Below are 72089 nucleotides of genomic sequence, written 5' to 3' on the forward strand. Positions count from 1 at the left end.
GACACACTGCTGGACTCTTTCCTGTTTTTACAGTTTCCAGTGGAAAGTATCTGGGTTTTAAATATTTTTTTTAAGACTTTTGAGGGCTTTGCTACTAATTTTAAACAATTTGGTCCTTTCATGCTTGATTTACTTTACAGCAGAACAAATATTTGAGACTGGATGTTAGCGGGCAAGACTGTGAGACTGTTTTTGCTTTTCCCACTTCCTCCACCTCTAAATGAACAAACACATGGTCAAGCAACGAGTTCACAGGATGACTTGGCACTTCTTTTGGAAAAGAGGGAAATAATGAACAAAGTAGCATATTGGTTAAAAAAGGTCAAACAAATCATGACTTGTGCATTCAAACAGGAATCTAAGAGTCAACACTGATTTAAACAAACATGCTAAAAAAATGTTCTGAAATACTCTGATTCATCATGCTTTTAAAGCAGAAAAACTCAGAGAAAATTTAATAAAAATCTTAAAAAAAAAATCACTATTGGACCACAGAAGCCAGAATGTTGGTACTGTCTGCAAGGTATTCAAGTTTGGAATGGGTTTCAGAAGCCAAAATACTTGCCAGTAGGGAGGTAGTGTGACAATACTTTCAGTTGCCTCTTACTCAGTGCTTTGTGTTATTGTTTTATCCTGAATAAATGGTTCCACAAGTGAGCTGGTGAAATAAATTGCCTTTAATTTAATTCATGAAAAATGAATTGAGAACAAAAGGACCTTCACAGTTTAAAGAAGAAACATTAAGTTCTGGTCTTTCCTTCTTGTATCCGAAAGTCCTGAATATCTTGTAGAAAAACACACAATATAAATGCAATATAAATGCTGCAGCAGCTTTGTTTGCTCAGAGAATTTGCAGATTGACTCAGTATGAAGTGAATCCATTCTCAGCTAACACTCCAGCTGAGCCTAGGGGGTGATATTATGTGATAACTTTGTAAAGTGCCTTCCATGGGTGAGGCTTGCCTTCAAATTCTAAGCATTTTACTATCACGTATCAGAAATGATATTTTATGAAGTGGTAGCTAAAACCAAGCCACCTGTGGCTCGAAGAACAGTGACCTGAAGCACAGAATGTTCAAAGAGTGGTTAAAGGATTTGTGCTTGTTTAGTGAGGCAAAAATGAGGCTAGGATTCTTGCTGGCACTGACTGCTGTCTGCTCTTGTGACGCCTGTGCTGTCTCTTTAGAACAGGGGAACAGCAGCACACCCTGGGACCAGGGGCCAATTGCTCAGGTAAGTGTCAGAGGCACAGACAGCACAACTCAGCCAACCTGACCTCTTTGTTCCTTCTGCTGACTGAAACTGCCAACTTTAATTCACCCACAGAGCAGTCAGAGCAAGGAGGTCATTGCACAGAGACTGGCCATCAGCTACCAGGCACTGGCAGTTTGTCACTCCTACCCAACCCAACTCATTTCCTAGATGTGAAAGAGCCTGCACTCCACTGACTCCTCTGTGGGCAAGCCAGTCCTGCCTTACAAGCCTGCCCAGAAATATAAAGGGCTTTAAAATAACATACCTTTTTTAACTGCTCAGGACTTGACCTCTGACAGTAATAAGAGAGGCAACCTTACATGAAAGTAAACAGCCTGAACCTTCTGAAGACTGAATTCAATGTGGAAATTTCACTGTCAAGTTTCATACCACAAAAAACCCCCCAGTTTAGATACCTCCCTCTGCTCTCAGAAGAACATTTTCCTCATCCTACCCAGGTGTCCTGGTCATTTGGTAGGGTTTCCTCCTCAAGAATCACCTTTTTCCTTTTTTATTTCTCCTTTTTCCTAATTTTATATTTCAGAAGAAAGCAAAGAAAACACAACGGCATTGAGACTGCAGGACCTCTCCTTTAGTCCCCCAGTGGGACATTTATCCCAACATTCTTCCCTGGACTCCCCTTTTCTGCATCTTTGAAGGTTCTTTTAGCCCCAATAAACACCTTGTGTCCCAAAGCATGGATTTGTGGTGCTCTGGTGAAGCAGCAGGAAGATCTGCCCTGGCACTCAGGATATCCCTCCTCCCACTCAGGGCTGCTGAGAGCAGAGTGCTGTGCCATTCAACAGCTGTGGCAGAAGCAAGGCAAAGAGAAAAAGGAAGGTGTCAGAACCAGGGTTTTGCTGGAATGTATTTTCCTTCCTGGCGACCAGAGCTCCTCCTCCTCCGTTGTGTTTATGCAGGGCTGACTCAGCTCTGTGCACAAAGAACTGAAATCTCCCCCCATGAGACCTCGTGGTGAGCCACCCACCTACTCAGATGTGCATCCCAGGCTGCCTCAAAGTCTCCCATGTAGGAGAGAGACAAGTTGATTTTCTGTTTCTGGCCCTTGGGCTGAGAGGGTATCTGATGCTACCACACAGTGTCAGAGGGACACTCTGCTTCTCCCAGAGCACCTCTGACCCACGAGACGTCTTTGCCACAGAAGCTGAGGGCCTGAGCAATCTCTCTTCCCTTGCTGGTGACCAGAACTCTTGTTTTACAGCTGCTCACAGATAGTGTCTTATCTTTAATCCACAAAGGAGACTGTTTGAGCTGCATCTGGGAGTTGTGGAGATGAACAGATGTTTATCTGAGTCTTCCTCTTTCAGGATGCCTTAGCTCAGAGATGGGGGAAGGATGCAAAAGCTTTTGTTTGTTTTCTAATGTAAAAAAAAAAAAAAAAAAAGGCTCTGGGGGGGTTGAGAGACTTTAAAAAGAAGTAAGGAGGCTTAAGTGAATGTAAGGAGTTCTTATATTTTTCTTGAAAATAAGAAATCAGGAACTGAAAGAAGTGGAGCAGGGTGAAAAGAGTAATCAGATATGATAGGCAATAGAGAGAAGCAATGAACAAGACCAAAGCTAGGCATAAAAAAAAAAAAAAAAAAAGAAAGAAGTTATAGTTTTTCAAAATGGAAACACAGTTCTACATTCTTCAAGGCATTATTTCTTTGTGAAGGGAAATACCTAAACAGCAAACAGAAAACCAAGACATTGGGATATCTCCCTTGGGATATCTTCCAACAGATGGCTATGGGGCTCCATTAGAGGGCTGTTGTCCTGTATGGACAGGGACTCAGCTGTGCAGGATGCCCAGGGCATCCCTAGGAAGGGAGGATGCCCATCTTCTCACCCTGGGGTTTTGGCTCTCATACAGGCTGGGGTTCCAGAGCTGCACAGGGAAGAAATTGGGATGGCAAAATGGTAAGGACATTTTTGGCTGCCTGTCTTATTAGTTACCCAGGCATTGCTCTATCCTTCCTCTTGCTCTTCCTCAGGAGCAAAGCAGTGGCTGCCAAACTCTCCTTCCTGCCTCAGGACTGCAAAGCTCCTCTCAGAGAATCTAAGAGGAGACCAGGAAGCCAGTGCAAGTGTTAGGGATCCCAGGACATCATCCTGACCCCTTCCTTTCCTTTCCCATGGAAGTGATTCCAGCTGCTGCTTTTGTGTTTCAGCTTCAGGGTCTTTGTGTTTGGACCTCACCACGATAAAAATTAGGTCTTCAAGTACAAAGAAGAGAAGAGGAAGAGAGAAATACTAGCAATACCACCACCACCAACAACAATAATAATATCAATAATAATAATTTGGAATATGTTATATTGCAGAATTTTTCAGAGATAAGACAGCTGGCAATGGAAAAAAGGTCAGGAAAATATTCTGGTGTGCTTTTAAACACCAAGGCCTAAGATTGCCAGAGTTTTTCCCAGGGAAAAAAACTTTTTACTTCAGTTACATTGTGTTTTCTTCTCAATGCAAATAAAAAACCCCAGAGCTAATGCTGACATCAAGAGATTCTTCAAAACAAATGCTAATATGATGTCCCTCACTTCCCAGAGGCAGGCTTTAATTTTGAACAGAGTTTGTGAGTGTTCCCAGTTTCACCCCCTCAAACTCCAGAAGAAATTAATCCAAGCTACAGTCTGGAAAGACAAACACCCACTTTAAATTAAGGCTTTAAAATTAGTCTCTATGAGTACTCAAAAAGAAACAGAGGATTTGTATTATTGTGATTATATGACTTGAAACATAGCTGGAGAATCTAATCTAATATGCCACACTGCCTTGCAATGCTGAAGTCCATTAAACCAAATTAATTAACCAAGGGGAATAAATTAATTCCTTTTGATACTACCAAGTTTGAGAATAAGTGTTTGGAGTTGTTTTTAAACCTTCAAATGGGTAACTGAGAGAAATTACTTCTTTTAAACAAATTGAAATTTAAAAATATGCATGCTGAAAATCATGTTTTCTCTGTATTGGTCTAAGACTACTTCGGTTTCTTCCTCATGTTGTAATTTTTCCTACTATTATCTTTTTCCCTCTACCATTCCAGATGTTGGGGTAGAATATAAACACTATTTTTATTGCCTTGGCCCAAAGTAAGCCAAGGCAATAAAATGTTTAGAACAGAGCCTAGGTGTGAAAGCACCTAGGAAGCAGTGAACTAAGGAGCCCTTTTCTTCTCCATTAACACTGACTGATATAACACTACCTTTGCAGCATTTTGCTTCTGTTACTTCTTGTCTTGGCCCTGCAATCATGAAAAACAGAATCCTTCTATAAATTTGTATATTTGTGATAGTTTCTGAACTCTGTCTTTTCTTTAGGCCAAGGGCCTAAACCACCAATTTTTTTTTGACCAACATTCAATTACAGGTCATGTTTATTAGAGTAATGATCATTCACCCAGTCCTCCCTGCAGTTTTCAGTTGCTTCACATCTTTTCTGTAGTGTAGTATAGCAAGCTCTGCATTGCAGTTCATGTGAAGCCTTGCCAATATGGGGGATACCTCTGTTTATATGTTTGCTTTTCCCATATCATGAATATGACATGATTTGTTCAATTGTTATAACCCTTCATCTGTCTGAAGAACTATTCCTTATTCTTCACTTTGTCTTTGTGCTCTTGATTTTTGCTTTCTCATTTTGGCATGTCATTCTTTCTCTTTTTATGTTATGTCATTAGAGATTTTTCCCAACCATGTCACTGACATACCAGAATTAGTTTAGGTGGTTTAGATTAGTTTATATTAATTCTGGTATGTTAGTTAGAATTCTTATCTTCTTCTCTGGTGTCTTTGCAAGTGCGGCTACAGTTTTAATAAAAATAGATTCTATTGCACTAGGAAGGTTATTCAGGAAAATGTTAAAAGATCTGGGTGATACACCTGCAGAATTACAGGCAAAATGTTATTCTTTTTGAAGATGGGATCACTGAATCACTACATTTCTCTCCCTTGATATCCACTGGATATCAGTTTCATCACAGAAGCCTCCCTCTCTCCCTTCATTTTCTTTTCCTGTCTCACAAAGTCCCTGTGCGTCCCTTTCTCTCTCTCATGTTTTTTTCACAGCTGAGGACAGAGGATAGGAACAGGAAAATGCCCTGTGAGGTTTGACTGTTCAGTGTTTCTCACTGCCTGCCTGAGAGTCTGCTGGACCCCATTTCTCCTGTTCTTTGCTTTGCTGCTAAGCTGATACAAAGTGTGCAAAGCAGCATCTCACTTTTTCCTGGGGCCTGTTAAAATGCATTTTCTTGTTAAAGAACATAAACAGCTTCCTAGTATTGTCCCACCAATGATGAACCCAGTCATTTCCTTCTTCCTGGATGTACAAAATAATTTGTCCAGCCATGCCAGACTCCCCTTGTCTCATTATTCAGAGATTATGGGGACATGCTACTTGAGGGGGGGAACAAACCAAAAATCTAGTCCAGATATATTATTAAAATTGGGCAGAATAAAGAACACAAGTCTAGGCTGTTCAAAGGCACCTAATGCAGTAAAATCCCTTTTTTATTGTTGCGTGCCATTCACTAAGGTTTTATTGTGACTGATGTATTTTGTGTATATATACTTGCAAATCCTAGCTAACATTTCCAGACCACATTTAGACCATGTACTGCAGCACTTCATGCAGATTCAGCCCACCTTATTACATCTATTGCCAAAAAACAACCAGCAATATAAACACAGGTGATAAGAGTCTCAGATCTCAGATGAGAAGCACATCATCTAACTTGGAAAGTCTCCAGGGTTAGCATCCATATCTGAGGTTTTCTAGACTCCCCTTAGAGACAGTAACCCTAACCCTTAGAGACAGTAGACAGAAATAGGAATTCCTCAGTGGTGTTGGTCACAGCCCAAATTACATGTTTCAGAAAGACTAGATGAATCATGGCTTGCTAACACCTCTTGCTCTCCCTTAGTCATAAAATGCATCAATATGATTGGTATATACATCAATATCCAGACCCTTCCTCAGCCTCACTGCCCTTCTTTGGACCTGCTCCAACACCTGAGTGTCCTCCTTGTAGGGAGGGGCCCAAAACTGAACTCAGTGTCCAAGTCACATCTTGTCCTACTTTTCTTGCTGACCTGATGGGCATAAACACATCCCTGGACGTGTCACCATTCCCTGGAGGATGTATTAAGTGCTTAAGCCCCTTCCCTTCATGCTAAATGTCAGCAGAAGGGTAAGACCCAGCTGGATAATGTCAGATAACTCTGACTTTCAAAACTGGGTCACAGAGGACAAAACATTAATTATAAGTTCATTTGGCTAACTTTACTGTAAGAGGCAGCCTTCTGAGTTGCTCACTTTAGTTGGAGCAATGTTTTACCAGGAAAGTGAAGACATTTATCAGGCAAGGAAGAGTAAATCACTTGAAAGTAACATAAAGCATCTCTTTGAAGCCATAATACAGCATCCTTGGAAATTCAGGGTAGTGGACGTGACTTACACAGATTTCAGCAGGATTTAATACATTGTTGGCACGGGCAGGTGGAGAATGAGATCAGTGAAGGCAGAGAAAAGGGCTAGGAACTTGGTATGAAGAAATACAAAGATGTAACATTTAGGCATTGCAAGGACACAGAAATCATTGCTGGTAAACACAGCATAAGAATCTAAAGAAAGGAAGGGTCTGCCGTTATTTATCCATGCTTTTCTTGGGCTTGGTTCTGGATTGGTACAATAAATAGTAGCTCTGGAAATAATGAGATTTGGTCAGGATACACGGGGTCAGACCCTCAGTTTGGAGCAGTCAAATCTTAATTGTAGTAGCTGAAACAAAATATCACAAAATTGCAAATCATATTCACTTGCTGGGGAATAAAAAACTGATGAGGTCACAGATTTCCAAGATTTCAGAAAGCTGAAAAACAAACCCTCAATTGAGCAAAACCCCTCAATTTCTTTTAAAGGAACTGGGGGGGCTGTGAACGAGCACTACAATAACAACATCAGTGTATAGTACTCAGTATTTTTGTGTTACAGAATCCAGAACCATAACAGTGTCCAGCACAGAGCCAGGCTCAGTAACTAACAGCCCCAGGTATTTGAATTGATAGAGGGTGAACAGCCTCTGAAATAAAGAGAGGCCACAAAAAGCTCAGGAGAATAAATATGCTGAATAGAGGGAAGAAAACTGCCAGGTGATTTCACTATCATTTCAGACACCTTAAGAGAAAGTGCAGCTCTTTAGAGTGACCCAGCTGGTTTGTCTCTGAGAATCCTCCAAAACATTGGTCCTGCCTTTCATGGATCAGCTCCAAAAATAGAACGGGAAGGGAAGATCTGCTGTTTTTAAACAGGAAAAAACAGTGAGATGGTCTCACTTCCAAGGACAACCTGAAAGCAGGCAGCAAGCACTCAGCTTGCTTCTCCAAGCGGACAACACATCAGAGAGAGCAAAAGAGGCATAAAAGAAACTGCTGTCATTTTGGGACATGTTGTTTAGAAACATTTCCTTTCTGCCTGGACATTTAACATTGTTCTGTATGAAGTGGCTGCACATTCTGCAGTGCTAAGGGGCACAGACTCTTCAGCTTCTGTAAACTTTCATAGCTGCTAGCATGGTCTCAGCCAGCACAGTGGAAAAGTGTGACTGAAGACACGACCACTTTGCAGCCAGTCACGAGACACAAGTGGGCAGATTGCATCAGTCCTCAGCACTTGGAGGGGTTGAGCTGTGTGAAACAGGCTGAGGGAGGCTGGCTTCTCTTCTGGCCTTAGATTGTGACACCACAGGACAGAAAAGTGCCCCAGAACTGGGACTGGTCCCACTGTGAACGTGGTGTGTTGGACCCACACGTGCTGAAAAGTAGGAGGAATAGTTGGCTGGCTGGTGTGCAAATGCCACTATTTTTTACATGCAATAAGTGTGTAATTACACTCTCTTTGTTTCCACATTATATCCTAACTGACCTGTGTATCAGCAAACCTCACAGATATAATGATGAATTTCTGCCATAACCTTCCCCTCAAAGTTTTCAGTCATTTGGGATCTTGTTATTTTTTTCTTTTGCCTTCAGATATTTCTACACAGAGAGGAATTACAGGAATTTCCACATGTTTGGTATAGAATTATCTAGACATAAAAGTTTTAAAATTATGAAAAATATTCATCACAGCAAAAGGAGTAATAAAAGACAACTCAAAAGGCAAATTATGATTCAAGATTTTTGTCAAGGCAGTTTTTACTGCTACACTTAGATAAGCAATGGCATATCTATATATGAAAAACTATAGCAGGTTCCTCTGCATAAAGGAATAATAAAAACTGCCCAGACAGCAACAAAGCAGCCTTTTTCTAGTGAAAACATCCACCTGCACTAGCCTGGAGAATGAATACTAAGATTCATCATTGGCATTGCTGGTTTGGAGCCCTCCTTTCTGTCAAAAGGCTTTCAGTGGCAGTTCATCAGCACGGGCCTCCATCCTCTTCTTCATTGTCTCCCAAGGACATATTCCCTTTCTGAAGAAATGCACACAGACCTTTGAAGTCTAGTGGCAAATCATCAACTGCACTATGATTCAAGGAGTTTTCCAAGGGGGTACGACTTGTTTCCAGAGTCTGCAGCCCCATCTCAAGGCATACAGACACACTTTGATACCAGCTCCTTCCAAAAACTTCAGTGGAATCGCGCATCTTATAATTCAAACTGAGGAGATTTAGGGACAGGTGCCCTCAGCTTTTAAACCAGATGCCTCACAAATAGCATTCAGATGTTAGAAAACCCAGGGACTCCAGAGGACTTCATAAAGCATAAAAGGAAAAAACATTAATACAGTGTTTGGAGAAAACTGGTGTCAAAAAAAGAGTAGATATTAAAAGCAAACATGGAAAAGAAATAAGAGTTGTTTTGAAGAGCTGCTACACTGCTAAGCATTGGGAAGCTGTGAAACCTCCTCAGTCATTGTTGTTGCTTCATTTTCCTACATTGTTACTCATATCCAACCTATTATAGTGATTTAATTTTACTTTATTGCACTGCTTTTCCAGCCCTTCTAATGAGATAAACATTTCTGACAGTGTTGAAAATTGAGGTGACAACAATATTCAAGACAGACCAGACACAGAATATGAAGTACACATATTATGAAGTTAAAAACAAGAATGAGGAGGGGGAAAAAGAAGTATATTTTGCATTCCTTGGAGTCAGACCAGGGAATAAGGACTCCAGTTCTCACTGCTGAGAAGCATTTGAGGCAGCGGGGAGTTGGCTCAGTGCATGACTATCCATAAATTTGGCTCCAACACAAAACTGGCTTTCTGATTACATTAAACAAGAGGATGGATGCCTTTGTGGTTCATGTCCTTGAACTTTGTTCAGGAGGATGACCACACTGAACCTCCTGGTCGACCTTTTACAGGGCACATAGAAGAGGCCTGCTTTGTGTGAGGAGGGCATGTCATAAAAAGCTCATTTATTTAGTAGAGCTACGTCCAGCAGCAATAGGAGTGCAGAGCTCTGCCAGAGCTGCTTTCCTTTCCAGAACTCCCCACGGTATTGGCACACCTACCCTGGTTGCTAAACACTGAAGGACAGAGACAGATAGATCATCTCATTCAGAGGTAGCTTTAGTACACTCCTACACTGAACAGAAACAATCTCTGTCTTTTCCTCCTTTGCCTGTTTCTAAAAGGAGAATTTCTTCTCCATTTGTTTTTCTTCCCCTTTCCATATTCCAAATCAGTTTACAACAATACACATGCTAAAATACTTTAACTGCTACTATTTTTTATCTTTTTTCCTTCTACTAAATCTCCTACTTCTCACTTTCAGGCACCAAACCATCCCTGACCCCCTTGATTGCCACATGTTTTGTCAAAACAGCCTTTGCTGGTAACACCACATCCTTCCGAGAGCGTTTTGGGAAAGGAACAACAAGCAGGTTATTTTTGGTAGAGCACATTTCGTCACACCGGGGAAGAAGAGGTTACACTGCAAGGACAAATATTTCATGATTTCCAGGGGACACCAATCTGCTTAGGAGCTGTGAGTGCAGGTGCAAAGAGAGCTCATGGCATCATCCATGGCAGGGTAGCAGAGAGAGCCTGCAGTGAATGACTGAACAGTGAGAAACTTCGATGACTTGGGCACAAGCTGAGAAAAGTAGTAGTCCTGAAATCGTGGAATAAAGTAGAAAACAATGTATCTTCCTTCTCAATTGTTCTCTCTGGGTAATTTCTAAGTATCCTGAATACCAGGTCAGAAGCTCTTTTATTTACAAGTGAGTCCCTAATGCTTTACATTAGCAGAGAATTTGGCCCTCTCTTTCACATGGGATGGGTGATATTAAATCTAACACCTCATATCACTCTTTGTTGCACAGTGATAAATCTGAAGTTACTCTACTCTTGAGCTTAGAGTACTGAGTGCAAATCCAACAGGTTTGTCCCACTTTCACAGGGAGATTATGGAAAACAAGCTGTGCTCTGGTGCATTAAGAACAGGTGAAAAATACCGCAAAATTACTAACTTTGGACATAAATTATTTGGATTATACAAATGTAATAAATTAATATTTTCAAAGGCAATGAGAGAAGAGTTAATACACTCTGCCTGGAATTGCAATCTATTTTCTTTTCCCAGTAGAAGCTGCCCTGGACCTGATAAGCCAGCTGCTGTCTGATATATGTCTCCTGCCTCCCCATATGCTTCCTGTATATGCTTACATATCACTTTGCAGTCAGCCAGCAGCTTGAAAATGTCACAGTGATAGCTTCCTTGGTGACACCCCGCACCCTCTGTGCTCGTGACTGAATGTGTAGGTCCCAAATCTACTCATATGCACAAAAAGCAGAACAAAGAGGGTGGTTTACAGTGAGATTCTTGAGCAGAGCTACAGCAGTGAGCTCTGGAGTGAGATGGTTTTACCTGCCTGGGGCCTGTAGGGACAGAGGAGACATCAGGATCGTGTTGTTGGATACTCTGCCCTTTACAGGCCATAGATTTTCACTGGCTCATTCACAGATTAATATCTTCAAGGCCACTCTGGCCACAGAATGATATTGAACTAATAGCTTATGTTCATAAATCTTTCAGGAAGGTGTCTGTAAGATTTCAAGAAATAGAAAAATTCACCCTTTTTCTCAGTGCTTTCTTCCAAATCTTGATTGCTAAAAAATTCTCTCTTTTTTGTCACTTGCATTGTAACAGAGTAATTGCACAATTGTTAACACTCATTAAAATTTACTCCACTAGATTAAAAACCTCTTTTAGTACCTGATTTTTGCTTCTCATTGAGATCCTGGTGAGCAATAAACACATTGCTTCTTTCTGATAAGGTAAACACAGGCGTTTCTGCAGCAAGACCTTGGCCTTGCATGAATCATGAGCCCAATATACTTTGAGATATTTATCTTCCATGCTTTAAGGATGGAAAAGAGAGAGGTCTTCCATGCTGTTGCTTCAAATGTAGACAAGACCACAGAAGTTAGCTCAAGCCACCAGTTTCCAGAATAAGTGAGGTTGGCCGTGGGTTGTCCATCACAGACTTTTCACCAAGAACTGCAGCTGATGAGACATTTTCGTAGGAGTGGAAAGACACATTCAGTTTTAGGGAGTCAAACAGCCTAGCCAGGAATTTCAGCCAGTATATTAAAGGGAGCTAAATTCCCTGTACAGGCAACAGAGGAAAATTAAATACACCAAAAGGCAAGTCAGTGAGCCTAAGAGACAAAATCTGTGCTCTCCTTCAGCAGGTAACCTCTGTTTCTCCATGGGGTGATCAGAGCCTCTGACGCTCAGTGGGTTCCCACATGGACCTCCCAGACTGGAAACAGGGGGGCTCAGGGAAACTCCAAATATGAATCCAAGGAAATCCTGTGTAGCAAACATTCTACCTTCACAATGATTAATGCACTATTCAAAACAGCTGCCTGGTTGTGGAAAAATCAGGGAAGAATGAGCTCTGACCACAGCACTATGCCATGACCCCAGTGGAAGGTTAACTTCTCAGCAGAGTTATCAATCTATCTGTGGCAAAAACATCAGTTAAGAGTAAAGTGGACATGACCTTAATTCTCATTGTACTTGTGCATATTTACAAGGAGACAGACCACACTGCTAAAATTTTTATTCTGACATAAATTTTTTTACTTTATTTATGTCAAAGTAATGTGATTTCTTAACAGAGATGAGCCCTTTATAGCTCAATATTGTAGGTATATTTCTCTTTATAGATAATATTTGCCGTGCAAGATGTTTGAAAATCTTTTCTTTTTCCCTAGTGATCAAAAAATTCAGCCTTTCCAACCTTTTCTGGCAGTACATTTTAGATGATGTTTTGTTCCTCTGAGGAATCCAAATAATAGGTCTCTGCCAGAAAACAGCAATTTTGCAATATCAGCACACTGGCAGAGTACATAGAATTGTTAGAAACACATAATCACAAAATCCCAGAATGGTTGGAAGAGACCTCTGAAGATCATCCAGTCCAAGCTCCCTGCCAAGGCAAGGGTCACCTAGAGCAGATTCCACAGGACCTCATCCAGGTGGGTTTTGAATGTCTCCAGAGAAGGAGGCTTCACAACCTCCCTAAGCAGCCCGTTCCAGTGCTTTTCCACCTCCAATGTAAGGAAGTTCTTCCTCATGTAGTGGTGGAACTTGCTTGCTTGTGTTTCAGTTCATGGTCATTGCTCCTCATGCTGTCACTGGTCACCACTGAAAAGATCTGGCACCATTCTCTTGACACCCAATTCTGAGATATTTATATGTATTTATGAGGTCCCTTCTCCTCTTCTCCAGACTAAACAGGCCCATCTCCTACAGCCTCTCCTCTGACCCCACACTGGAGTAGGAGTGAGAAGCCCTGAGGAGGAAGGAGCAGCAGTGATAGCATTGATGGTCTGACACCATTCCCTGTCCCCCTGTGCCACTGGTGGGGAAGAGGGAGGAAAAATCTGAAGTGAAGCTATGCCCTGGGAATAAGGGTGGTGTGGGCAGAAGGTGGTTTAAGACTTGGTTTTCTTTCTTACTATGCTACTCTGATTTGATTAGCAAGAATCTATTTTTTTTTCTCCAAAGGGAGGTCTGTTTTGCCCATGACAGTAACTGATGAGTGATCCTTCCCTGCCCTTTTCTTGATGCATAAACCTTCCATTATATTTTCTCTCCTCCTACCAGCTGAGGAGGGGAGGGCTGGATCAGGTTTGCTGGGCACCTGGAGTCCACCCAGGGCTAACCCACCACAGCAGGACACTTCAGAGGACATCTGAGAATTCGTCTTTGAAGTTAAAAAAAGCAGAAGATTGTGGCAGGCGAAAATTCAAATGGTGGAATATTGATAGAGAGTGTTCATTAACACAGAGTGTTTATTCGTGCTACATAGTGCATGTAATCAGTTACACTCACTAAATTAGGATTTGATTGCCCACTGCTCCAAAGCATACCAGCACTTTCACATCGTAAAGACAGGACTTTGCCCATTTGTATTTGCTAAGTACAAGCAGAATGGCCTCTGGGAGGAGCACAAAACAGTACCAGAATAGAAATAGCAAATTTAAATATTCGTAGAAATGCTACAACATCCTTTATGCCTGGATCTCAGCAAAGTAGGGTGTTGGCTTTTTCTTAGGGGAGAGAGAAAACTTTTGAATGTGATGTAGTCCATTGCACCTAATTTTAGCCAGAGAATGAATAATCTTCTGGAAACTGCTATCTCTTCCTTTGACTCCAGAGGGTATGCAGAAGACTAGGATAGATTATGTGACTAATATTTCAAACACAAAATTTGCATAAAATGACACAAACCCCTTATCTTTAGAAAGTTTCTTCAATAGACTGCCTCATCGTAGAGTCTAATTAGGAAATTTAATTTGGGTGATGCTGTAGAGGAAGAGTCCATATATGAATATTTATAGGAAGCCTTCAGTAATCAGAAAAATCTTTCAGCATGCTTTGAACTTGTAACAAGACCTAAACATGTGCTTAAAATTTAGAGGAATCTTTGTGTTTTCTTAAATCTTGGTAGCCATAAGGGCATTCTTCAGTGCTTCCCCAATAAAGTTTGAGCTCCCAGAGATGAATCAGCAGTGTAGCACTGTGCTACACAGCATTACTCCAGCTCTTATTCAAATGTTTGAAGAACCTGACAAGATCCAGGGATCCTAAAGATTTCTGAACTAATTTTTTTCTCAAGACTTCCTGGTATAAACCAATTCCATTCCTGAACTCTCCCTGTAACACTGTTTTCAGCCTGACTTCACAACAGAGAATTCATATTTATCTACCTCACAGAGAAAAGATATGTTTAGATTATTCAGATATTTTCCCTGTAGTTATGTTTATTGTTCTGAATTATAACTTCCTGGCCAGCTCTTTGATTTAATAAGGAACAAAAGTATTTCCAAATAAAGCATTGCGTATTTCATAGTGAAGTATATATATTTATCTCAGTTCAGTTTGCTTGTAGCTCACTTCAAGAAAGGAGTAATTTCTATGCATTGTCTTTCAGCATCTCATGCAGTTTAATGCTTACCATGTCTAACAGGACCACAAGGACAATAAAAGGTAGATCTGTGTGAGTGTCACCGAATTGACAACTGAAATCTTCAACCACGTTTGTACATGTCATTGAAATAAGGTTCAAGGAAGTCCATGACATTGTGCCCAGAGGGAAACCATTGTGCCCATTTGGACTCTGCATGAAATGAAAACAAAACTCATTGTGCAATTTTGCCAGCGAAAGCATTCATTGTGTGTCCCAGTGCCCGAGTCGCTGTGAGCGTGAGCTGTTGCAGTTGGGCTAGCTGCCATCCCAGCATGTGCAGTTTGAGATTTTTTAGTGTTGTTTTGTTTCTTTCAGCTGTATATTCTCCTGCTGAACATCAAAAATCTTGAACTAGTGCCAATCAGATACAGCTGAATTGCCTTTACTGCAGTAAGAAAAATTATCAGCATGCAATTTATTATTAGAACAGACCATTCTAAACTTTTACTTCCATCACAGCAGACAGCTATATCCATTTTTGTATAAAAACTCACTCAGCACAAATAAAAGGAACAGCAGATTAGCTAGCTTTAAAACCATATCCTATTTTCAGCTGGACTCACTGGAGAGTGGACCTCAAGGACAGCCATGTCCAGGGCATTTAGTTGCACTTGGGGAGCTCTTTCTCTCCCACACCCTGTATAAGACCAATAAAAACTTTTCAGGGGCTTAGGAACCTCACTTCAGCGAGATTAATGTTTTATTATTTGAGAGAACTGCAACCACCCATTTAGCAGGGGTAAGCAGAAAACAAAACATTATTTCTACTGTAGCTGTAAGTTTACCCCAGGGCTCCATGGATCCTACACCAATGCTGTTTTAGGAGCAAAACCAACAAACAAACAAAAACGCCACCAAAACAAACTAACAAAAAAAGCCAAACCAACACTACCAGCATAAAAGTATTGATGCTCTGCATGCAGGATACGATAACCACTTGCCACTTTGGGAATTATCTCCAAGAGCCTAAGGATTTGCAAGTGTTAGAGTCAGGAAGCAGAGGAGAACACACCCTGAGGGAACTTGAGAGGACTAAGGTCTGTTCTAATCTCTTGTAAGGCCTTTCTTCCCCTCACCCCCCCCCCCCACCCCAACAGGGCCAAGTTATTTGTGGGATTCTGATGAACTCCATTAGGATTGCAGACTGCATCTTCTAGTTATTTAACTAATCACTTAACAAAGGAGGCAACCTAGGTCAGTAAACACAAACAAGCTGCAAAACTAAAGAAAAATTATTGAAGTTTAAGCTTCTTTTAAAGAAAAAGCAACTCAAGTCACATTATTTATGAGAAAAATGAAGTTCACCCTCCCTTGAGCTAATAATTTTGCAGAGTTATTTTTAAAGTAGTGATAGGAGCAGTGCTAAGCAACAGGGTCTTGGGGTCATCACACACATCCTCATGGAGCCCTAGTTTCATTCAGTGTAACTGTGACTGTACCACATGCCAGCTTTTGGCCCAGATAGTGGGTTGAAGCAGTAAACTTCACTGAAGTATCTCTGAAGAGAAGCACAAGACCCTTGCTCTTGCACTTATAGAAGAAGTACATGCAGGCTAAAAGAGCAAATGCCTCAGTGTTCTTATACTTGAGGAAATACCATCAGCCAATCTAGCTGAGTCTGTTTGGCTAAGTGTTGCTGAAAGGGGGGAAGTAGACTCAGGAATGGACTTTAAGCACACACCCTTATCCAACACCTTTGTTGGATGTAACCCAGTTACTGCTTTGGCCAAAGCATTCACACTGTGATTAGAAAGATCTCTGCTTTGGACGTATCAGATTTTTTGTAAAGATTTTCAGTCAAACTGAAGGTTCAACTACACCAGTTCCTACAGGAATTATGACTTTCAGCATTTAAATCTTCTTTGTGTGAGCAAGTCTTCCCTTTTGTTTTAAACTGCAGAATGATTCACTTTACTCATCATTCTGTTCCTTTGTTATGAGAAATCCATGTGCCAAAGCCTGCTTTGATTTCTTAACTCAGCAAGAGCTGATAGTATGATTCACCCTCTCCAAATCTACCCAGATGACATTCCCACTGTTCCAAATATGCACTATCAAACTGCATATCAACATCCTGTTGACTGGTCTAGAGTGTGAGCAGATGTGCTTTCCAGTGGGGTTGGAAATTAGACTGGGGAGGAGACAGTGGCTCTAAGACATTCTGTGTGACCTTTGGACATGATGACACTATAGAGTTACAGAGACTCTGCACCACTGTCTCCTGAACTCCTGACCTTACACATTGTTCTTCTGTGGTGTCATTAAATGAACCACAGTTCATGGAAAGCCAAGCACCAGGCCACAGGGAAGATGTAGAGTCTCCTTATATTTCCATTTCACAGAGAGATGGCACATTTTGAGACCTTTTTGCTTTGTAGTGACACTGGATGTTCCCCTGAGTATAGACACAAATGGAAAAGAGTTTGGCCCAAATAAACTAACAGATTAAGTGGGAACCTTAAACACAAACAGGCACACTGCATCCTTTATCTGCAAATTGTGCAATATGCATTCCAGGGATAAGGATATATTCCAAAGGTTCAAGCAGAAGTCAGGGGAGTGGTAAAAATAAAGACAAATGCTTGGGATGCAAAGTAGGATGGAGAGTTGATCTCTTATCTCCAGGGTAAACTCTTCTCTTCTGCCTTGCATGAGGGTCAAGAACTAGTTCAGTGTTATGAATGCAGGCAGAAAATTCTTCCTCTGTGTTCCAAGGATTTCACAATCTTGTTGCACTTAAAGTCACAGGCTGCATAGGCACCACATAAAACATGAGTTATACCAGCATCACAGTCCATCCTGGGTAATAAGTCTATATTGATCCCTTTTGCATCACAAAAGTTTCATTCTCCATGACTTTACACTAGATCTGAGATGGTCCACACAGTCTATGGCAAATATTCCTTGCCCTTTCAGCACAAAAATAAATGGGAAACAGAAAGAAAACAAGGTGGGGGGACTACCCCACACACAAGGTAAGAAATAAATAAACTCTTATTCCCTACAGAGATGGACAGGAAGATAATCAGTAGAAAACAGTATTTCCTGGGATGTCCAAGGCCAATTTTTCCCTATGAAGAATCCCTCCTTCAGGATTCAGCCTAGCAGTTAAATCTCTCCTTGTGCTTGACCTGCACAAAGCCTTCAAAATTTGGGATTCCACCCAACCTCACCCAGCTCAGCAGCTTGGCATGTTTAAGACAGCCTTAGTGTGTAGCTAGCAAAGGAGAGGAGGAAGCCACACCACCTCTGCTGCCAGCTGGCCAGGTGACCATGGCATGCAGCCCTGTGGCACACTGAGCCCCTGGTTCATCTGAATGTGCCCACCAGTGCTGCCACAAGGCCCATCTTGAACTCACAGCCAGGCACAACTGCTGCTACATCCTCTCCTCAAATGGCCAGGTGATGGATCCAAGCACCTTCTCTGGAGCTTGCAGGCTGTGCAGGGTGGGCAGTGAAGGACATTACTGATAGCTTTCCACTCAGCCCCTTTCAATCTTGCCATTGCCTTTACAGGATGAGATCACAGATTTTGCATTACCTTTTGCCATGAAAAACCATCAGAGAGAGGGATTTCTAGTGTGATGTCCTGTTGTTGCAAAGCATAACTTCCTGGAGAGAGCCTCCTTCCTTTGCTTTATTTATTTATTTTCCTCCGAGTGCAGCCTAAACCCTCCCTTCCTGTTGGGAACAACAGCTGCAGCATGCAGCATCAGCTTGCCAAGCCTGAATGACTGTGGAATATCATTTATCTTGGAGCAAGATAGCATCAAAGAGAACAACTATGTGGGCCTGACCATGCATTCACTACATAGCTGTGCTTAGGAGGAGTAGGATAAATTGCAGTATCAGAGGCAAAAGAGGTCCCACTTCTGAGCTAACACTCTTGGACCTGGAAGTACTGTCACATCTGAAAGCACTACTGAGAAAAAAAAAGGGAATTTTCATTTCCTTACACAGAAAAAGATTCTTTCAAAGGCTGGAGATGCAAAAGTATTCACCAGGGCAAGAAAGCAATATTTCTGTAGGTTAATGGGAACACCATGGCCTCGAGATCAAGTAATCGACTGATGAAAACCACAGAGCTGACACAGATTTCCTAACATACCTGTATTATTCCACAGACCTGGTGAATCCTGTATGAATGCCACAATCCTTAGATAAAAATTACTTTCAGATACCTTTCTGTTATCTTCTCCTTTTAACACTTTTGGGGAGCTTTTGGCTTTTTGCCAGAAGCAACTGCTATTTAAAGATTAGGAGAGAGTTCAGTCAAATTGAAAATTAGTGATTATTCACACATTTTCCCCACCAGCACTCTACTCCTATCTTTTGCTCTGGGTTCCTTTGTTGCCTCCTGCCCCACGTGATCAGTTGGCTGAGAGCACTGAGATGCTTTTTGTTCAGTGCCCAGTCTCAAGGCTCCCGTGGAAGCATGCTGGGCTGCATGGTGCTTCCCTTGACAACATCACATATTTCCCATAAATGATGAGTGGAAAAGGTCAGGCAGGTCTCTTTAATGGCCTGCTTGAGAGCAAACAGCCTTGGGAAATGGCTCTCTGATTTCTGGGAACCCCAGTCTATTCAATAAGCAAAGAAAGAAGTCCCAAGAAAAGTGAAGATAACAACACGTTAAAGGAGACTTTCCCATGTGAGTTTGCATCTGCCAGAATCCTCCTACATAACTTGGGTATAACTCTTCCAGTGATTTTGGTGGGGGGAGAGCAGCTGTAATAAGAACACAGACAGATGCAGGAAGTGTTGCACAGATGCAGAGGGGTTGAGCACCAGGATCTAACAGTGCATGCTGTCTTGAATATTTGGCCACAAAAGTCCTAAGACAGTCCAGACCACTGGCTGTAACATAAGGCCATCACAGCCACCATCCTTCACATCACCTGCAGCAGCTAGGGAATCTCTTCTCAATAGAAGATCTGAAATTCCTTAGGGATCACAGAATCACAGAACCATACAATGGTTCAGATTAGATCATCTAGTTACAACGCTCCTGACTAGGTTGCTCCAAGGCCACCCAACTGTCCTTGATCATGATGATGAAAGATTTAAATGTAAAAACTTCACATGACAATTCTCATGCCTCAGATCAGAAAGCCCCTATTTTACCTGTGCACATTGAGTTTCTCACACAGAAGAAGCAGTAATAAAAAACATACCCATCAGTATTTTCATAGAGAATCTATCAAGTGTAAATGAATGTCACGCTGTGGAGCTGAAGCCAGTGCAGCAACGTCAGGAGTTTTTCCTATTATTTCCCTGTCTTTGTTTTGTGCCTTGCTTTGCTCGATCACTAAATGTTCCAGAGATCTCTACCACAAGCCCAGAGTGTGGAAATGCTGACTGAAGTAATTTACTGCATCCATGTTCACAAACAAGCTGTTAGTTGCTGTTGGCATGTAAATAAGTCACTGTTCTTTCCATCCTATAGCTGTTAAATAAACATTGTGAGCCAAGTTCACGGCACTGATTTCTTGTAGGAGGTCACTGAGATGATTTCACAGAAATATCCTGTGACAATTTTGCAAAACAGGATGGTCCCAGCCTGAATTTCATTACTTTGTTTTTTTCCACTTCCATCCCAATGGTGACTGTGTTTCTGCTGTCACAGGCAGGCTGTTAATTCATCCTGACTCCATAACAGACACCAGGAAAGTGGAAAATTTGTCCACTCTCCTTAGTGTTTAAGGCATATGCATTAAAATTTGCTTGTATTCTGGTATAACCTAGAAGTCCTAGTCCATGTCAGCTACAGACAGGCTGTGTATGCACACTTACAGCGACTACATGCCACTGACTGCAGCACAGCACGCAGACAGCCAAACAGATAGCTTTAAATGGCAGCTACATAAACAAGGCAGCTGGCACCCTAGTCCAGGCTGAAAAACTCACCGTGGAGTATGCAAATTACCCTCTGCAGCCCAATAAATACATCTTATTTACAAATAACACCTGCCTGTACATTAAAATTAAAATACCAAGACTAGGGAGAAAGCAGGCATCTCATCTTTATTCTCCCAATGGCAAACTGGAGCAGAGATTAAGTATTTTGCCAAAGGTGCCATAGGAAACCTGTGTCAGAGCCATGACTGGAGTTACTTGTGCTTCAGCCACAGGTTCCTCCTTGTTTTGAGCACAGTATAGATTCATGGTACATGCTGACATAACTACTTTGACCCAGTAAATGCCATCCTCAATTTTCACCTGTTAAAAGGACAGAATCAGCCAGACTGCAAGGGTGAAGGGGGATGGTGAGCAACAAAATTTGAAAGCCCTACTTTCAACCTTACCAACTAAAAGTAGACATTTTAGGAAAAGGAGTCAGCAGCAAGTTTTGCACTTAAAAGAAATAACATCGACGGCAGTGGATAGGGGCTTGGGAAGTGGATTTAATAGGTGTGTCTAGATTTGGCTAAGAATGAAAAGAGCATTTTCTTTCCACTGGTTGCTGGCTAATAAAAGCAGAGGGGTGGAATGCATCCAACTTGCAAAACTTGAATACAGTTACTGCTATCTGCAAATGGGTGCCCCTCCCCGCTCATGTGAGCTACACAGCAAAAGAGAATGACACATGTGCTGTTTCCTTTTCCAGTTGTAGAGGGGTCAGGAGCCAGGCAAGGAGAGCCCGAACAAGAGGAGCATTTTCCTGGGTCCTTCCAGCTGTTCTGTTCAATCCCGCCGTCAGTTCTGAGCAGGGAAGAGAGACTGTCAACACAAATAAGGCATTTTTCAGAGGCGTAAATTATGAGTTCCCCAAACAATGCGACATCTCAACCACGTGAGTACCCTCACCCCCCTCCCCCCTTACAATAAGAGTGGATTTATCAGCTCCTCGCTTAAGGAACAGATTGTCTAATGCATTTCGTATGGGGGTGGAAAAAAAATAAGGAATGCCTGAGACTAATCCTGACGGAAAAAAAGTTGTGAAGAAGCTGTTTTCTTTCTTAATTCTTTGTGTTCGTGTGTGCGCGTGTGCGAGGGAAGAACTGAAAGAGGCTCTGCAAACTCTGGCTCCTGGATAGGACCAAGCGAAGTTAGCAACGTTTCCGCCTAAACCCCAGCTTAGAAAAGTTTCATTTGCACGTTTTTCCCTCCCCCCGCCTTCAGGAGTGAAGCTAAAGAGCATTTTGAAAGCGTGCTGACGCCTTTCTAAGACAGCAATGGTGCTGCCCAGCCTGCGCTCAGAGTCTCGAGCTGTCCGTGTGTAACGTGAGACTCCAGCCACAAACTGACAGTCTATATTTAAAGCCACAATGTGTTTCTGCTCCTGGAAATTTAGAAACACGGGCTTAAGGACGAGCAAATTGGTTTTTCAGCGAGAGAGGGTACAGGAGGGCAAGTCCTCTGTTTGCGTAACTCTGCATATTTCAGTAAATTTTAAAAGAGAGAGTTTGGCCCGAACGGTCAAGTGAGCGCAGAGGCTCAGCTGCACTATGCTAGTGTTCACTCTGGGACAGTCTGGAAAAGAAAGGTGAAGGAAAGGGTGGATTATGATTTGATAACCTGTGAAAAACTCTTGAGTTTTTGGTGCTGCAATATATATATATTTTTTCTTATGGCTTTAGTTTGATCTTTCTTGTTTTAATTCAAGAAAGTACGTTTGTTTTATTTTTAATAAATGAACTGCCTGTAGCAGAATTGTTTATCATACCATGGCATCAATAATGAAGGCAGAAAGTACAGACAGCACTGCTGGGAGCAGCCTGCAATTCAGGGTTTGATCCAGATGCTGCTGTAAGAATATTTGTTCTGTGTGGCTGTAGATACTGACAATGTTTCCCAAGCTTTGAATGAGGCAGGCTGATCCAGCAGAAAAGACACAGCAAGCAGAATCTCTGGAATCCAAACCAGCAATTTCTAGTAACCCTTTAGTCCTTTTTGCAGATTCTAACCAACAAGAAAGATTTGATATTACCTTTATATTTTATTCTACTTCATTCTGCAGTTTAGAATATTACAGCTTGTTTTCTATTGCAGCTTGTTTTCCGTTATAGCCAGGAAAGATACAAGCAGGCTAACTCAACATCCTGAGAGCTTGGGTTTGGCACAGCTTGTGTAAATTACTGCCATTGGAGCTCTCCAAGCATGTCCAGGAGGGTGGTCATGACTCACTGAGGTTCTTCATGTGTATTGTGAAATATCAACAAGGGTCCAGACCCAATCTTGTATATTTAGTGACAGGCTTGGCCAAGTGACTCATCCAGGACCAGCTCTATGGTTCTGAGTACAATACAAACAGCCTCTCTGGCAGACCCAGGTTGTCAGACCTCACAGAAAGCCCTAGGGGGAAACCGGATGAAGAGTTAGTGCCCCATGGGGCCTTTTGTCTGCTCATAATGAAAATAGACAGATGCATCAGGTTCTCCTGGGTTTTCTTCCAAAATGTGGGCAGGGATTCTCAGCTTGAACTATTTTAAGATCATATGATTCTCTCCATGAAAATAAATTGCTTGCAATCCAGCTAGGAGTATTCTGGCTGGAAAATAGTCATAATATATTGTCTTTGGTTGGGTGTTCTGGTTTTGTTTTCTTGTATTGGTTTGGCTTTTTTAATTAGATGGATAAAATTTATTGATTAGGAACAAAAGTTAAAGGGAAGTCTGATAATACCATATTTCTGTATAATGCATGTTTGGTGCATTGATAATGGTTGAAGTTTTGAGGGAAGGTCTTTGGGAAAAGGGTCTAATTTCCTAGTAAAATTCCTGCTAATTTTGCAAGAAACAAGACAAGAAACAATTGAAAGTTGAGTGTATTGACAGGCACTGCGCAGCATGGACAGCAGATGTTTGCCAGAGAAGCAGAATAATTGGGAAAACAAATTTGCTTCATAGCCACAGTGAAAATCTTTGAGACGGGTGTGAAAATGCATAAAATAGTCATCAAAACCTTTTTGATACATATTCTGAACATATGAATTCTTTTCTGAATACCTGCAGGTGAGACCACAGAGCAGCTGCCAACTGATGTAAACTGAACCGTGTTAAGTTACCTAATTGCTCATGTTCTTTGCTTATCTCCTTGTGTTTACCCATGGCTGATAAGGAATTTTATTCATTCTATAAATGCAGTATGACCCTGTCAATCCAGGGGGGAGCACACACTGTTTCAGATTTTAAATATTCAACTCTGCGGAGTCTGTAAATGTATTCTACTCCTAAATGGGGATGCCCCACCATCTCACCTTGGGCACTTCCCATGCCCAGCTCAGATATCCCCCAGATATCTGAGTGGGCTCTCTCTGTGCATGACAGAGGTGAGGGAGGCAGTAACTCAGTGATGTATTTTGCTTCCTGCTCACATGTACAAGCAGTAGCTGCCTGACTTAACTATGAAACCTGAGGACCTCCACAGGTTTGGCAGTCTCAATTCAGCTGGCAGCTTTTGCCCTCTTCCTGTTAGACTGCAGTGACCCTGTTTGAGGCAGTGGGACAGCTCAGATGAGGTGAAGGATTAGGACAATAGACGTCACCAAGTCAAAGGTTCAGCCTTGGGAGGCAGTGATCTGTGCAAAGCCATCTTCATGGGTCAGAGGTGTTCCCCCCTTTGGAGAAGGTGTTCTTCAATTTACAGGGTTTCATCTGTAACCAGCAGGCTGGGAATGCTTATCTCAGGTCTCTTATACTCCAAATGCCAGCTGTCAAAGGAGTTAGTGGTTAAGGAGAACAGTTTGTGGAGGCTTTTCTTCCTCATCACCATCAACAGATAAGGTTCCCTTCCTGGGGGGATAGGGAAGCAGTGTGTTGTGTGCAACGTAGAAGAATTGGCCTGAAATGAAACCAAGGACCAAGGCTGGTCCTCAGGCCATGCCCCAGCTGCAGAGGGAGGAACAGGCTGAGGAAGAGGGTGAACAGAGCCTCCTTGGGCTGTATGCACTCCCTCTGCATTGCCAGCTGTCCTCCAGCAGTAAGCCAGGCACTGCCCTGCTCAGGGGAGCACAGTCTGGTGCTGCCTCTGTTTTACAAGCAGGAGGTTTTGGCTCCATCAGCCCAAGCTTCTCCACCTGCCCCAATGACCACCAGAGCTTCTGGCAAAATGAGTCAGGTATGGATCTGTCCCCTCAGAGAGGCTGAGACCTTGCAGAGGTGGCCTCAGATAAAGGCAGAGTGAGTTCTGGCTGTGAATGGGGACTGTGGTTCTGAGAACAGCCTCGCCACATCTTCAGCTCATAATGAGATATATTTTTGGGGCTGCAAACTGGTTGTTTTGTATGTTCCTGGAGCAATACCACTTGCCTTTCACACAGGGCTTGTGAAAAGCCTTGAATGAACCCTTCAGGTTTTTAATTGTGTTATTCACACCTTGGCAATAAATGTGATTTCATTGCCCTTAATCAACAGAAGTGCTTGCCTGTGACAGTAAGTGATAAACAAAAACAGAGGCTATTGATTATGAAAATCTGGTCTTCACTGGTAAACCTGTGAGCATTTATACACAAGGAAACCTACAGATTATAATAACCTCTCATTTTTAGCACAGAAATCTCAAAACATATCCTACAAGCATTGATGGAAATTGAATGTCTCTGCTTGTATGTTTGTTTCCCACCACTGTGCATATGAATTGGAAAATTTGGCTTTATACCCCAGGGCTCTCCTGACACCCTCATTGTCTGACATATTTATGTGAAAGTCTGGGAATTGAAAGGCTCAGAATGCACCTAAAATTTCAGTAATTAACAGCAGAAATGTTGGCAAACCGCTGAGCTGGAGAGAATAGGGAGGATGTCGACCCAAATAGGAGTCTGCTGGTTTAAAATACAAAATGTCAGCATTGCTGGGCATCATTAAAAAAAAAATACACAGTAGATGTTAAAGATTCAGGTTGTGGCTAGTTGTGTGCTTAAGCCTGTTAATATTATAGAATTATGCAGTGTCTGCATCTCATTGCTGATCCTGCTGCTCCTTTCTTTCTAGGCTCTTGTGTAATATACCCTGTATGCATAGCTGTTCAAATGACTGAGTCCAATCAGCAAAGTCTTTTGTAAAACAGGCTTTCAGAACTGCATTGTGTAATGAAAGTCTGTTTGTGTGTGTGCTCTGTGCAGTGCCTGCCTCTATTGTTGGGGAGGGATCAGTATTCCTATAGCACGGAGAAATTCAAGCCAACAGAGGGATCTGATTGTGCTAGGTGCTGTACAGTCACCTCTGCTTCAAAAGGTTGGTAAAGAGGAGAGATTACAGGTGGGAGAGAAATGACTGCTCTCCATGGAGACTGCTTGGGAGGCAGCTTTTAGCTGGGAAAAGCTGGGGAGGTCGGAGTTGGTGTGATTCCAGCAGAATCACTGGTGCAACAGCTCTTTGCTTCTTCCCACTGCCTAATTCTGTAATGCATGCTCAGGAAAAAAAAAATTTAGCTCAGAAGCTATTTAGCAACTGGCCTGCTTGTTTCCCACAGAAAGATCAGAAAACTTTTGAAAACAGCATTTGACATGAGTAGGAAGTTTGTTTACAATTTTTTGTTTCACATACAAGTTGTGATAGAAAATGCATGAAAAACCCAGACACCACAGTGACAAGAATATAGAAACACCTTAGGAGGGCAAGTACTTGGGCAGCAGACAAGTGTGTTTTACTTCCTTAATTTTCTAACTCAGGTGAATTTGACACCGTTACCCCAGTAATAAGGAGATGAAAAATTCACCAGCTGCTATGCATTCTGAAAAACTACTTGGAGAATGGAGAAACGTGTGACTTGGAGAAATCAGGCTTTGTTTGCCAACAATTTATGAACACAAATGGAGGAAAGGCCTCTCTTCTCTGGATAATTTGTTTGTAACTGATAACTGCATCAAGTACCAACACTGCAATGCTAGAACAACAGACATGCAGCTCATAATTTCATGCTGAAATAAGATCTGGACTCCTCTGTTTCTTGAAGAGTCAGCACAATCTAATTCACTCCAGATTCCTATCTCTGCTATGTTAGCATGGAAATCAAATGCACTGCCTGTGCTGAACTGATCCCTTACTGCAGATGTACCTTGCACGTGTAGTTTCACCAATGAGACAGCTGGCTAAGTGATTTTCCTCTTAATTAATCATCTCATATGCAAAGGACACCAGTTTCTCATATCTTCTTCTCTTCTGACATATGTTTCACCACAGGGTTCTTCTTGATGAAGCAGAAAACTTCGCTAAAAATCTCAATGGGTTAAACTTGTTCTGCTGCATTAGAGTTTTAAAGTGATTTTTCTTTCCTTTCCTCTGCCTCTCTTTTTCATCTTAAGAGGGAAAAAAGAATTCAGTTATTTCATGAGGGTCTCTACCTCTTTTTTTCTCCAGATAAGCCCTGAAACTGAGTTAAGCTTTTTATCAGTAAGTTGCAGGGGGGCGTTTGAACACACCCTGAGCCAGTTCTTTGTTATTGTGAGTGATAAATGCCTATTTTACTGTGGACTACATGTTTAAAATACCTAGTTTTATGAGCCAATCAACATCATACAGGACATGTGTGACTAGTTCACAGCCATACAGACTCAGACATCAAATCATTACATATGTGTAGGTGTTTACACTTTTGAGCTGAGACTCTTTCAGTAACACCAAACCTAGAAAATGAGTTTGAATTCTTTCTGTTCACACATATATACACACCCAGAGAGTGTGTTTATACAATAGACCTTATATCTGTATGCATCCATATACAAAGATGTGTATTTATACCCACCATCCCTTCCACTACTTATATGGCTCTATCTGTTCAGGTTTATATTCCTCTTCTAGCTCATCTGTGCTGGGAGGATTTGGTATTTGCATCTTTAGGACAGTTTTCTAGAAATGCTGATCATATTAGTATATTCATACCAAAATTAAAGTTATTTTTTAAAAAACTTACCCTCCTTTGGAAACAAAATACTTATTCAAGAATCAATTCAATCGTATTACATACTTCTGTGACCCCCCACCCCCCCCCCAAACAGCTGAGAAGAGTTTAATTTATCCTGGAAGAGATTTTACAAAATTGTTATTCCAGTTTAATTCTTTTTTTGTAGGCAAACTTCTCTGTCGTTCATCTCATTTTCTTTGAAAAGTGTTCTTGCTAAAACAAAAGAGGCTTCTTGTCTGCTAATTGGATGTTTCAAAAATTTCAGTCACTTAAGAAGGGATGAAAAAGCAGGTCTTCATGGCTGACTTCAGATTAACCAAATCATCCTTAGGTGAGACAAATAGACCACAAATCACTTAACCACAAGTGATTAAAGAGTTATCTGTCTGAATAAGTAGAGGGAAAAAATACTTCTAGTGGATGGTGAAGAGTTACCATAAAATGTAGTCATCCAAGAGCTCAGAAAGCTTATGTACATTTTCAAAAATTCTGATGTTTAAAATGACATGCTGGATTTTTATATTTTATTTCTGTCTTCTAGAATATATTGTTGAATTCTGCTTTCAAGAATTTAATAGCATGTATTAGGGCAAGAAGTTTACCAATTTATTATGAAACAGTCTAGTCTTTTATTTCCTGAAACTTTAAAACCAGCACCCTTGAGCTAGCTGAGGTTGCTTTTCTAGCTGTCAGTGGTTTGTGCAAGTGTAATGAGCATGCTCCCAATCCCATCCAACAAAGCAAGCAGGAAATTAAATCCTTGATGTATCTGTGTCCTCTCTCACACCTGCTCTCTCATGTTGTCTAGTTCAGACACCCTCTTCACCTCCTAATCCTACCTGTCTGTCCCTTTCTTAGCCCACAACTAAATGGTCCTCTCTGAACACAGGAGAGACACAGAGGTCCCAGCTGTTAAATGCCATTTCCTCCCTTCTCTCAAGGACCTTCCACAGTCCTGCCAGTGAAAAGGAAGAAAACATAGATCAGGAAAACATAGATCTTTCCCTGTCACCATCTGGGCTGAGGCTTTGTTTCCTTTGGGAGTTGCCCTCTCTTCCACTCTCCCTCTTCTCTATTGATTTCTCTTTGCTCTCTCATCTTCACAGCTTGCTATGAAACAACACCTCCCCTCTCCAGATCTTTCCTGTCATCACATAGCAATTTTTTATTTACAACTGGGACGCGCTTTTTACGTTCTGAACAGCATGATGGGGAGAGATTATTATTGTCTGCCTCTCTTGAATTTCCATAATTACATCAAAGGCCTTTGATTTTTGGACTCTATTACATAAAAATCCAGTTTTCCCCACACTGAACTCATAGGGACCTTTTCTGGTTTAAAGAAGCTGTGCTATCAGTTACTGATGGCAATTAAGCCCTTGGTGGAAAGAGGGGCTATACACAAAATTAGGCTGTATCTCTCTCTACAGAAAACCCTGCATAATGTGTTGAGTACCCCAGGAAACAAATCTGCAGTTGGGAACCAAGTTCCAGCTTCCCCTTTGCTTTGGGAAAAAGGGGTTTTTCACTCTTTTGCAAAAACAGTGTGCTCTGAACGCTGTCACTTTTCCTGTTACTCAACCTATCCCTGCTCCAGTTATGAAGAAGAGTGGAGAGAACAACTTCTGCTAACATCACCAAAGCCAGGAAGAACACCCCCAGGTCAGGGAGAAGAGGGCCAGGCTGGCTGGGACTTTGAGCAACATGGTCTAGAGGAAGATGAAGCTGACCATGGGGATGTGGTTAGAAACTCTTTAAAGCCCCTTCCAACTCAACCCATTCCTTGATATTATGATTCAAAGGCTGCTTGCTAGGTCCTTCTCATGAAGACTGTGTCCACCTAGTGTGAAAAAATTAATTTTTTTGAAACCTTGCTGATTGCCTTTGGCACTTTACCATCTCCTGCTAAAGCTGTCTACTCATCATACCTACAGCTCAAGCAATAGGCAGTGACTGGACCCACAAATATCCTTTAAAAAGTGAAAATACCCTTCTATCTTACCATAACTGGATGGATCTGGTTCTTCACAACACCTCTTCCCAAGTCAACCATCCCACACCCTGACCCAAGCACCCAGATCTGATTTGTACTTGCTGTGCAGGGGACAATTTGAAATTACTACAAATCCCAGCCATTACCACATGGTGACTTGGCATGGTGAGAGGTGGAAAAGCTGGGGTTGTACAGCCCCCAAAAGAAGCTGGGTTTTTTCTTACTATTGGTTATCTGTCTTTCCTTTGTCTACAGCTCTCCAATTAATGACTTCTTCCTACTCATGATTAATAGCAAGCTTTCCACTCACATCCTTCCCATTTCCTCTTGACAAAATATTCTTCTTCATTGCAAAAGTGTATTCTTTTTACTTTGTTTAGTATGTAAATTTCTCAGGGCAGAATGATCTCTCCCTCCATCTCCTTCCTAAACAAGAATCACCAAATAATTATTTGACACTTTGGTGCTCATGTGGCGCTGACCACAGCTGTCTTCCCAAGTTACATCATCAAGTTACTGATTCTGGATAGAGATTTCAGCCTCCTGAAGCATGAAGATAAAATGCAAAATACAACCTTAGGTATGACATCAACTGGTAATGCATATCAAGCTGGAAGGACTTTAGGGGTTTCTCCTTGAAAATATTTTTCCCCTAAACACATTTATTTGTATTCTCTGAGACAGTCTCTAGACTGTGGAGATCAAAGAGAGCTGGAAATCCAGCAGGGTTTTTAAGTGTATTAAAGGTACTGTGTTTCAAAGCCACATGCCTGAACATTTAAGCACCATGGAAGAAATGAAGTAGCAGGGTGGTAATACCTGTAAACATGATTGTTCTAATTTTAATACTTTTCAATTTGTCAAAGCCTAACTGTGTGACAAAGAGCCAAAATAAAGATTGCTGTGTGCACATGCAGACACACACGAGAGCATAAAACCCAAGGACACCAGCCAGCTTTGGGTTTTCCCTTTCAGCCACATTTCTGATCTTGTAAGTCATTTACAGTAACAAGAATGTGTATTTACCAGACTTATGTGGAACCTGGCAGTTCTAAGTATGGAGTGCTTCTTGAGAGATTTGAATTCAGAAATGTAATTCCCTGCTGCACTTATTTTTTGCTGAGGAAAAAAATATAAAATGCCATCCACCATAGAATAGTAGCATATTGTAAATGTCTATTGTGAATATATATATATATAGACATAGTCTATAATGTTCCTCACTTAGCAACTTACACATTATATAAATATTTTCAGGTGCATTCACAGAATCAAAGTGAGACAAAATGAGACTGTTTTTATTATTCCTAAAGAAATGAGAAAATATTAACAAGTGGTGTCCACAAGATCTAACCCCTTTCCTACCCTAAGTTTTTGTGCATGTTTTCTGTACGCCTCTAGCTGTAAGTTGAAAACTTCATCACTTAAGATCACCTGACATCCTGACCTGTAAACAAATACCTAACTATTTCTGTGTCCTTCCCATTTCTGCAGAGTTTCTCAGGAAATGCCTTACTTACTGCAAGCTGCCATTGCAGTGCTGAAATCTGTTGTTGAGACACTTGTACCCTGGAACCTGAGATTGCTCATATTGATTTTATTGGACTTTGTATCAGAATTTGCTGATTTCAGATCCTAATTTTTTAATACTACTCTGCTTCAAATGTTTTGGTTTAGCTCACAGCAGCCTCGTCTGCTATCACCACAGATTTTATTGAAGACAAAGTGATTTATGAATGGTAACTAGAGCTCTTGTAGGAAACACTATTGAAGACTGGGGGTAGTGGGGAGCAAATAAAGATAAACTGATCCTGTATGCTCCCAAAAAAAACTTCCAGCTGATTCAAGGTTCTTGCACATTAAGAAAAGATGTCTGTGGCTCCTGAGCTCATTTCCCCTGTGGATTAATGATCCATAAGGGATTCTTCGTACCAAGGAGGACTAAATCACCCCTCCTGCTTTTGGCAGGCAGGAACATAACTGGGGAAATAAATGCTTTTACATTTCTCTGAACTTTGCTGTTGCTCCTGGGTAAAGGATTTCCCTTCTGGAATCCATTAAAATCTGTGACTCTCAGACAAAGACTCTTCTTCCTCCTCCCACGTTCTGTGTGAGATGCTTAATCTCAGCATCCCGGGGACATAACCATTTGTGAGCTGGAAACAGAGCATGAGCTGAGCCCTTCTGCTCTTGAGGTACCTCCTCTGGCTTCCTTTGCTTGCAGTGAATGAAACCTTTCATTGCAACAGCCTCTGACTTGTGCCAGAAGGTTCAGGACTGACTGGAGCAACAATGGGTTGGCAGAGAGGTATGAAACTCTTTAAAATGTGGCATTGATTAATAAATAAAGATCAGCTTTAAACACAGGGGAGAAAGTGAGATGAGGTACAGCTCCATGACACTGTTTTTAAGAAAAACTGGAGCCTGGACTTTTCCTCCCTATTCCTCTCCACAAACTGCATTTCCTTTAAGGAAAAGGTCATGCCTTCTTTCCCAGGCTGCTACAAGCCTTCCCCAGACAGGAAGCGTATCCTGTGTCCTGTTTTCTCCAGAGTCCAGCAGCAGAACAGACAGCAGTGTAACTTCCATGCTGCTGCTCCCACCGTGCTGTTTGTAAGTGATCTGAGTACCACATCTCTGGCTGAATCTTCCCCCCACCTCAATCGTGGTGCAGCCCCAGGGCTTGGCAGAGCTGGCAGCTGCTGAAGATGGCCAGAGGGAGAAATACAAGCCCCTCCCTTTGGAGGTCTGGATGGCTATTTTTGTCAGATATGAAACTGCAGCAGTCACTGCACATCTCACTGGGGGGAGATGTGGGAGGGGGAAAAGCACATGTTCTGTAATTGAAGATTGTCTCTGTGATTTATTCCAGCAGAGAAGGGTAGATTTTCCTCATTGAATGAGAAAAAGAGACTTGGAAACAGTAACAGGTAGCACATGCCCTTTTCCACCCAAGTGTTTTCCTTCACAGGTCACACCTGAGAAGAAGCTGGGGACCAACCCTCCCCAGTCATGCCCTGCTGCCTGCAGCACAGAGCAAGGTCCAGGACTTGTGGGTGGCTGAGGGAAGTTCACCAGGGAAATGCGGATAAATGTGGGTGTTCAGCTTTGCAATTGATTTTGTTTTCCACTGCTTGGCACTTCAGGGCACCAGCTTGCTGTCTGTGGACATGAGCATCCATATCCCTTAGAGGATAATTTCCTCCCACTCCCCCCTCCACTGAAAATACCCTTGGTGAGAGGAGATGTAGCAAGAAATGCAAACTCTGTCCCTTAACAGGCACAAAGCCATGGCATGTCAGCTGTGGCCGAGGGTTATATGTCTCCCCAGACTCCCAGGGCCACACACATCTGTCTTTTCCATTCCCCCTTGCTGGGATATTTCCAATCCATCTTCTGGCTAATGGGATTTGGTACCAATTTTCCCTGTCCTTTGTTTCACTGCCATTGCACAATGAAGTGATGCTGTAGCATTACCAGAGCTGCCTGTGTCTCCCTTAGCCCTCTCCAGCTGTTAGGCTACACCAGCATTAAGGAAAGGAGACTTCCTTTCCCAGGGACAATGCCACCTCTTCCCATCTGCTACAGAATCCATGACAAGTGATGGCCAGTGTGGGTTTGGTCCTGATAGTTCTGGTTATAGTTTCTTAGTCCAGAAAACTAACCAGAACTCAAAACCTTTTTAATCTCTGCCCATGGAAGTGCTGCATGGTGCTGATGGGCTCTCTTATCCACTAGAGCCAGTAGCAGATGCTTAATGGAGAGTTAAAGCACAGGCCAACCATCAAGGGATCTGAGGAATGGGAAAGTTTTGAGCCAGAATTAGTAATTCAGAGTTTAAATGGGTGCCTTGGGGTATAAAAGCTTTTGCATTTACCAGAGTTTCTCATATGAAGTACTTTAACCTCCTGCTCACATCCAGACTTGGCGCTTGGCAGGACTGAGCCTTGTCTGCCGCTCTTCTTGAACAAGATCTTTTAACTTGGAGATGATAGAATTCAACCTTTGAAGCTCAGCATTACTGAATGCACAGCTGGTGGCAGGGAGCAGGGAACTCCTCTGTCCAGTTCTCCCAGGCAGCTCCAGTGCCTGCAGGGCTGTGTGACCATGACTTTATCATTTTGTCCCCTCCATCTGTGCAGCAGCTGCCCGCCCCAGCAGTGATAAAGGCTTTTGTCTGAAGCCAGCTGTGCAACCCAGCACAGCACAGAGGTGCTGGTAAGCCTAGCCCCTGTCTTGGAATGCAGCCAGGATAGAGAACATCTCTGCCACCCCTTCTTCCCTCCTCATTAAGCAGGCCTCCTACTTCTCAGGCAAAAATATCCCATGTAAGGTCTTAAAGAGTTAAAAACAGACTGCTCTATATGACCCTTCTTTATAGAGCATGTGCATCTCCTAGGGAGCACTTCTTGCTGACTGTCCCCTAAAGGGACTCTCAAGAGCAAAGAAGCTACAAGGACAATCCTTAGAGCTCCTGCTTGTGTGTTTAACACTCCTGGGTGTAGCAGGGGAGGAGGGAAAGACTACCACGTCCTGTGAGAGGAGCCAGGTGGATTTAGAAAGACAGATATTATTGTGGAAGAAGGAATTAAAATTAACAGAGAGGCCCTGTAAATCTGGGGCATGAGGCCTGTTTTGTCCACTCCTTTAAGTTTTCTATTTGATCTATACAGACAGAACCAAAAAAATGCAAAAAGGAAGTGGGCTTTTCTCCTCTCTTGTAACAGATACATACTTGTGTCCAAGCCCTGCCATGGCATGAAGTACAGCACAGCTCCCCCTGAAATAAACTGCAGCTCACACATATCTCAGGGTGGAACTTGGCTCTTAAACAAAATTTAATGGGAGTCTGCTCTGGCTGAACTCTACTTATGACTTCATATTTTCCAGGGCTGTGCTGCTGCTGTTGGCTTGTTCATTTTTCTTTATTTTTTTTTCTTTTCATTCTCTTTATAGTAATAGGTGTTTCAGTGGGATAACTTGACCTTATGAGACTGTTCCAAAGCATACTTCTCTGGAGGCAGTGCTAAATAGTTTTGATGTATTATGAAAGTGCTTTGAGAAATTTGCAGGCTGTCTCATGACTGCTTGAGAAGGCAGACTTCTGCAACCTGTTAGGCAGCATCAAGTGGTGAATTAAACTAGGAAGCTGGAAAGCAGAGAAGGGTTACAGAGGCTATATGTTATGTTCCTGGCTTGATTCTGTCGTGTTTCTCATACTCATAAAACGGAGTTTTCAAAACCTTCACCATCGGCCCAACTGAGCAGGTGGAATGTGTGAGAGAATGGATTTCAAAGGAAGCAGAAGCAGTGAGAGCTCTTGCTAATCCCACCTTGGGTGTGAAGCACTTGGTGTTTCACTTGGTGTGTTGGGAAAGTGCCCTGCTTTGAGCCAGCAGGGCCAGCAGTGGCTGCTGCTGCTGCTTGGCCACAGAGCCCCTCGGCTGCTGATGCAGCTGTGGAGGAGCAGCACCTCTGAAGGAAGGAAGGATGGCACAGGGTAACAGCTCTGCCCTTGGGTCCCCATCTGACAGCTGAGAGAGGGGCCTGACTGCTTAGTGCATTCCAATATAATCTTACATCCGAAATACCCAGCCAAACTCTTTCCATGGCCTTCTCGAGCTACTGTAGTTCAAAGGAGTCACTGGACTCAATGTCTGGAGTTCTCTGCTCTGCTCAGAGCACTCTAGAAAAGAAGTCTCCAGCTTGAACCAGCTGATTTTCTCTTTATGCTTTTCTTCTGGGGAACTTGTTTTTCCTGCGTGTAGACTCATGATGTCTTTCAACCACTCGAAAGAGCATTCCTGCTTTTTGCCCTCTCTGTCTGCACCTAGCAAACCTCTCCCTGTTAATGGCAGTCAGACTACAGATTGGCTTGGATCAATTTGCCAATAAGTAAATAGCCTTCTAAGTAAACAGTTAATGTGGATAAATAAATAAATATTAAATGGGGAAGGGGCTTTCCTTTTGGTGAGCTGGTTTCCTGCTTGGATGGAGAATGTTTAGGAACAGGAATGCCCTTTGCTGAGGAATGTAGTGGCCAGCTCAAATCACTATTCACTGTTGGCTTTCCTCCATGGATGTTTCCTACACTTGGAGCAGCCCAAAGTCTTTACAGTAAGTGAAAAATATGTTGATCAGAGAAGTAGCATAGCAAGCATTTGTTGCTATTGAAAACTACTAGACCATATTTCTTTGCTTAATGACACACATTAATCCTCCATTGAAATTTCCATGGCTCTCCAAACTGAATCTGGCTTTAAAGGTTCAAAATACAGTCCAAACTATAAAAATGCAGCATTCTGACCAAAAAAAGGAGCTGGAAAAAAGTCTCAGCAATGTTCCTTTGATTTTTCCTTTGCTGTTTAAACTACTGAGGATGTCATCTACAAGCTTTGAAACGGTTTCAAAAAGATGGCATTTTTAAAATTGGTGACTAGAATATGAATATTATCCAAGTACCCACTGCTACTTCTGTTTTCAGTCCAGGTTTCTAATGAAATTAGTCTTATGTGTTCCTGCTGTCTATTTGTCTGCCTAATCATCTGCTCATCCATCTGCCAGTTCTCATCAGGAACTTTTGGGTCCACTGACCAGTCTCAACCAGATTTGAAAGAGAAACTAGAGTCTTGGAAATTAATTTAATTTTCCATGTTGCATGAAAGTCAACACTGTCTACAGGTAGCCTTTCAACTAAACAGTAAAAAGGACTCCTTATCGGGAGATTAAACTAAATGAAGTTCTTTTCTGCTTAAGAATGTAGCAGCATCAAGTTTGTTGCATCAAGGCATGATTTGTTTCCTTCCATAAACATGACTCTAACTTAACAGGCAAAATACAGAGGGTAAGACCCCATTTAAGCACCTACAGGAGATATCAGGCCCTTCTGACCAGGGCGTGTTGAAAGCTCTGCAAAAAAAATGGGTCTCACTATCTCATAGCGAGGTTAGGCCCTCAGCACAAGCTTTGCAAAGGGATAGGTAAGCAGTGCTAACAATAATGTTTGGGATTTATTTTCCCTAATTATAGACTCTGGAAATCTAGGCTTCTTTAAGCTATTCTAAGTTTGCTTGTTGGTTGATGGGAAGGAAATTCCCACACCATACTCTAGGATTCACCACACCGTTTGGAGGCTGAATAGATGATCTTGCAGGAAGGCATGTCAGAACAGAACAGGACAGAATAGCTCCTGCTGGAAGAGACACACAGCTATCATCTCGACCAGCTGCCTATCAGTGTCCTTCTGCAGCACCTGTAGAGACAGCTGAGCTCACACAGACTCCTTTCCAGCAGTCAAACATCTCGTCAGGCTGGTGATTAGCCTCCCACCTACATGGTCCTTGACATTAGCAATAAACTGTTAATGAATTTCACTACAATATAATTCTGTGCTGAAAAACATTCAGTAGATAGATGGCTTCAGTGCAGGTCTTTTCATGCTTAGCCCTGTTAATGTGTTCAATATGCTATTTTCCAAATAATGCCAGACAGTCATCCAAAAAAAATACACAAATGATCCTTTTTCCCCCAACAATATTGCACAATTTGCCTAGAATAGCACAGATGAATGATAGATGGTAAAGAAGTTTTGCTAAAATTCCTCAACTCTGTTCAGACAGCTTGAACTGATACAGAAATGCTTTTCAGATAATAATGTGGCCTTTGTCTTTAGAGCAAATACGCAGAAGGAATCTCCATATTCATTGAAGAAACCTTGGGAAATAAGAAATATTGTTGCCCTGAGCTACTATTTGCCTTGCAAGTTTCTAAGGTGTTTCAATATGTTTTATTTTCTTTGTTTAATATGCTCAATATTCAAAGCATTTGGAAGATTGTTTCCACTACAGATATCTCCATTAATAATATTAATCTCATCCGTGCTCCAGGAAAGATCTCTGTGTCCCTGAAGAACATATGCTAAACAACCTGACATTTCCACTTGCAACGCACAGTAGACAGCCTTAGGCAAGCACTGGTGTATGAGCTGGATGGAGCTGAATACAATTCATATCAAATAAGCCAGAGGACAGAGCACAGAGAGCTCCCATTTCCAAGAATTATCACCTGTTGGACTGCTTTGCTACAAAATATTGACAGTGGGAATGAGCATAAATGAAGAAACCTGCCCATGTTGGGAAAATTATTATACTTTTCTAAGGATAGGAGCCTGGTACTTCATTCTTTGAACTCTTACAATATTATCTGGCTTTCACCAGTTTCCAGGTGGTTTCTAGGTGACATTATGTGACATTAGTTTGATCATATCCTCTCTAGTTTAAGCACAAGGTCAAGCTTTTTCATTTCAATGAGAAATAGGCATTTATCAGCCTCAATAGAATAATGGCCATGTTTCTATCTCAGCATGTCTGTGTTTATTAAAATCAGTTTTCTGCCAGCAGCAGAGTCAGTGGAACACTCTTGCTTTTGGATCTATGCCCCCTAAATCCCACCCCCAGTATACAGAGGCTCCCTCCCTCAGCAGGTCCCCATGGGGAGGGATGAGCTGCAGGGCTTCTGGATCTGTGTGCCTGATGGCTGGAAAGCTCATGGTTCCTGCGCTACTGACTGCTGCTAAACAGAGCTTAAAAGTGCTGAGTCCTCACTGCCTTTCCTTTAGTGCTGGGCTGCTCTGGTCTCCCTCTTCTCTCCAGTCCGCAGATTTCATGAAAATTGAAGCAGTCCTTATCTATGCCTGCTTTTCCTTTAAAAACAGTTGAAGTTGAATAATGGAGTCAAAATTTGTGAAGGATAAAAGGACAGTCAGGCAGATAGCAGGAACAGAGAAAATCAGTGCAAAAATGCTGTTGAATGTATTTGATGAAAATGTTTCAAATTCTAGCGAGTAGTTCTGACTGTCTTAGTTAAGTGGACTAATTTTAACTAATGTTTGTCTTCATGCCAAATCCATAAATGCTTAGTGCCATGTCCATCAAAGAGGGTATGTTTCAAATGTAAACCAAAACCTAATCTTTAGAAGTTATTTCAGTCATAAAGTCAAGCACAACAACATTCAGAAACAGAGATCACCTTATCCTCTTAAGAAACAACCAAAAGGCTTGAGAGTCTGGTCTGAGGCTGCTAGACCTGTTAGGTACAAATTAAAAGCTTGTCTTGGTAAATAATTACAAGCAGTTTAGCAGTTAAGTTGTATTACTGCTTAATTTAACCACTTACACAAGGGACGGAAGGTTCTGACTTAAATTTTCATGTTGATGTTTTTAACATTAAAAGTTTAGATCAGTGGGGTATGCTGTTTTCATGAACTGTTTCTTGAGAAGTATAATATAAATATCAGATAAATAAGATAAGTATCAGATAAATATCAGGTGGTGAGATGGGCTTTCACTGTGTCTGTGGTCAGCTGCTTGGATTACCTATGGTCATCTGCAGCATTTGCAATGATTAATCAGTTAAGCCAGCAACTCCTGTCTCTTCAGCTTTGACCTCAATGAAGGAGCAAGTGGCTGGCTTGTTCCCATTTTGGTTCAACAAAAAATTAATAGAACTTAAAATTGTTGGCTTTGGAGGAAAGTCAGGCAGAAATTAGGAAGAATCATCAGATCCACTGCATATTTAGTGTTTCTTTCAAAACCCTCTTAATTATAAAGCCTTCAAAAGGAGTACTCTGCTCTGATGAAGAGGGAAAAGGTGGGAGGAGAGGCAAAGGCAGGAAAATGTCCTGATCATGGACTGTATGTGAGAGATTGATTCATACTCCATTTGTCACTCCTTCCTCAATGAAACAATTCCAGGTCAATTTATCTTCCCCAGGAAGATGTTGTATATGAGCTGGCTGGGACAGCTATAGAGGAGAAATGTAAATGATGGCCTGGTTAATCAACTTATTTCCATGGAAAAGTAAGGAAATTTGGCAGGGATGTAACTATACATATGAAAGAGACAAAGCAGGACGCAAGTTCCAAATTGCCACATGCAGAATTTTTTCAATAGATTGGACCTTCCTCCAGGTTCTCACACTTCATGCACCTTTGTATGATAAGAAGGCAACATTTGGTCTTCAGACATGGAGCAGCTTTCCCATAGGAGCACAGCAAACACTGGTCACTGCAACATTTATAGTACTTCTAAGGGGGCATTGACCATTTTAATACACTTGCCAGATGGACTTAATTGCCACCAGAATTGTTGGCAATTCTCAGTTCAACAACCCTGAGCAATGAAGTTAAAATCTCCAGTAACTTCAAACTAAAAAAAACCCCAAAAAACCAGTACATGGTTCAAACTGTTCAAAAGGGGAATTTAAGGGCACTGTCAGTTCTTTTTCAGTTCTTTTGGGGGATAAATGGAAAAGTTAGTTTAAAAAAATCTGTATGTTGTTTAGCTGATATAATCCTTTAAAACATTTTTTTTCTTTTAAAATTTGATATGTTTTATTTAATTTCAAAATATAGAATATCTGTTCCTTTTAAAATATCCTTTTTATTTTTAACCTAAAATAGTTTCCCAAACTTCATTAATATTTTCTCCTTTTCCCTCTTATCATTAAGGGATATCATATGATTATTTTTGACAAGATGACTTTTAGTGTGTCTCTCCATCTCTGCCTTTCCCCAAGACTCAATGGCAATTCAGCTTCACAAAAGGAGAAACTGTGTGAATTAAACCATTACTTCCACAAACATTGTCAAACAGATTTTCTCTTATTTACTTCATAACATTCTGGAATGGTGAAAAACTATTTTGCTAACACTGTATACTAGAATCAAATGAAATTAAAATAATGTGTCGATCCTAACCTAATTAAAGTAATTTGATAATTTCTTTTTATCCTTTCTGTGTTTTAAAGCATCAAAAATCTTGAACAGACCTTTATTTGAATTAAACTGTACTTAGTCTGTTTAGAATTAATGACAAGGTACTTGTTAGCTGGGATAACAAGAGAATTGGGCCCAGAGCATTTTAACTTCATAGGTATTTTTAATCTGTATGATGCAACGTTCATTTTCAACACAATCCATTTACTTGTCCAAAAGATCATGTGATTGTTGTTGTTGTTATATGACACCATTATTTCCCTTATAATAATTTAGTATACAAGTGGCAGCCAAATTATTCTGTCTCTTTTCCAGATTGACAGATGAGAAACTGTTCCTTAATTTTGAAAGAGCAGCCTTAATGTTTTTCACAGTCTAATGGGAGATGGTGATGACTTTTTCAGCCGAATATGTCAAATTGATGGGTTCAGGCTAATGACCCTTTGGGACAAGAGATGCCAGCTCTGGCAGGGCACTGCACACTTACTGGCAAATATTAAAATAGGTAATGACTTTTTTTCACTCAGAATGGCCTCTGTGTGATGCATCTGATATTGTAACGGGCCAGAGAGCAGCTTGAGCAATTAACATATTTCTAACATGAAGTTTTCAGAAGCTGGTTTGACTCATTTTTACAGACGCAGCTGCAGTCAACCTGTTCTAACTATAGCTTGTAAATTAAATTGGTGTGCTGAGGTTAATAGATTAATGATTTTCTCATGAACGCAGTGTGTTGGCAAGACACAAATATAAACCAAAGGGCAAGGAGAACATACCACAGTTGCATAAACAATGGAGGTGTTAAGACTTCATTAGTTTTTCTATACTAAGTGTGTGATAAGGAAAGTCCTGCGTCAGTGGAGAAAGCAGGGACACATTAGGACCTACTTTTCCAGTCAAGAGGAACCATGACTGCAGAAGAGCCTACAAAGAACAAAAAGAGCCCCTTGGAAGGGAACAGTTATGATAAGTACATTTTTATATAAAGAATATTAAAAAAAATTAAATTTCAGTAGTTGTAGAAAAGGTTTTTAACAACTACAAAAGCTGCCTGGTGGACTCCATATACTCCTCAGTGCGTTCAGAAGTTTATAATGTTTTACTGAACCCAATCAAATACCTTAGTATCGTCTTGAGTGGAGGCAATTAGAACCTCACTTAAATTCTTTACATAAAAAGGCAGTCTTCTTTTTAAGTTACAACTTTTTAAAAAATAAGACAATGTTATTATGGTCTGTTGCACTAAGTCGATTGATACAAGCAAAAAAAATGGACAAAAATTTATAAGACTCTATATTACTAAGTAAACTGTTTTTCATTTGTCTCGTTACAACCAAAGTTATCTTTCAAATGTATGGAAGAAGCAAAGAACAATCAATACTGAGGTAAAACCCTCCTCTGAATTCTGTCTCTGTCTGGCCTGAACCGTGAACTGGATTCATGAACTATCATTCAATTTGAACATCTCCCTTGTTTACTGGACATGCATGGACAGATAGTAGGAATGTTTGAGACCAAACCATTAAACATTTAATAGCCAAATTCTAAAGACATATTTCAGCCTACAGATAGAGACTGCTTACACACTGCTGCCTGCAACAACTCAGTCAGTGTTTGGGGTGGTTCTGCAAAGCACATCCCTGGATACACTGAGGTAAGGGTGGGCTGTTCTTCGTCTGGAAAGTCCCATTTGCAGCAGATTTTCATAAAGTGGCTAGGTGAGCTGATTCAAGATGAAATCTTCCTGTGTATTTCCTAGTCTGCATGCCTAGGAAAGCCCTGAGAAGGAAATGACTGCCTTAAGGATTTCAACCCATCATTCACATGGATTGAATGAATTTCAGCCACTTCTCATGCAATGAACAGGAGCATCAAGAGGGAGAATGGGTTGCACAAGAAAGCACTTAAAGACCTACTTGAGTGTAATTTAGCAGCCAAGGCTTTGTCTGAGATTGTAACCCAGCAGTCAGCAATGGAGCATCGTGATAAGAGATGCTGGGGTTGTTAAGAATCAAAAGCACAAGCATGTGGGTAGGAAGATCCTGAAAGACAGGAACAGTGCTGCCTGACTGCTGTCAGTGGCTTTGAAACCTGTGTTGTCAGAGCTGCTTATCACCCACAGGTATCTGTATATTCACTCAGCCTGACAAACTCCCAAATGCAGGATCACCCACAGCTGCATGGAAACCAAGACAATGGGAGTTGTAATCTCCAGCTTTTCATTCTCTACTCAACACTGCCAGCTTCAGTCTGGAACTTCATCTTAGGAAATTGGAGAGGCCTTGAGAAGTCTGGGGTAAGGTTACAGTTATGCCATCAAATTGCCCTTGTGGATTGCACAGTAGAGATTTGGCAGTTCACACCAGTAGGTTAGAGCTATCCTGTAGGGTCATTCCCATGCATTCCTGTCAAATGCGCCAAATGGGGATCCCCTTGCAGGTATGGTTTTTCTTTCATGCTTTTCCCATCTGTAAATCCATAGCAATCAAACATGTAGATGCTTAAATTGTTGACTGAGGTCCTGACTGCAGAACCACCAAGAGTACAAATACTGGATTTTTTTAATGGAAACTAATTTAGCAGGCAAAAATGATGCCTGAAAATTAGAAAGCTTGAAGTTTTCTACAAGTTTATTCCATGTGTCACTGATAGTAGCCACAGAATCACTTCAAAGTATTGTCTTCTGCAAGGAGAAAGATCTAAACTCTGAGCTTTCTGTGCTGAATGGGAGAAAGTATTTGGGGGATGAATATGCCCTTTCCCACCAACAAATAAGTTGAACAGCTTGTCAGTTGGAATGTCATGGTTAAGACATTCTTCTAAAGCAGAAGTCTTGCTCACTGGTAAGTCTTGCACCTTTATCAGGACTGCCATTATACTTTGTTTTTTTCATAAAGACCTGTTCTCTGGTGTCACAAAATCATGCCAAAACCTCACTTTCTGTCTACAAAGCACATTTAGTCCTTGGCAGTGTAAAAAAGAACTGGAAAGATCTACTTGAATGGAGCTCAGATATAAAGCAAGTGTAAATGTTAAAAAAAAATTGTTTTAAAGCTAGTGTCAGAATTTTGGGGCAGGAAGTGATTTATGGCTTTTAGTGGTTCAGATTTGCAATTTATAGAACAAAAGAAATCACTACAACTGTCAGAAAAGTGTATAATGAGAATAGGAGTGTGCTGAACCTCAAGCAAAGTTTTCACTGCTGAACCTGCCTGCTTCAAACAACTGTTCCTTAGCCAAAATGGAAGGGGATAGATTAAAACTAGGGGGAAGGGGGAAACTACTAAAATTCATAAAAATCAAGTTTTCTTGGAAGGTTGGACCCGAATGAGGTGATTTAACAAATTTACCAACAAATTTAGCAGGAATAAGTCACCACTGGTTATGTTAACATACAAGTCAGTAGCAGTGGTGTGCCATCTGTGAAGCACAAAGCCAGAGATCTGCTTGCAGTACTTAAGTCAGGAATATTTCTGGGACTTTCACAGGCTGCTGCCTTCTCAGCAGGATGTGATTGATGAGAATGAGACAGGTAGCAATTGTCATTCTATTGCAAAAATTCCTTATCTGTAAGTTTATGAGCAAAACTGGAATTTGATGAATGTCAGGTCATGACACAAAAGCATTTCTTTCTCATCATTCTGGCTTTTAGAATCACACTTTCCAGCAACAAACAATTTGATTTGTGTGTTCTGTTCTTGATTTGGTCATCTCATTCTGATGGCCAGAAATTTTATGAAAAACATGTTTCCCCACAATCTTTTGATTTCTGTGTGTCATGGTAACCAGTGGCAGTAAATAACAGCAATGTTCAAGCACTTGCAGACCCAGATTGTATCTGGACAAGGGCCAATATAACAGGGAGAGGAAGTTTTGCAATGACAATACAGCAAGAGATAACACAAAAGATGTTCTTGAAACAAAGGGAAACAATCAAAACAGGTGCAACAGCAGCTAGTGGAGCACAGACCTCTGAGCACTCTGCATGTGAAGAAGAGCAGAATAAAGAAGGTACAAGGCCAAAGCCATTACTGAGCTAAAAGTTCCATCAGGAAGCTGGATGTCTTTTTTGCCTCAGAAAGTGAAGACTCAGTCCTCAGCAGTGCAGTAATGCACTGTATTTCTCACACAGTCTGAGTTCAGAGAGGCCATGCTGAGGTTCCTGGCCAAGCACAGATTCCCTTCTGGACAGCAGCCACTGTTTCACTCCTGCTCAGGGAAGATGGTCTCATTCCACCACACATGCCTTGCGTGCTCCTCAGCCATATTTCAGGAAGGATGACACTGCTTGAACCTCAAACAATGCCAGTACTTTCACACCTGCCTAGCAGTACTGTAGTATTGCCATGAACCACATAGCTATTTTTGGATAAAGTGAAATTTCAGAGACATTGTAACAGGGATTAAGAGGTGCTTCTGTGCTCTACATCAACATTGCTCCAAAACTGATTTGGGAAGCAGACCTTGACTTTCTGATCATTGGTGGTGGCTGCAATGTTCTGGCACTCCAAGTGATGCAGCCAAAAGCTGTCTGGGAGGGCAGCAAGCCTATTCTGTGTCCAAAAAAAGACTCACAAAGGAGCAGTCAAGCCCTGGTTCTTGTAGTAAAAGGGGAGCTGTGGTGAGAGGAGCCACATCAGGGTGTCAGCTGAAGGGCACAGCACTGCCAGCTTAGCCCATCAGTGCCACCTGCACCATTGCTCAAGATGAGTCCTGTATTCTGTTGCAAACTTAGAAAGATGGAAATGAAACCTTTTCTGCAAAATGATGATACTGTAATCCATTCTCAAAAAGCACTGTGATGGCAAGTCCTAGAGATAAGGCACCTGCTTGTTATCTGAATCTGAGAGGCACCTAAGAATGCCAGGTATGAGCAGAGAGTTACTCATAAACCTTTTTATAATTAAGGGGATAATAATTTGATCTGGAATTAATGTTTGGCAGCAAGCTGTGTGGCTTTGGAAGCACTTTGGAATTCACACCTTCAAATGTTTGATTGCTGCAGAGGAGCCTGCTTTTTTGGCACGCAGTATGTATTTGGTGTGTGAAGAAATACAGAGCATTTTGACCTTGAGGCAATTAATCTCTTCTGTGCACATGGGTTTTGAGTAGACATAGACATAATAAGAGTTTTTAAATTACAGAAGATGTGCTCAATCTTTCCATCAGTATGTAGATGGAGGAAAATGTGTGAAGGATCTCTGGGGAAGAGAAAAGCGCTCTTACTTTCTAAAAATAGCACCTCCCATGTTTGAGAAGAGGTGGATCCTTTGAATCTCAGCTCTTCTCAGTTTGTTGCAAACTGACTTTAGAGACTGGACATGAGCAAGGAGAGAACTGCTGGTAGTGTTTCATCCTTGAATCATATATACAGATATATCAAAGGAAAACCCAGGTACCAACTATAGTGTCACTCTTGAGTTTACAGAAGGACTTGGAGTTACATTTTCACCTTTTCCAGAGAATTTTTCTATGTACTTCATTTACCAAAGGGAAATTTTAAATAAAATTTCATATAAATTATAATGCAATTATGTTATTTGATTTATCAGCACTGAATTCAGACTTACTCTGCATGGGGACTGTGTTTTATACCACACATGAGAGGCTTGCTGTGATTCCAAATGTAAGCTGGAAAGAAAACAAATGCAAAGATTAAAAACAGGACATTGCAGATAAATAAATATTAATTGAAATCAATACACATAGATTAATTTTCACCAAATCAAGATTCAGACCATGCTCTGAAGAGCCATAAATGGGAAAATAAATAGACATCAACCTTTTTTTTCCCCAGAAATACCTTTCTGAGAGTAATCACAGTACCTAAATGCTCTTAATTTAAGCATTCACTGGAGGATGTTACAGGTAAGTGCTCATAATACACAGTAGGTGTTTCCCTGGGGGCCATGATAGTTTACATAATGTGCTAGCTATTTCTTTTCCACTGCTGTGGTGGCATAAAACTGCTACAGTAAGGGTAACTCTAATGGGAATTTTCATAAATGTCTTTTGCTAACAAGAGGTATTGATTAAGTTCCAAGTTTTCCAGGTTAAAATAATACAAAACTGCCAGTACAGTCACTGCTCCTCCATATGATCCAATTTCTTTTTTATAATTAACTTTTTTATGTTCTATTCTATTTATAGATGGAGAAGTGGAGAGCCCCGCTGCTGGAGCAGATGTGGCTGTTATTGGAGGTGAGTAGCAGACCGTACTAAGCAGCACCATAAGAATTAAAGCAGCAAGTTTGTTGATTTCTTGCATTTTGCAAAACCCCTACTTTGCTGACAAGACAACAGGAGAGGCACAATTAGAGTTAATTAGGCCAGTGGGAAATCTGCTCCCAGAGGGGCTATTGGCAAGATAACAAGATGAGATAATGAGCACAAACCATATACTGAGCAGTCCCACTCTCATCCATTCCCCATTTTAGGATGAAATACCAAACAGTCCAAGAGAAAAGTCAGTCTCTGATTTCCCTCAGTATTCACTGGATCAAGCTTGTCCTTTAGCACAGAACTGGTGCAGCACCTTTGATTTGAGCGATGTTAGCCCATACCAGCTGACCCTTTATTGCTGCAGAATTCACCACACTCTATTTCCTGGTGTTCCATTAAAGCTCTCTCATGCATTTAAACTAAATACAGTTGTCAGAATAAATGAGCAAAGCTACGTTCACAGAGTGAACCTGTCTTTTTATTTTTATTGTGTTTGTTCATTTCCATGCTAACACACTAATTTCAGTCATTCACAAGGGGCTATACCAATCATTAGTGCAAATTGGTGAGGTTCTGCTATATTTCCCTCAGGTCCCATCTCCTGTAACTTTAATTTCAGCTTTCTATGAACAAGTAGCAGGTAAATTGATTTGTACTTAGTCCCCTAGGCTTATTAATATTGTGCTACATCTAAAGCCTATTAGAGCCTCTTGTGTCAAGGGATACCACCGAGGTCCTAAAAATTGATGAAGCCCACGCTGCAACCATGATATTATTTTCAACTTGAAGTTCTTTGTAGAAGCAATTTCATTTCTGCTAGCAGTAACTTTACCTTCCAGAACCAAGCACCATGAAATCTGGGGGATAATGTTAAGGCATTATATATACTATATCTTTAAAGACAGTTATAATTTTTATTTACCCTGCTAATGTTCTGTCTATTCCTATGTTTTTATGCCAGTAGGGTATCTGCACTCAGTTTACTGAAGCTGATAAACCTAGAGCTTTGGAGATACCCACTCTTGCCACTTATCTTGAATATAAGATGCAGAAAAGAAGTACTCTCCACCTTCCCCTCATTATATCTGCAGAGCAGTAGGCATTTCCAGGGAGCAATTCTTCTGACAAAATATAAAATTCACTTCTAGAAGAAATGACCCCACACACACATTGACAGCAGAGGAAGCCCTAGAAATGTTCTGTTCAAGTTCTTTTTATTGTGTATTTCTTTAATATTTGGCTTATTCCTGGATTGATATGAATATAGAATCGTATCAATCAGTGTCATGTAGTCATACAGAATCACAGCAAAAACGTTCATAAGCACATCCTGGATCCATGCAAAAAATCATGTTAAAAAAATTATAAAAGTCACACAAGTTGAATAAACTTCAAAATACTCAATTTTTTCAGAATTTTTAAGTCAATAATTTTATCTGGGAAGAAAGGGATAGAGTTTGTAGGTCTTTTAAGAATGGAATTGTCATGAACTTGTCTCTTTTATGGACTTCTACCTTTCACAATGTAAAAGGATAATGAATTTACTTTTTTTCACTAGATGTGTTTCCATTCACCATTTAGTCCTATGCACATTGAGGTCATCTATAGAAATTTTTGTCCAGTCAACACACAGCTGGAAATTAGTCCAGGAGACAAGAAAGACCTACCCAGAACCCCTTCCTTCTGCCAGGTGCCACTTTCACATTCATTACAATCAAACTTTCTTAATTAGAGCACAGAGTGAAATGGCAGCTTGCAAACACAAAGCAGTTCCAGAGTCACCCAGCTCCTCCTATTTGTTAAATGTCCCCTGTGGAATGCTCAGTACCCAGAACATTTCCTGAAATTGAGAACACTTGAGAAGGCAACTTGGGTTGTCTGCAGCACCCCCACCCCAGGTGTATGTTACCAGAAGGATGAAAGAAACCTCTTGGTTTCCCTTTATGTTCTTTTATTTCTCCTCATTTGTAATGAACTTTTAGCTCCAATATGTTCAATCAAATCAAGCCTTAGATTTAAAAGAGAGCTAGTGAGAATTTTTCCAGTATTCCTGCAGTGTCTACAGCCCTTCTTGTTTTTTGCAGAGTGTTCTGACTCTGCCCACTGAAAAAAGCACACCCCTTATGGCACATGGGCTTTTTCCTACCCAGCAACTCAGGTCATGATGTCTGGCTGTGAGACACTACTCGTGTTTGATCACTGGTGATGCACTTAAGTGGTTTCTTCCCCCTAGGTGTGATTGCTGCCGTGGTGTTTGTCCTGATTTGCCTGCTGGTGGTGATGGTGCGCTACATGTACAGGCACAAGGGCACCTACCACACCAACGAGGCCAAGGGAACCGAGTTCGCCGAGAGCGCCGACGCCGCTCTGAAAAACGACCCCGCTCTCCAGGAAGCCGTGGATGAGAGCAAAAAGGAATATTTCATCTGAGAGGCAAGGATTTCCATGGAGACTTCCCTGAGGGAATCAATCAGAAATGTAACATCAACAGAAGTACTAGGAGATGGATAATACGAGGATACAGGCGAGCATCCTAATTGAAGAGTATCTCACTCCTTTTTCTTTGTCGCTGGGTTGTTCCTTTTCCTCTAGCAGTGAAGAACTAAATGCCAGATACTTGCCTGTTGATTTTATTAGCAACACAGCTGGTCACAGTTGAAATCAATATCAGATAAGAAGAAACAAAATCTCAGTATGAGTGATACACCAAAACGAGATAAAGATAGCAAATGTCAAGCCTTGACATTTGGTGAAAATAGCAGATGCCAAATGAAAACATCCTCTTAGAGTTAATGATGCATCCTATTCTGATATGATGAAGAACTACCTGAAATTGAATTTCAAATGGTAACAGAACAAACATTAAACTAGATAAAGGTGATCTAGCTTGAAAAAAAATAAATCTAAAGCCCAGATATCCCTCCCATCCCCTTAAATGTGCATTTTTATTGGCATGAGGGGCTTTATGTTTGTTTTTGGGGGGGATTTACACTGGGATTTCGTATTTTAATATTTGAATTTTTTACATATATAAAAAACAAAGACACTTCAAAGAAATAAAACACTTGGAAAACCTGGAAAAGGAAAGAGTGAAGGATTTATTACTGACTTTCCCTGCATGGCAGCTTAAGAACTGCAAAATGTTGGAATTTACAATGTAGTATACAATAGTCAGTAGATGTACAAATATGATTCCAATTAGTCTGTAGGTTTTCTGCACACATGCATAAATAGATAGATATTAAAAGCTAAAGCATCCTGGTTTGAGCAGGCCCCTTGAAACAATGGAGCTCAGCTACATTTTTTTCATGTAAGATATTTTTGTCTGAATATTTATTTATTTATTTTTGCATTAGAATATTCTCTGAGTGCCCCCCAGCAGGATTGTAGGTTTTTGCAGGGAGAGGAATTCAGTTCTGGTGCAGATATGAGTACATCTTTCACAAGTGCAACCTTATGACTGTCACTATAAAAAAGTTTGTTCATCTGCATCCCACTGGCTTTATTTCTCACTCTGTATGGCTTCTGTGTATCCTTTGCAGTGTGCTAGACCAGAGAATTACACTGACATCGATGCTTTATTATAAATAAATAAATAAATAACTAGATTATTCATGGTGGGTCACATGAAAACATCTTATTCCTCACCTAAGAATCAACAGTGATGAGTTTCTTTACCCCAGTAAGTTGGCTTCCTAATTGAAGCCCACAATTACCTCCAGAAATAGGATAATTGTTCTCTGCACCTGCTCATCCACAGCTGTCATGGTGCCCTGGACTACTGAAAATAGAGGTGGAGAAATGCAAGATAACAAACAAGATACTGATGAGCTCTGCTCAAGTTGATATATTTTTTCCTGTGCTTTGGTCTATATATGTGTGTACATATATATAAAGTCATCTACAGCTGTGCTTTCACGACACTCTTGCTGATCACTTGTGCTCACTTCTTGGCACCAAAGCTTGGGAAGCTCCTGGACTCTGGTGTTTGTTATTGGCCTCAAAAATGCTGTAAGAGATCTGATCAAGGTAAGACTGAGGATCCAGCTGAAGAAACAAGATATTTTTTTCTTTCAATCACAGTCTCAGTCTTTGGTCAGTGCTTGAAGAAGACGGACTCTGAATTATATTTAGAATCCCAATACCTTTAATTTCCAATCTTAAATCCACATGTGTTAGCATTTTAACCAAAGACTGTGACACTCGTGCCAAATTTATTAAATGCTTAAGATGATTTCTGTAACATACCATTGCAGAACCACATTGTATTCTGTGGCTAGTGCAATGTAAAATGCACAAAACACAGAGCTGAAATATTTGATAATATGCACCTGCCTCCTTCTTAGACCCATTAATATTTTAATAATTTTAAAATATTAATAATTTTAAAATAATTTTACTTCTGAAATAGGAACTATTTTATTTCTCTGGGACAAGTGTTAGAAAAAATCACTGAGCTTAACTGTAAGACTGAGTTTATAAAACTGAAGACCCCTGATCCTCCAGTTCAATAAAAATGTAAATATTTCCTCTGAGAAAAAGATAACTGGGGTGACTTGAGCTCTGCTGCATCTCCCACAAAAGTGTGGGAACACCAAAGAATTTTCCTGCAGCCCTAGCAGGACCCATAGAGGACTACCGGCTTTTTGTCCCCTTTCATACATTCAGAACATGGAACATTATCATAGCTGTTAAAGAAAATTGACTTTACAGAAAAGTGTGATGGCCATAGGGAATAAATTCCTGCCTCACTCCTCAGTCTCATGACTGGCTTTTGCAAGTTGAGCTTGCAGATTTGAATCAGACACCTGTGTCGTACCTGTTACATACAGGAACCTGACTTAGTGTTTCTTTTGGTGTGGGTGTGAGTTTTTAAATTATGATTTAGACAAAATGCCACGCTGGAATTGCAGAGGGCAGATTTTCTGTTGGTATACCATGAGCTCAGAGGAGCTCAGCCAATTCTTACCAGTTCAGTCAACTTCAGACTTTGTGTCATTGCTTCCCTTAAATCTCAACTGAATGCAACTTCTGGTCTCTGACTATATCTCTTCTTTGTAGCTTAATTAACAATCTTTATCCCATTTTCTCTATTTATCTAGACTGACAAACAGTTCAAGCATTCAGGAACAGCTTCCCTGTTGGTTACAAGCCCGCTTGAATAGCTGGGCAGCAGCACTTCTGTCATGAGCTGTGGTTTCATTGAATTTATTTCTTTACTGTGTCCTTCTGGTTTTCAGGGCCTTGTGTATTTAGAAATTGCTCAAGCACACTCAACAGAGAGAAGAAATGATTTGTGGATATTTTCTGTTTCTTTGTTTTCTTCAGGAAAAACTTTGTTTTGTAATGAAGAAATCTCATGATATCAGGTGACTGCCACATTCTAATGGCCTCATCCTGCTGGTTTTTTACTCATACAATAACTCAACTGTCTTGAGTCATTCAATTTAGTTGTAAAAAGAGTGCATTACAAACTTCCTATTACTTTAACAACTAATTAGCAAAACATCCCTCTGCAGGCAGCATGCTGTGCTAAAACAAACGTTGTGTACAGCGCTGAGACATCTCAGTTGGCAGCCGTAGCTTTTCATCACTGATGGCTAAATGATTTTTACAGTTTGCTTCCTGAATAGAATAATTAATGAAACAGATTCTTCTTCCCCCACATGAGGGGTCCTTCTAATGCCGTGGCCTGTTGTCCTGCAGCTCTTGGGTGCCTCATTTTCTCAGCTGTGGCTGCTGTTCTTGCTTGCACTCCCTCAGCTCCCATCTGGATCTCTACTGCCTTCTCTATGGCAAAGGATCAGCCATTTACTTATGCATTTATTTACCTGTTTTTATCTATGAAGTTGCTCTGCCCCTCTCTGATAGGCAATAAAAATTTTCAGAAAGGTTTTAGGTTTGGCTTGCCGATCCTACATCAAATTTGAGCAAACGTGACCAATCTGACCTGAGACAGATTTACAGAGTGATCACTTATGCCACATTTTTACAGACAACAGGTCTAAAAATAGCACTGTAAGTTCTGTAGTTGTTAAATTTAGTCCTGTGAATCTCCAGTGATCATCTCCAAGGTTTCTCCCTAAACAAGGCATCATTATGATGATCCCTCAAGCCACTTGATTTTGTCCTCATGCCTTAATGCCCTATGAAATCTTGTTGAATCCCACTTTGCATAGGAAGTCTTAGGTCCACATTTGCAAGTATAAGTAAGTAATTTTTAAATGATGTACGGGAAAGCAGTGCACCAAAATGACCAATATTTGCGGAAGTTGGCAGAGAGGAAATAAATATGATCCTATTTTTTTAAGATATGTGGAAATAACAAAAATTAAACATAGTATTTCTGGTGACATTAGTGAATGACATGGGTTCATCAAGCTTTCAAACTCTCTCACTGATAAAAATAATCCCTTGGAAAAGGAAATCAATCTCCTTTAAACCATTTCTTTTTGTTAGTCTTTGAAAAAAGTTTTCACAGATTCAATATTCTGACATTCTGTCTTAACATCTTGATCTCAATTTCTTCTAACTTTATGAGCATAACTGACAAAAATGACTGCTTGCCAATCTCAGACTCTGAAGCATCATTACAGCTCAGCAGAGGAATTCTGTCTGAAAGAAGTCTGTCCCCATTGTGTACCTGGCCAGCCAGACCGTGGACCTGGTGTGCATTTTTTCTGGGGCTTGACCTCTATTGTTCCAGGTTTTTCCCAGGTCCAATATGCCACTGCACATTAATACAGACCTGAGGAGAATTTAGTCAGCCACTTGTCAAGGAAACGAGACATACAGACATACATATGTGTAAACAAGACAGACATATCTGTAATTTCTTTTTCTTTTTAGGAAAAAAACAAGACCAAATCACTTTGGGATACTGTTAAAAATAGGACTATGGGATTTCTCAGAACATCAAGTTTTCTCTTAAATCAAATCTAGGGATCTCGGGGGTACATCAGTACATGGAAATAAAAAGGACTGTTTTCTTTCAACAAGGAATGCAGACAAAGTGCTGAAACATTTATAGTCCCAGGATAAGCAGAAAAGGACTGCACTAGTTAAAGCCTGCAAGAATTCGTCACAGAACAGAGGAAACACTGAGACAAGATTCTGAGAAAATCAGTAAAAAGGTGCAGAGCAAGAGAAGGTAATCTGATGCCAATAGGGATGGAAAGAAGTTTTTCTTCAAAGAAAATAGATAATCCTGTTTGGATAAATCAGTGTATTTGCTCATTGTAACTGCTGACAACAAATTTCTTTGAATTTTATGGGATGATTTCTTTGAATTACATGAGATGTTTGGATTCCTTGTGTGTGCAGCTCCAATCAAAAAATTATGGTACATACACACCAACAGAAGACTCCCATTAAATATATTAAAAGCTGTTTATTACACTTTCTAAAATCTCTCGTTCTTCACATAAGGAAGCTTTGTGTGTTTAGAAAGTGCAGAAGCCTCCCAGCAGCAGCTCATTCAGGACAGAATACTAAATACTTGAACAAGCAATGGACCCACATCTGATGTCTGGAAATTTGGGTACATAAGAAGATAACAATACCAAAATAAAACATAGATGGTGAGCAAAAATTTCAGCCATATTACAAAGAAGTTAGATATTTGCTGTAGTAGAGATCCTTCTCTAGTTCAAGACAGTAGTGTTGTAAGTGACTGAAAATAAGGAATCTTTATTCTACGTGCCCATTCCCTGTGTGGTTGGGACAGAATCCCACTGCTTTCAGTGGGACAAGCATTTTATTGATCATATTTATCCTTCCTGCAGAAAAATTGTATTTCCACGTGTGTCAGAAGGAAACACATCAAATTAAAATAAAATCTTTATATGTGCTGATCTTTTAGCACGACTTCTTGCCTTTACACCTTTTCTGTTGTTTCAAACTGTATGTGTGATGGAAAGTATCTGATATGTTGTACTAAAGACTATTTGGATTGCAGCATTGCTATAAAAAGAATGGAAAAAAAGAGCATCCAAAGCTTACTGCTGATTTTATGTTAAAGCTGACTATAATGTTTGTATTTACCAAAGCTATTAATACACTGATGGTGTAAATCTACTATATTTTGAATGGAAAAAAAAAGAAGAAAAAAGTAATAACTTTATAATTAAAGTTCTAATTTTCAGCATTTGAAAGGCTCTTCTCATATTTTTCTTCTTTTTCAAAACATCATAAACTTTTAGAATTGCCAATTATGTTGCTTTCATGTGAATGTAGATCAAAAAAGAATAGTCAGCTAGAATTTTTCTTCATAGAGCATACAAACCCTACAAGATATACTGCTGGGGTTTGCATTAAAGAGCCAGAGAAGCTTTTGCTAGATCTGAGAAGGAGTCAACCTTCAAATGAGAAATCAAACAATTGTTCTCTCTGAAGAAACATTACCCTGTGGATGTTGGTGTGGACCTGTGCCCTGCTCTGTGATCTAAGGCATGGTATTCTTAAAAATTCTGGGCAGATTATAAACATCTGATAGCTATTTGCTGTTGGCTGACCTGCCTTCCACCCAGCTGGTACCAAATGTGAATGCTTCTGCTTTGTTCTTCATGCCTTCCATACAACTTATCTTTGATCTTAATACATCCCCTGTTTAAGAGTATTGAGAGGATGTGCCTGGTATAAAAAGTATTGCAATGGAATCATTGAATTGTTCAGGCTGAAGAAACCCTGCTGGATCATCAAGTGCAACCATTAACAATCTTGGCACTGCCAAGCCCTTTTTCAAAGATCACTCCTGTCAGTGAGAAAAGCTCTTCAGGTAATCTGTTACTGGGTCAAGATGGTACCTCAGAGTGGTCAAACCTGGAGGGTGCAGAAGGACAGGGGATCACCTCAGTTTTGATATCTGTGGAGAACAGTTCCAGTGGGCCTCTAATGTGCCATAGGATTTAATGTGTGGACTGGAGGCCAGCACCAGCCAAATGGTTCATCAGCAATGCTCTAATGCTGAAGAAAGATAAGCAGGGAGGAAATGCTGCTGAAGACTATAAACCAGGTCCTTATTTATTAGCCAGAACACTGTGGAAACTGGACTTTGACTTGATACCACATCAGACAACAGGATCCAGTGTTACTGGAGGTGCTTCCAATTTGGCAGCCCAAATCTGTGATGTCTTGTACTGTTACCAGTGGCTCTGCATGGCAATTCCATGGAGACTGGCCAAGGGCTAACTGCCAAGGAATTATCAAAGTGTGTTCACAGCAAATGAATCCTTATGGATGGCCAGTAGTTGACAAGCTTACAGCAGAAACAAAGAGGTGAATAAAAATGAAGATTAGCAAATAAAGGGCAATACATGGAAATAAGGGCTTTCAGAATGAAGCGCCATCACATAGCATGACCTTACAAGTGCACATGATTTGCTTCATACCTATTCTATCAACCTGAAGCTTCAGCACAAGATATTTTGACTACACCCAGAAAGACTTTGAAGTAATAAATCTGTTTCCCAGCAAATATCTTGATTAACATTTCTATTTCCGCTTCAAAAGAAAGGTTTCCCACCTTAGCAACTAATCTTGCTAGAACTATACACAGAAATGTTTCTTAATTTCTGATGTTTGCTTAATGACAAGGAACACCTGAATGGTCACTCAGTTTCCAGTACATTGTAAAGAAAGTATTTCATCTCCCTGAGGGATTGCTACTAAATTCACTTGGAAGGACTTCTCAGTGTGACATATGGGTATGTTGATAAAATGCAACTCAGCATCATATTCTTAGTTACTGGAAACAATCACCTTTATTCATTCTAACACCTATTGGAGTGTGGATCAATAGCATTTTAATAAAGCCCCCTGTGATTCATATTTAACATAAATAAGATTTTATATTGTATTTCAATTAAATTACACTTTCTGCTATTCTTTACTGTCAATTTTTTGCTTTCTTCTCCATTCACAGGTTTTTTGTTTCACGAATGCATGTGAGACCCTCGGGGCTCTCCCTGCCTTTTCTCATGTTCCTGTCATGTTCTGCATAAATGGAGCCTTGTGCTCAGAATTTCTTCCATAGAGCAGAAATATCTCGATTCCCTTCTGTCCAGCAGCAGAACAAAACTTGAAGAATCAGAGATTATTACATCTCTCAGTTTTCTGGTAAAGAGATAAAGACCCTTGTTCCATGAAGGGAGCTCAGGACTCTCTCAGTCTTTCTTCATGCATGGCATGAGTGATGCTTCTGACACCAGGATGCAAGAAAGCAAAATGAAAAATGGAAGGCACAGCACAGAATCAGGAGCAAGTGCATTCCCCTGAACAGCAAGATGCTGAACACTTGCCAAAAGCCCCCACAGAATTATTTCTCTTCTCATTCAATACCTCTCTCACCTTCTTCCCTGCAAAGAAACATCTGGCAGCTGTGCTTATCTTTAACCAGATCTCTCATCTCTGCAGCTTCACTGGCTGCAATGAAAAATGGATTACAGGCACAAGGATAAGAGCAAATAGTTCAGGATCAGATTACTTCAAGCCTTATCAGACCCACCAAGTCAGCTCACTCCTAGCCCTACTCACAGGTGTAAGTCACATGAGCTTTGAAAACCTGTCCTCATTTTTTCATTTTGTTCCAGGCCTCAAGTCCTGTCCTCATACTCTCCTGCTATAGGATTAGGAATTTTCTTATTAGACTCTGGCTGACCTTACCATGGATACAATCTTCAGGGGAGAGGAGAGACTGTTGTTGTATTGGTTGTGGTGGGGTCTCTTCCCATACAAAAAAACTTAAAACTTGAAAAAACTGTTTAGTCAAACTCCAGTTGGTCAGGCTTTTTGGTAAGGAGGATAATGGAAGAGTTGTGAGTGGAGGTCATATTCCCAAAGGTCAGCCTGCCTCCCCAAAGCACAGAGGCATTGAAGATTTAAAAGAAAACAGTACCAGAATATTTTTCTGATGTGGATCAAACAATATCTTTTCTATAAACCAAATTGTTGGCCAAAATTGAATTGTTTCTGAAAAAAATTAATCTCAGAACTCCTCGTAATTGTCTTTTCTCTGAAATAAGTAGTAAATAAATAATCAGTCTGAAGAAAAAGCATTTTTAATCAAACAGATGAATAAGAGGTCATTATTCACTAAAACAATTTCTTTTCCAGCAGTTCTGTGTTGTACAGTAAAATTTGTGAAGACTGCACAAAGAAACCAATATTTTGTTTCATCTTCCCTCTGCAGGAACATTCATGAAATGTGTTTGTGTCATTTTAGCTAATAAACATATAAACTTTTTTTTTTTGTGCAGTGTCTTCGAGGGTCTTGCCCTTTTTCTGTCCGTGAATTGTATTTAAGGTGGAGATGGGAAAATATATATAATTATTCACTGTCTAGCTCCAAGTCCAGGCAAAAGTTCCCACCTTCCAAGTGCTCTTTTTCATTTTATTGATATTATTATGGCAAATTAAACTGCTGAGAAAATTCTATACAGTTTCCTAAAATGGTATATTTAGCATGTATGTCTCTCAAGTTGGAATTCCCAGCCAAAAAGACAACAGAGTCTACAATGAGTTGGGAAAACAGGAATGAGAGACTCCATTAGTCCCATGAGGAATGCCTCTGCATGTGCCTTGGTTTGCCCTGGAATATCAATAAAGAGGGGGAGGTTATGGGGGGTTTTGATTGTTTCTTTGTTCTTTTTGGAGGTTTTTCCTAACAGCAGTATGAAAAATTGGCTGGCAAAATTCCTGATAGGAGTAAAATAACATAATCCCTTCAATGACACAGAGCCTTCTCCTCCAGCTGCTGGGATGCAGAACATGCACATGTACATTCTTAAGGTCTAATGCTAAAGGCATATAGAGAAAATTAACTTTGCTCCACTGTACCCAGTAACACCATTCTGAACATGATCAGGGAATAATTTTTACCATTATTTTTACCATTTATTTTTATTATCAGGGAATTCATACACACCCCAAGTGTGTATGCCCTAATTCTGGATCATTTGAGAGCCAGAAGCTCTGTATCAGAGCAGCTGCTTCATCCCACCTCTGTCACAAGGAGCTCTGATGTTTCGTGTGTCTCAGATATCAGTAACCTCCACACCAACATCTGCCACCAACTTGTGAGGGCCAGCAGCTGCTGACAAAATGCTTTCCAGAGGGTCTTAATACCTTTAAGTGAAACAGCACAAATGGACTCTTCATTAACTTTGGCAATAGCTGAAAGAGGCCACAGATGCTGGGCAGAGTCCATAACTTGTAGGAGAATTTGGATCAGATGTGGCAAAACCAGAGCAACCTATGGCCTTGAAATGCTGTGTTGGTGGGTGAGCACACAAACTCGTGGACCCAGGAATGCAATGAGTTCTCCCCTGGGAGAGAATGGTGAAAAGTGAATTCATACTGCCTAGCACCTCGCTGTGCAAACACAGCTATATCCCTGTATTCAAGAGCAGCATGGCCACAAAGACAGGCTGAATTAACCCAGCCCCCTTTATCTGCGGCTGTTCAAACTCAGCTACAACAAAATCTAAGAGAAATCTTTTCTGACAGCTGAGTCAGAAAGCAGCAGGAATTGATGGTAGTCACTTGCTGTGAAGATCAAGCTGTGGTTGTCACAAATATTTTATCAGCATAGAGCACAGAAAACCTCTCCATGAAATTCTCTGCACCTGCACACTGACAAGCAAAGTCCAAGCAAAATGTCCCTGTGAAAGCTTTGTTTTCTTATTTGTATCCAGAGGTTTGACTCAGCCCACAAGCAGCTTGGATAAATTAACACAAGTCCCTTCACTTCAATACTATCCACTTCAGCGACTTTCACTCAAAAAAAACCACACAAACAACAGAACCAAAACCAAGAAAACAAAAAAACCTTCATGTAAATTTGTCAAGGACCAATGAACACATTGAAATAGGAAATCTGCATGAAGAGAAGTTATGAAAAGGCTTGAATCCAACACTTAGGACTAAAGTGTACTTTTTGGTAGGCTTCCAGGAAAGATTAATGTTGCAATAGGTAAACTGGAGAATGAAAATGACCTTAAACACAGCAAAAAACCAGCATCTTTGAAAGCAGAGGGTTCTGATCCTTCCTAAATTATGTTGGCAGAGTCTTAATTTTGCAGAACTGATGGCTTTTGTTTTATCTCCTCACCACAGTCAATCTGACAATGTGCTACTGTAATTATAAGCCAAGACAAACTTGCATGCATTCTAGGGAGACCATCATGAAAAAAAAAAGGAAGAAATATGCTATTGTGCATTAATGACTTCATTAAACAAAATTTTCATGATTTTGTGATGGAGGACTGAAATGATGGGCAAGAATTATCTTCTTCAAACATCTGGGAGCAAAGCACAGCTGGCTCTCTATTGGAGCTTGGCACTCAGCGTGCTATGAGACATACTTCAGTACATAAGAGAGGCTCTTATAAAACTGAATCATTTGGGCAATTAACACTCAAAGCAATTTTCACACAAGCTCTTGATACATGAAATTTGAGTTTTCCATAAGTGACGGGCAGGCTGCTGCATGCAGGCAGAGCCAGCTTTGCTGTAGCACTTCAAGGTTTATGAGGGGGAAAATGCATTCAGAGATGGAAGGTGCTTTAAGGAAGTTTTTCTGCTCATTTGAAAAGGAAGACTTACTGACAAATGTTTTACTGTTATGGGCCTGTGCAAAGTTAGTTACCTCACAGGAATATTCAGATCAAGGGAAGAATTTTGAAAGTTTTACATCGCAAGAGTTTCATGTCTTAGAGGACCAAAAAAATAATTTTAGTTGATTTTTCACCTCTTGCACAAAATCTTGCATTGGGTGTAAGCTGAAGAGTCTCTCTTAAGAAGGCAATTGTTCATGTTTTCTATGAAGTGCAACAGCGTAAGTTAGCGGCAAGAAATTGAAGCAGATGAAAAAAAGTGTGGATTTTATAAGTGCAATTACTTTTGATTAAAATTCCTAGAAAGTCAATGATTTAGAAAAAATACATTTCAGAAAGCCAACTATATTTAAGTTTACTATTACTGTTAAAAGACCACATACAATATATTTTCTGACTCAGAATTCCCAGTGATCTGGGAGCTGACTGATGGATTTATCATGCTTCAAAAGGTTAATCCTGTTCATACGGCAGCCAGGAATTGCCACACACAGAAAAGTATGGTAAAGCATGGAGTTAGTCACAGATAAAATTAGAAATGGAAAATAAAATTCTTTTCGACCATCATATATAGACCAAGCACTTTGCAAAGTAAAGATATCCCCCTTAAATTTAAAGCATAAAATGGGAGGAAAATCAACATTCTTCTCCCGCACCAATCTGTGAACCAGAAGTGAAGGTCTAATGTTCACAAAATTAGTTTTGTTTATTTATTAATTATTAGGTTATTCTTTTTTCTTCTTCTTCTTTTTAATTAAGTGCAGGACTGAGTAAAACACAATCCAGAAGAATACTCTGAATTTTGCTGCCCCTTTGGTTCTGCAGAGTAGTGATTTCAGGTACTCTTTGAACTGGAATATAGTGATTTAGTAGCACTGCAAGGAAGGTTATTTAGAAGACAGAGTTACATAGAGCAGTTGCTGCCCACCATTCTGCTCTTAAACTATCAGCTGGTTTTGATAAAGCTGCTCAATTTCCACAGAGATAACTGAGAACAGAAGCTGTCTGAAGACCCCTGACTTGATTACAGTTTTCAAGTCAGGGTTGAACCCTGTCTTCAGAACCAGCCTTCCTATCAGTAGCTGCCTCAGAGTAAGTAATAGAGATACACAGCTGGATCCTTTAGACCTGAGAGAAAATTGAACAGAGGTGCATTTGAGAGGTAAACCTCTGCACCTGAGGTATCTCAGGAAGCCTGGATTTACTGACAAGCAGGGTCAATACCAAAGACTTTATTTATGCATTGCTGCTAAGGCTGACAATAGCACTTTGCCATTAAGTGCCTCAAACTCATTTCGCCTAAACTCATATTCCACCAAAGCTATTTTAGGCTTCAATGACCAGAAGCATTTTATCAATGACTCAGAGCTCCCAGCACACCTTGCTTCTTAACACTGACTCAATTGCTGCACACCTGGACTTCATTTCCCAAAATACTGCTATTATCCAAGAGTCACGAATCCTACGAGTCACCTAGGGTTTGCAATCTAGCACAGCAACTGGGTGTAGTTAACTTTCTGTGCTTGCTTCCACTAGGCAGCAAATCCTCTCTTATTTAGCAAATAGTCACAGCTGGGAAAAAGATTTCATAAGGAAGTTTTTCAGTCATCCTTTGATTTGACTAGAGGGGTGCAAAACAGCATGGTTTTGATTTGGGTTTCAGAATGTGTTTGTAGCCAAAGATGAAGTATGGAGAAAAGTTTGAAGAAAGAAAAAACAGTACTGTGGAAATACAGTGATGTTTAGTGAAGAACACCTAAAAATAGCTCTTGGAGAACAGAACACTGAATTAAAAGAGCAAGTCCATATTTCTGTATAATTCTCAATGGCTTTTCTATGGAAGGCTGGTTTTCTGGCAGACCAGGATACTTAGAGGGGGAGCAATTTCTTCCACCCTCCTTTTCTCTCTGTGCTCACCTCATCCAGTGTGGAGTGGACTTTTCAGTCAGACCTCAGCATTGCACCATTCCCCTGGAGGAATGAACAGCACACGCACTCTGGTGTGTGCTGGGCAGTGCCTCTCCTACCCTGCTCTCCGTGCAACAATATCTTGATTTTGTCCAGGCCTTGTTTCTTTGCTACTAGAGTGGTAGCTGAGTCTGCTTCCTTGTGTGGTGAGCTTCTCTTTGAGCTTATTTTGTCTCTAGTGACTCAGGTCAGCAAATCTCTCCCACCTTCCTCCTAGTGACATCTGAGCAAACCCCAGAAGCAGTTAGAGGCTGTCTCTGGTAATGTAGGGAATGTGTGTAGCCCTGTAAGGGAGCTGTAATGGGACAGAAGAAAGGTCCTTGTGACCTGGTAACTCATCTCCAAATCTTTACTGATAGCAGGTCTATAAGGGAAGGCTACAAGCAGAGAGGAACCTTACAGTACAATTTCTCTAAAATATACTCTGAATATTTATGACATAGAGATGTCTCATATCAGAGTAAGGTTGCATTTTCAGATTGTAAGGTTTTTTCCTCCATTATTTTTTTAATTCATTAATAATAGGTAATGCTTTGAATTAACAATTCTTTTTTTGTGTCTCAGACATGCTGAAGCAATAAGCTACACAATTCTATTTATTTAAAACAGCAGTACTTTCTTTTCTTTGTTCTGAACCTGTCCCTGAGTTTCTCACCAGATTCCTGATAGTCTTTGCACCAGAACATATGAGAAAGAGTTATTTCCATTAACTTCCTTGGTGGTCCTTACATCACTTGGAAGCCCTGTCCACCCTCTGCAAAGCTATTTAAAACAGCAGCAGCAACATGACCTATCTTGTGTGAGGAAAACCACAGCAGCAGTTTCAAAAAATGTTAAATTAGCTGGAAAGTTAAGTTCTTTAGATTTTTTTTTGTATTGCTCTCAACTTCTGTTCAATGAGTCTTTTAAAGCTTGACATCCATTCTCTGCATAATACAGTCAGCAAGACACCACCTTTGTGGCAGCAGCTTTATTCAAGAATATAATGCTCTGCAATCCATGGCTTCTGTGCCACAGACAGCATTTTAATCTACATGTTATTATAGACCACTAGAGGGTTTTCAGACTGTCTTCATGTGTAGTTTTGATAGTAAAAAAAAAAAAAAAAAAAAAAAGAAATTTGGCTTCCATACTTTGTAGTATAGCTGTTCTCTTTCCCAGATAATGAACAGAACTCATTGGACTGAACTGAGATAATCTGCAAGGCAAAGCACTGATGGGTACATGAGAAACTTGGGCCCTAAGTTTGTCTTATTTTGGATGGACTTGGTTATGGTATCCAGGTAAATTGGTGGCAGGAATCTCTGCTAACACACGACAGTTGCAGCCTGCAGGTGGGGTAAATTCTAGTTAAGGAGGCAGCAAACTTCCCACTAGCTGACAGCATGGGAACATTATCAGAATGTTTCACCCATCGGAGTTTCACACATCACTCTCCAGTGTCTTTTCACAATCATAAAGCTGTTCTTTACCAATATTAAACAGAATTTCTCTTGTGTTTTCATGAAACATGAATCAGCTCTGCATTAAAACCAGGGGATTTCAAGCCTGTAGAGTCCTAGTCCACCTTCCCATGGGGTATGACATCAGTGAGCTGGGGGTAAATATGGAATTGCTCTTCATCAGTGGTTTGATGAATATAGATCAATAAGGGTAGTTACAGATTTTGCATTTAAAGTTTGGTCCATCTCACAAAGTCCATTTTCATTAAGTGAAATGTAATATTACTGATCTAAAGAAGTGAGGAACAGAACACTAATAACCAATGTGAACTATATTTATAGTTCATAACAACGAAACAACTCAACATACTTTGCAGAGTGAGATAATGGGTGAACACCTTCCTTGGATGCACCAGCAGACAGCAACTGCAATGATTTTTTTTTCCCTATTTGGCCCTGCTCACCTGATGCTGACACATTTCCTGCATAGTAGAATGACATGTCCAGTTCTGGTGTTGACATTTTAAAGAGGATGTTGAAAAACTACAGGGTGTGTAGGGAGGAGTCACAAACATAGCTCAAGGGATGGAAAGAAATATTTATGGGAAGCGAATTTGATCTTATCTCAAAGAGGTCCTGAGACAACCATGACTGCTGCATTAGTAACTATCCTCAAGAGAAAATAGAGTATATAAAATCATCATTAATCTTGCAGAGAAAGGCAGAACAGAAAATTTATGGAAGTTGAAATTTTACAAATTCATGTTAAGCATGTTTTAATGACCATGATTAACCATTGAACTACACAGAATCAGAGCATAGCAAGTTCTTGATCTCTGTGCCTGTGTCTGTGTTATTCCTTAATAAAAAAAAAAAACAAAAAACAACAAGGTCTCATCAGCAAAGTTATAGTCTTTCAGCCTAGATGTGGGCTTAAATAGATCACAGTCACACTTTTATGGATTCAGGTCAATACTGGCTGTCTTGCACATTTCTGAAGCAATATGTAAGCCAAACACAGTACAGGCTGTTGGACTCCATCCAGGAATAAAGTGTGTGATCAACTGGCCAAGCACTTGGTCTTTTCCATCCAAGGGTGATGTTTTGTTACCAGATATACAAATCTTGACAGCCTTCCCTGTTCACAGAATGTCTGGAATACCCACACTTGCCCAAAGCAAGCCTGATTGCAGAAACCACCTCCACAGAGGACAAGTACCACAAGAAGTAATACAGCCAGCATCACAGTTGTGCCTCATGAATGAGTGAAGCCAGTAGCTATTGCCTCCTGGAAATAAAAGTGTGGGAGGCCTATCAGCTTCTCAGGTGCAGTTTAACCTGCAGATATTGTTGTTTGTGTTGCTTAACACAAAACCGTGTTACAGCGTTATCGCTCACTCCAGCAGATACAGCGTTGCTAATTATCCCATCATGAGCTACTTTGCAGTGACATAAATAGCCCAGTTAGTGTCATTTTACATTATCTAGCAAAGAGCCTCCGTAGCCTGCACAGGGAGTAGAACTGCTTGAAGAGAAAAGCAGGTCACTTTAAAGACAGATGCTGTGATTTCTCTGCACATGTTTCAGATGCTGTGGTTTGCTTGAATCAGTTCAGTAAAGAAGGAAAAGGGGAATGACAAACAGGGTGATGAAAGAGATGGATTAATGAATAGCCTTATTGTTGAGAATTCACCTAAAGCAGAGGTGTAGAAGCTGATGCAAATACTGTTTGCCTCAGATTCCCCTAGATACAATCCTTCAACAGATCACCCCTCCAAATTAAATCCATAACCTGGATCCCTTTTCCCGGTCTGCAAAAGGTCATGTTTCATTGTTGCCAACAGAATGGCTTCTTCTAGAGCCCTGCCTTAGGAGCTTCTTGTGTGAGCTCTACCCACAACTGAGAAATTCTGCTCCATCTGATCTGGGCTGCTTACCCAGCTTTGGTGCAAAGGCAGACTCTATAGGGGAGATTATGCCTGATCAATGGGATTCCCAAATTTCAAGCTGAGATTTCCAGGCTATTAATAGATAAAATCAGGAAGAAACTGTGAAAGACAGGATGGTTTGGGTCATTTGTGCTCATGCATATGTATGGAGCAGCTAGAAATTCTGGACAAATGTCCTACATCCTCAAATTCAGTCTCGGTAAGATTTCCAGGCAGTAAACATATCTAAATGGGAAAAAATGTTTAAAAGAGTATCATTATTAATCTAAGCATCTGTAAGAAAATATTAGAAAAACTGGGAAGTGTAGACCTATCTCTTGGAGAGGGAATCGACTGAGAAAGTTATTAAAACCAAGCTAAGGGAAGGAAAATTTATTCTTAATGCAAATTTGCTGATAGTGAGAGATTGTGCTGAAAGGTGTTGTGGGCCCCATTTCACAGCTGAAGAATGAAGAGCATAATCCCAGTTAGATACTGGGAAAGGAGGTGATGCAGGGTCTGAAATTTGTTTAATCTTTTTCCAAGTTCCATAATCATTGTTGCCATCGCAGTGGTTTATCTGCAGCACATCTTGCTTGTGCTGTGTGTTTGATATGCAAGGAGGAATTATTTACTGGGAGCCACATGGGTTATTACCACAGCCAGCTTGGTTCCAGGGACACCACTTGGCTACCCTATGGCAAAAGGCTGGAAGCTCTTCCAGGCAGGTTGTTATATGAACTTAGGTAGCACAGGTTAGTGAAATGAGGTCTGTGATCTTCCAAGGACACTTCATTCTGAGATTGGCTTCTGCTTGTTCTCAGGTAGCTAATGTTCCTTTGAGATGTTGAAAGAATAAACGTTTTCCTGGTGCTTCTTTTCCAGTTGAGCAGCCATGTGGGTTGCCACGGGGAGAGTTGACTGACAGCAGGAGAGAGGACAGTCCAGCTCAGAGTGCATCAAAGGCTGGCTCCTCTCCTCCAGGGTGTCGTCCACACTCTGGAAACCTGAGACCTTCTGCCCAATGGCAAACACAGGGATTAGGCAGAACGTAATAAAGGCGTCTTGACAAGGAGGTGTGGCTTCACTAATTACATGGATTAACGGGAATCTGGATGAACACCTCTTCAAATGTACCCATGGAAAGGATGACACTTCCATAAAGAAAGCACTTCTATACAGGAATAAAATTTCTGTCGTGTTGGATGTGAAGATTTTTCCCAAATTTGCACTGAAGTTACAAATACTTTGTGTCATAAATTCTTTAAGCTGAGGAAGCTCCAAAATAACCTTAGCATATTATTGTGTGAGCAGACACCTGTAAAAGGAATGTTGTAAATCTCATCCTTTCCTTGAGATGACACTCAGGCACCTGCATGTCTCAAGGCAGAACCAAAGTTTCAAAAAGCTTGTGTGCAGTTGTTCAGGGAATTTTTCATTCATGTCTCAGGCTCTATTTGCTATGCAAATTGAATAGCAGCACGCCCAAAATAACTTACATGTGTCTGCCTATTTGCAAATTGAACCATGTAAGTTAATAGGCAGGAGAAAACTGGGTCCCCACAGCAAAGTACAAAGATCTACAACTTATAAATCAGCAGGACCTCTCTGTGTCTGTCTCATAACTCAGTGGCCCAATGAAATTACCTCCCATCTTAGATACCTCTAGCAAATTTGGTTTTCATCTACCACTCTTTCTAACACCACCATTTGCAAGTATGCCACCCCTGCACAGGCTGGCTCCAGAGCCAAGGTCATCAATAGAAAACCTCTCATTTATTTCAGCAGCCCTGAGAGTAGGCAGGGAATAAACAGGCATATTGTACACATTGTCCCAAAGAGGCTTTTCTTCCTGCCAAATTAGTCCAGGTACATTTGTGAGCAGTTCAAAAGTGTTTTGATGGAAATTAATATGTGTCCTGAAAAATCAAGAGAGCTAGAGGTGAAGTCTTGGAACTCAGAATGTAGCATGTACTGCGTGGGGTTCTTTCTACAGATTAATTTACAGCACTTCTCAGGGGACTCAGCCTAAGTAGTTGTGACAGACCAGACAGAATAACCCTTTTATGCACATTACCTTGACTTCTAGCAACACTGCTGTGATGTTCTTCTTAAGTTCTTGGTGTTTTAAAGAGAGATGGAAATTCTATTACCAAAAAGTTTTAGCTTTCAAAAAAATGCTGCTGTCTTTGAAAGAAAAGCTTTCAGCAAGAATTAGTCTATCTAGAAGAAACTCCTACCTTAAAAGCATTCTTTTTTGAAAAAAAAAAAAAAGTTTAATTTACCTATTTTGATGTGCCTGACGTAAAGTTTTACTGTCCACTCCATCAAAATTCTATTTGCAGATTGATTTTTAGTAAAATTAGTAAATCTGAACTAACTGATGCTGTTTTGAAATTGCAGTGGTGAATTCTTTTCTCACACCAGTTCACCATCATAATTGCTTCTATTAATCACATTTTGCACCTCTCACCTGATTTGTGCACTGAAAACATGACAAGATTATCCTTCCTTCCCACCTCCTGCTGAGCAGCAAGAACAAGGTTTTGACCACTGGTGTTTGCAGCTCTTTTGTTCTGTGTCTGTTCTGTTTTGTTCTGCAGGCTGCTGCATTTTTAAACCCTTTGGCCAAGAACTTATCTCTCATATATCCTAGATCACTCTTGCCTAGAACAATGCTTCCATGGATCCCTGCCCTTTTCTTGGATGAAGTGCTCACTGCAGCCCTGGGAGCTCCCATCTAAACATGCACCATGCCTTGGACACAAAGCATTCTAAGCATTTTGCAACCCTAAATTCAGCATTTGCTGGCTATGAACTCAGCCCAATGGGCAGTACATGCCAAAAGTCCTGGCACACTTCCTGCAAGGTAACACTACAGTAGAAATAAGTGAAGAAGAGGGTATTTCTAGACCTCCTCTGTGTAATTTTTCAGAAGTTTTTTGTTCAGCATGAGTGCAAACAGGAGGACATGGACTCTGGGGTGGCTTTTGCAGCCACCCCTCCCTACCCAGCATAAATAAATTTCTTTTTATCTCAGTGTGACTTTATGAAAACTGAGACATTAAGATTGAAGTGACTGAAAGGTGATAGAAATAGCCTTGGCCATGCATATCAGCGTAATCAGATTTTAGACCTGCTGACCTCCCTCCTGCAAGGAAATTAAATACAATTGTCTGATACCTGATCATTAAGTTTTATTCCAGGATAGCAGGATTGCTTTATTTACTGCATAAAGCACTTATGATCATAGGATCATGGTAAAATACAGATGAACTGCTCTGAAGTAGGCACCTACACACAGCTGGATTTTGGAAAGCCCAGGAGGTCTTACCTCTCTCTCTGAAAACTCTTACTACTTCTTTTCAATTGGGATTTTGAAAGAAGAATAAAAGGAGTGAGCTTTCAGCCACCCCCAGTCTAAATCAGCATATTCCCTTTTGCTGCTGGGAGCTCATGTTGTGACAGGTCATTGTAAGCTCTGTAAATGCAAAGATTAAAGTAATTGAACCTCTTGAGGGAATGGCAGAGAGGTTAAAGCTGGAGGGAGCAGCAGGATGCCACAAGGTGGGAGGGGAAGTCTAGAAAGAAACCTTGAGATTTGCTTTTCCCTGCGAGGCAGGGTTTGAGCTGCTCTTGTATCTCCTAAGAAATCTTGCTGTTTCTCTAGAGGGGTTGTTATAATTTGAAGACTAATTGTCCTTCGCTGAAAAAACAGAAAAATCTGGAGGTGTTGAGAGAGGAGGAAGCTCTAACAAAGTGAAACCTGGCAGAGACACATAACAGAGCCCCTCCCCATCCTGTTCAAAACCACAAATCTGAAAAGACTCTCCAGTTCAATTGGAGAAGAGAGAAGCCACTATCCCATATTACCCAGCCTTATCATGTGCATTGCTCTTTTCCAGCTCTTGGTGTTCTCTAAGCATGTAGCTCTCTAAGCTGCTTGTAGCTGAGCATGCACTGAGCTGATCATCACTCCCTGACTTTCAGACTTTTGAGTTTCGCTAAAATTCAAAGCAACGTGGGCTTAGGAAAGGGGAGATTAATTTTGGTTCTTTCATCTGGGATGATTCATAACCAATACAGGAAAAATACTCAATTAAAAGCTCTTTCAGAAGGAAAAAAAAATGGGTTTGCATAAACATAAAATATAAAATCCACAAAATTTACTTTTGACTGGAACAAAATTAACCACCCCGTGCTAATTCTGTTCTTTTCCATACAAAATTGTTTCCATAAAAACTGTAGTGTTTGTGGAGGACAATATCTCTTGTGTGCTTTGCCCCATCTTCTTATGTGGTGCAAGCTGTCATAGCATGGTTTCATCCCCAGTACAGCTCACTCACTGCTAAAAGCAGCAATGTGCTGCATCAGACCTGCACACACACAGAGCACACATCTTGCTCTGTGTGTGTGCTTGGTCACAGCCTCTGACACTTGGGTGTTAGTTGAGAACACAGCTGCTGCTGTTGTGACACTGCAATTCCTCAGAGTTCTGTCTGAGTTCCCTGCAAAATGAAAACAAATTCTCCAGCTGTGGAAGATGTACCAAAATCATTTAGGTTGTAACAAAAAGCAGGTAGATAAAGCAGGAGACTCTGAAGAAAAGATCCTTCTTCATCATTGGGTTTGGCAGGATAAAATCTAGGTAGGGAATTTGCCATAAGGAGCAGATGGAGGATTTCTCAGAAGAAATCCACAAGAGACACCATTAAAAGTGTGTATTTGGTGACTTCATCTGGCCCAGGCCTGACTCCCAACATTATGTGTGACTCACAGCAAGAATAAAAACTGAGAAAAGATCCTGAGGCACAGTTAGGGAAGGAAGCTGGGAGTCCTCACAGCCTCCTGTTCCAGCTATAGATAAAACACCTGTGTACACCAAAGGAAACAGAGAAGTCCTTTCACTTTAAACACTGTTAGAGCTTTGGTGCAAGCTGTTGATTTTATGGCCTATCAATTTTGAGGCAATAGAGAAATTATTGTTACCCTTATTGAAAACTGCATCTGTTTTTGGGATCAAGCACTGTGTGCTGTCCTCATGAAAATGTGGGACACAGCTGAAGGTTCAGAGCCTGATGATGTCGAGGGGACTTTTCCACTGGCTTCCATGGGTACCATATAAGTCCTTTATTCAGCTACTTCATTAAATGTTTCTTTTTTACAGGGTTATTACTGTACAGGTCTGATGTACACAGGATACTGGAAAGCATTTTTACTGCCAGCCCTCTGTTTGAACCAATGGGCAGTTTGGAATATTATGGTCCATTATTTTTGACTGAGGCTCTAAACTTCACTGTAAAAATGCTGTCCTTGTAAGTTTGCTATCCTGAGTGTTGCCATAAACACGGGTTCTTGCCAGCTGGGAGACATGTGAGGTAATTTCTGATGATCTGATCAATGCCTGGGTAGTCCCAGGAAGCAGCAGGATGTCTGAGCTGGGATCACTGCAATTTAGGCAGTGGACTAAAGCAGGAATGGGACTGTATAGTCCTTTCAGAGATATATCTCCTCCTTGGCTATTTATGCTCTGCATGCCAGCAACTCAGGCATGAAAGGATAAACCAGAGCCCAACTCACACATTTTACCTGAGGACTGAGCTTTACATAAATCCTGTTAAAGCTTTTAACGTGCATTATAGGCCAGCGAGCAGGAGATCCCCTCCAGGCTGGTGAACATGGAATTTATTGACCCTGTTTTACCAGTGGCATTCTGGGGAAAGCTGTTGGTTTGTGCCAGCAGCAGCACTGGAGAGAGAGATAACAACCTGCACCTCCTGACAGATTCCCACTAGCTTTTGAAGAGCTCAGCTGCATTTCATCTAACAGCTTTATTGATCTAAAGCAAAGAAATAAGGAAAACTTAAAGAAATTATGCTAGGCAGCCCTGCTAGAAAGTTTTGGTCCAGGTTTTACCATAGCCATTGATTTTAAAAGCTGACATGGGTTTGAAATAGAATTTGAATAAATAATGGAAAAATAATAGGAATGTAAATAGTGATGAAAATAGCTGCCCAGGAGGTTGGGATCATATTTCTGTGTGTGTCAGCACCCCATCTTGGAATTTCCATTGGCACCACTGTTGACAGGATCCCACCCCTGGCTCCTCTCTTCCAGTCATTTATGACACCAAGGTTCAGGGTTTTTGTGACACACTAGAAAAAATATGAAAGCTTTTAGAGACTGAAGCATATCAACATTACAGCTAAGCAGAGCAGTGAAGCTCTGCATTGCTTCTGCCTTTTAAATCAAAGAACATTTCACAACTGCCCAGTCTACATGCTTTTGCAGAACTAACTTCTGCAGTGGTACAGCTAATAAACAGCTGTGCTCTTTTATCAACCAATTTGAGAATGACAGGTGCTTAGGTGCTGTAAAATCTTTCAATAGGCCTTTTTTAATTAAAAAAAAATTAAAGGTGCCAAGAGCCTTGTATCTTGCTCTAGCTCCCAGAAGAGATTTTTCAAATGTATATTTGTATGTAGATTGTGTCTGTATTTTGTTGTGAGAGAGCTGGGCCAGGCAGTGGGATGATCAGGCAACCCAGAGGA

The 72089-nt window shown here is 40.7% G+C and overlaps 1 protein-coding gene across 1 annotated transcript; it reads left to right on the plus strand.

The window, feature by feature from the left end:
- Positions 1-21305: 21305 nt before the first annotated feature.
- GYPC (glycophorin C (Gerbich blood group)) lies at positions 21306-50195 on the plus strand. The gene is made up of 3 exons (XM_009087860.4): positions 21306-21547; positions 46516-46566; positions 48821-50195. The coding sequence occupies exons 1-3, from the start codon at positions 21514-21516 to the stop codon at positions 49015-49017; spliced, it is 282 nt and encodes a 93-aa protein (XP_009086108.1). The 5' UTR covers positions 21306-21513; the 3' UTR covers positions 49018-50195.
- Positions 50196-72089: the final 21894 nt, after the last annotated feature.

The sequence above is a fragment of the Serinus canaria genome, chromosome 7 (genome assembly GCF_022539315.1).
Source record: "Serinus canaria isolate serCan28SL12 chromosome 7, serCan2020, whole genome shotgun sequence".
Lineage (NCBI taxonomy): Eukaryota > Metazoa > Chordata > Aves > Passeriformes > Fringillidae > Serinus > Serinus canaria.

What these genes read in the sequence shown, in the direction of transcription:
- GYPC (XM_009087860.4), top strand. Translation starts at nt 21,514, where the DNA reads ATGAGTTCCCCAAACAATGCGACATCTCAACCAC. An exon ending in CAATGCGACATCTCAACCAC is followed by an intron (nt 21,548 to 46,515) that starts GTGAGTACCCTC and finishes TTCTATTTATAG; the next exon opens with ATGGAGAAGTGGAGAGCCCC. An exon ending in AGATGTGGCTGTTATTGGAG is followed by an intron (nt 46,567 to 48,820) that starts GTGAGTAGCAGA and finishes TCTTCCCCCTAG; the next exon opens with GTGTGATTGCTGCCGTGGTG.